This window comes from Anomaloglossus baeobatrachus, chromosome 1, assembly GCF_048569485.1.
Source record: "Anomaloglossus baeobatrachus isolate aAnoBae1 chromosome 1, aAnoBae1.hap1, whole genome shotgun sequence".
NCBI lineage: Eukaryota > Metazoa > Chordata > Amphibia > Anura > Aromobatidae > Anomaloglossus > Anomaloglossus baeobatrachus.
Window position 1 is genome coordinate 297,672,503 of NC_134353.1, and position 72,089 is coordinate 297,744,591.

A 72,089-nucleotide genomic window follows, 5' to 3' on the forward strand; every position below is an offset into this window, starting at 1 on the left:
GTTGCCTTCATCCAACGTTGGTGCTATCGATGTCTGAGAGAGCTGTACACACTCACTTGTTTCCCCTTCCAAACCAACTGACGACCTTACAAGCAAACTGCCTGTTGCGGTTACAGTGGTGGAAGTTTTGCGTGGAAAAACAGGTGTGGCAGCTGTCCCCACAGTCCTAGAAGATGAAGAGCGCGCGGATGCAGTGGAAGGGGCGGGCGGTGGATGGTTCGCTCCACTAGGCCGCATTGCAGCACGGTGAGCTTCCCACCGGGACTTATGATATTTAGTCATGTGACGATTCATGGAAGAAGTTGTCAAACTGCTGAGGTTTTGACCTCTACTAACAGAATCATGACAAATGTTACATATCACATGAGTTGGGCGATCTTTTTCGATGTGAAAAAAGGACCAGGCTAGGCAAGGCTTAGAGGCCATGCGACCTGTTGATCCACCCCGAATAATGCTCATAGGCAGAGTGGTGGCTGAGGATGCAGTTGTAGACGTGCTACCAGTGCTCCGACTCTGTCCAGGAAGGCGCAAGGTAACTTCGTCGTCGGTTGCATCCTCCTCCACCGCCTCTGTTGACCTCCTCGAGTGCCTGACTGGGGGTTGACAGTAGGTGGGATCTAGAACGTCATCATCAATTGTTGTGTTTGCACTCCCCTCCCCCTCAGACCGAGCCTCTTCTTGCCCTGAACGAATATTTAAGTTGTCATCCCAATCGGGTATCTGCGTCTCATCTTCATCAGTATGTTCCTCATTGTCTATAACCACAGGTGTTACAGTTTGTGACAAAGGGTCAACATTATGCTCAGAAACTTGGTCCTCACGGCCTGAATCTGAGTCACAAAGGTTCTGGGCATCACTGCAGACCATTTCCTGTTCTGTACTCACTGTAGCTTGGGAGCAGACCTCTGATTCCCAGGCTATAGTGTGACTGAACAGCTCTGCAGACTCAGCCATCTCAGTTCCACCATACTGTGCAGGGCTGATGGAGACTTCAGAGCTGGGAGAAAGCAAGTTTGATTGGGATGACAACTCAGAGGACTGGTGTTTTTTGGATGCGGTACTTGAAGTGGCAGAGAGGGCACTTGTTGGACCACTTGAGATCCATTCAAGCATTTTCCTTTTTTGCCCATCATCTACCTTTGTTCCTGTTGTTCGTGTCCGTAACAAAGGGAGCACATCGGATTGTCCACGGTAAGTAGTAGACATCTTACTTTTGCTGGTAGATGGTCTATCTTCAGCAGATGATAATGGAGCTTTGCCACCTTCCCCACGGACAAAACCTTTTTTGCCTTTTACACCACGCCTCTTCCCCTTTCCACCAGCATCTGTCATTTTGCCACTCATGTTGATTGCGACAAGATTGTGGACTGAAAATGTGGTAGTAAAAATTGAGAGGTGGTGAAGATTGCAGTGGTGGTCTAGCTTTATTAACAGCAGAATAATAAAGAATAAATATCCCTGACAATGCAACTTAGTTATAATTAGTTGGAGTGTGCAACGCAGGCAGACGTGCTGCAAATGTCTTTGCACTAGTGGGACTATAGCAAAGTCCAATAGCCACGTATAGGATGCCACTAGGTACACTGAGTGTTTGCTAGTATAATGGCTTGGTTAGAATGAGTTGTAGTGTGCAACGCAGGCAGACGCGCTCTGCAAATGTCTTTGCACTAGTGGGACTATAGCAAAGTCCAATAGCCACGTATAGGATGCCACTAGGTACACTGAGTGTTTGCTAGTATAATGGCTTGGTTAGAATGAGTTGTAGTGTGCAACGCAGGCAGACGCGCTCTGCAAATGTCTTTGCACTAGTGGGACTATAGCAAAGTCCAATAGCCACGTATAGGATGCCACTAGGTACACTGAGTGTTTGCTAGTATAATGGCTTGGTTAGAATGAGTTGTAGTGTGCAACGCAGGCAGACGCGCTCTGCAAATGTCTTTGCACTAGTGGGACTATAGCAAAGTCCAATAGCCACGTATAGGATGCCACTAGGTACACTGAGTGTTTGCTAGTATAATGGCTTGGTTAGAATGAGTTGTAGTGTGCAACGCAGGCAGACGCGCTCTGCAAATGTCTTTGCACTAGTGGGACTATAGCAAAGTCCAATAGCCACGTATAGGATGCCACTAGGTACACTGAGTGTTTGCTAGTATAATGGCTTGGTTAGAATGAGTTGTAGTGTGCAACGCAGGCAGACGCGCTCTGCAAATGTCTTTGCACTAGTGGGACTATAGCAAAGTCCAATAGCCACGTATAGGATGCCACTAGGTACACTGAGTGTTTGCTAGTATAATGGCTTGGTTAGAATGAGTTGTAGTGTGCAACGCAGGCAGACGCGCTCTGCAAATGTCTTTGCACTAGTGGGACTATAGCAAAGTCCAATAGCCACGTATAGGATGCCACTAGGTACACTGAGTGTTTGCTAGTATAATGGCTTGGTTAGAATGAGTTGTAGTGTGCAACGCAGGCAGACGCGCTCTGCAAATGTCTTTGCACTAGTGGGACTATAGCAAAGTCCAATAGCCACGTATAGGATGCCACTAGGTACACTGAGTGTTTGCTAGTATAATGGCTTGGTTAGAATGAGTTGTAGTGTGCAACGCAGGCAGACGCGCTCTGCAAATGTCTTTGCACTAGTGGGACTATAGCAAAGTCCAATAGCCACGTATAGGATGCCACTAGGTACACTGAGTGTTTGCTAGTATAATGGCTTGGTTAGAATGAGTTGTAGTGTGCAACGCAGGCAGACGCGCTCTGCAAATGTCTTTGCACTAGTGGGACTATAGCAAAGTCCAATAGCCACGTATAGGATGCCACTAGGTACACTGAGTGTTTGCTAGTATAATGGCTTGGTTAGAATGAGTTGTAGTGTGCAACGCAGGCAGACGCGCTCTGCAAATGTCTTTGCACTAGTGGGACTATAGCAAAGTCCAATAGCCACGTATAGGATGCCACTAGGTACACTGAGTGTTTGCTAGTATAATGGCTTAGTTATCAGTTGGAGTGTGCAGAGGACAAGAGGGTACAGTGGCAGGATTGTGGTGCTCTGGGTAGAGGAATGGAAGACTGCCTTTCTATTCCCTCCTAATGGTGAAATGCAGGTAGGAAATCCCTGACCTGGGCTACACAGACGCTGTTGCTGTTTGCAGGACCTGTCACCTATGGCTCTCTGACCCTGCCGGTTGGAGCCCTTAAAAGGACTGCTATAAAGTGCTCTCCCTAAGCTGTCTAACGCTGTGTATGCAGCGCATACAGCTGTATCGGCTATAGGACTCAGGAAGACGGAGCTGCGACAGTGATGTCTGACACCAAAGACGCAGAAGGCAGATAATGGCGTCCGTGAAGAAAATGTCCGGTTTTATAATGCAGGGACATGTGACATGCAGATCCTATCACACATGCCGTTGCTTCTCTGGCTCAAAGTCCACTTAGCTGTGTGTGTGTCTGGGATTGGCTGACATGCTGGCCCGCCCCACAAGACGCGCGCACTTAGGGAAGGAAGACAAGAAAAAAAAAAAAAAAAAATGGCGATCGCCATTATAGAAACAGCAGTGATCTGAAGGCGCTGTTCACGCACACTATACACTGAAATGTGATAATAGTTTGATTCACAGAGTGACTTACACTATTACAGCAGAAACCAAGCTATGATTTAGCTGTTTTTTGGCTGCTAGAACCGTTCTCGAACGTTTCTAGAACTACCGAGCTTTTGCAAAAAGCTCGAGTTCTAGTTCGATCTAGAACATGCCCCAAAATCACTCGAGCCGCGAACTGGAGAACCACGAACCACGAACCGCGCTCAACTCTAGCGGTGATCTATTCGGCAAATATTTGTGAAGCTGAATATTTGAGGTATTCGATCATTCTTAGTGACAATACCAGAACTTTACTCGGCTCTTCCCAATTGCACTGGCGTGGTGGCAATAGGGGTAGAAAGGGTTTAATCACAGTCTACAGATCACAGCTGTGACTAAGCCCTGGATTAGTTAAAGGGGCATCTACAGTATGAGACCCCCATTACTAATCTGTAAGTGAAAAGAAATAAACACAAACAATGGAAAAATCCTTCCTTTGACATACAATACAAAAATCAGCCTCTTTCACCACCTTTTTGACCCCCAAAACACCCCTGCAGGTAAAACGTAATCTACATGGGGTCCCATAATGATTCCAGCTCTACTACATCTGATTTAACAGTGCACAATCATGGAATATAACCACTTGCTGTGAGCTCAGACAGAGACTGAGCAGCGATGAACGGTCATGTCACTCAGGTTAGTTGCAGTCATAGTTAGAGGCTCCCACGGTCCTCCATCTGTGACCGCAGCTAACCTGACCTAATCCTGATTATATCCGCCTCCACCTGTCTATTTTATGGTGGCTGGATATCAAAAATGGTTGGGGACCCTATGTATTTTTTTTCCTCTATTTTAAAATCCAGCCACAGTAAGGCTCTCAGGTGGTGGCTGTAGCCTGCAGCTGTTGTATTACTTGAGCTGACTATCAAAATATGGTGGGAGCCTATATCTTTTTTTATTGATTTATTTTTACATTACTATATAGAAAAATGACTGAAGCTAATCACAGACTTGAACACAGGGTGGATGCCATGTACAGCAATGTGTCAACAATCACAGACATTGACACAGAGGGTAGTCAGGGGAAGCAGTGAATATTGATGAATCTTAATTAATGGGCCTTGAAGAGAGTCTGACTGCAGTGTGAGCCTCCAGGAAAAACAGTATGTATAACTATCTTGCTCTTACTCCATTTGGCTTTCATTTGCAGCCCTCTAGTGCTTACTACTGCCATTTTACAGCCCCAAACAGCTCATGCCCATTGACTTGTATGGGATTCATTGATTGGCGTCAGGGATGCTTGCCAAACCCTATTTTTTTCCCCATGCTGGTTCGGCAAGCCCGAATCACAGATTCTCTCATCACTACTGGTGAGAAATTCATGTCAACAGCACCTTTAGAGATATATATACTTAGAAAATTGGTGACTTGCTCAACATATATTTCATCCTCTGTATTTATAATTTTATGATAATCTGTCATATGATGTCTATGTTGTTATATTCAGTGAGTGGCCACCCAGTGGCTGTGATGTGGTTTGTATCTGACCAATTGTTTGTTTTAGCATAGTTTTTTCTTGTGTTAAGACATTGAATTTTTTTACAAAATTGAAATTCTTTACATTGAAAAAAGTTAAGATTGAATAATAATAAGCCATTTTTGCAAGTTTCAGAGGTTGCCTCTAGTACACACTTTACTCTTTCAACTAAAAAAGACATTTGCTCAACAGAGACTAGTGGCACAGAAATATTTCATTGAGGACTAAGTGACAAGAAAAACAAAGAAGCCGTTCTGCTTAATTTGAGTTGATTTCATAAGTGTGTGTTGGCATTATGAAATTGTTTAGAATAATAACACTAATGCATCTGCTCATTCTTTGTGCAGTTACCGAGACTACATTGCTTGACACACAGTTCTGTAATAACCTCCATCTGCTGTGCGCTGTCTGTCATTTGTGGATCTATAACATATTGTGACAGAGTCTTCATTTACCTAAACTTATCTTGGCAACTTGTACTTCATTAAATCGAATTCTGCAAGCATCAGTTAAAGCTTTCTTATCTGACCATGCATAGCTAAGCTTCATAAATCATTCTTTCACTTTTTCCAGCTTCTTTAAAGATAACATTGGCTTTAAATTGTTGAGTTATATAATAGAAATACTGGTATGTTTATTGATTCATTTTGGTTTCAGTCCTGAATTTATGTGTACATGTAATAGAAGAGTCGTAATGAGAATTTTAACCTGTTTTTACACAATATCTTTTTAGGTCCAAAATACTGGGCTGTACATTTTTTTTAAAGTAGTTGTACATGGTTAGTAAAACAGCTGCTTTTATGTAAAAACAACATCATATCAGTCTATTGGTTGCATCTTCTATTGCAGATTTTTAGGGAATTAAGGGGTTGATTTTTAGTCTCTCGTGAAGCTTACTACTACTATAACAACAGCTTGGAACTAATCTTTGGGTTTAGCATCCCTATTAATTGATGTAGGTACCAGATTTATTACTAAATAGGCAATGAGATGTGATGCCCTCATCCAAGTCTCAAAATACAAGTGTAATAAGTTTCCTGAAGATGATAGACCCTAGTATTTGACATGAACTAAGTCAAGAGAATTAGTCACTTGTGTAAGCTGCCTAGGAATGAAACATTCCATGTATGTTAATTGGTATTATGTAGTGGAACTCTTACCTGTGTGAATTCTAATTTTTCTGTGTGGCTGTCAGCAGCACAGCTTGGTTTTTTGTTTACAGTGCCTACAAGTAGTATTCAACCCCCTGCAGATTTAGCAGGTTTGATAAGATGCAAATAAGTTAGAGCCTGCAAACTTCAAACAGGAGCAGGATTTATTAACAGATACATAAATCTTACAAACCAACAAGTTATGTTGCTCAGTTAAATTTTAATAAATTTTCAACATAAAAGTGTGGGTCAATTATTATTCAACCCCTAGGTTTAATATTTTGTGGAATAACCCTTGTTTGCAATTACAGCTAATAATTGTCTTTTATAAGACCTGATCAGGCCGGCACAGGTCTCTGGAGTTATCTTGGCCCACTCCTCCATGCAGATCTTCTCCAAGTTATCTAGGTTCTTTGGGTGTCTCATGTGGACTTTAATCTTGAGCTCCTTCCACAAGTTTTAAATTGGGTTAAGGTCAGGAGACTGACTAGGCCACTGCAACACCTTGATTTTTTTCCCTCTTGAACCAGGCCTTGGTTTTCTTGGCTGTGTGCTTTGGGTCGTTGTCTTGTTGGAAGATGAAATGACGACCCATCTTAAGATCCTTGATGGAGGAGCGGAGGTTCTTGGCCAAAATCTCCAGGTAGGCCGTGCTATCCATCTTCCTATGAATGCGGACCAGATGGCCAGGCCCCTTGGCTGAGAAACAGCCCCACAGCATGATGCTGCCACCACCATGCTTGACTGTAGGGATGGTATTCTTGGGGTCGTATGCAGTGCCATCCAGTCTCCAAACGTCACGTGTGTGGTTGGCACCAAAGATCTCGATCTTGGTCTCATCAGACCAGAGAACCTTGAACCAGTCTGTCTCAGAGTCCTCCAAGTGATCATGAGCAAACTGTAGACGAACCTTGACATGACGCTTTGAAAGTAAAGGTACTTTACGGGCTCGTCTGGAACGGAGACCATTGCGGTGGAGTACGTTACTTATGGTATTGACTGAAACCAATGTCCCCACTGCCATGAGATCTTCCCGGAGCTCCTTCCTTGTTGTCCTTGGGTTAGCCTTGACTCTTCGGACAAGCCTGGCCTCGGCACGGGTGGAAACTTTCAAAGGCTGTCCAGGCCGTGGAAGGCTAACAGTAGTTCCATAAGTCTTCCACTTCCGGATGATGCTCCCAACAGTGGAGACAGGTAGGCCCAACTCCTTGGAAAGGGTTTTGTACCCCTTGCCAGCCTTGTGACCCTCCACGATCTTGTCACTGATGGCCTTGGAATGCTCCTTTGTCTTTCCCATGTTGACCATGTATGAGTGCTGTTCACAAGTTTGGGGAGGGTCTTAATTAGTCAGAAAAGGCTGGAAAAAGAGATAATTAATCCAAACATGTGAAGCTCATTGTTCTTTGTGCCTGAAATACTTCTTAATACTTTAGGGGAACCAAACAGAATTCTTGTGGTTTGAGGGGTTGAATAATAAATGACCCTCTGAATAAACTTTTCACAATTTAAAAAAAAAAATAAAAAAAGAAATAACATTCTTTTTTGCTGCAGTGCATTTCACACTTACAGGCTGATCTACAGTCCAAATGTCACAATGCCAAGTTAATTCCGAATGTGTAAACCTGCTAAATCTGCAGGGGGTTGAATACTACTTGTAGGCACTGTATATCTGTTTATATGGGGAGATAAGGTATGCACACCAGTGACTATGTAAGGGGAATACATGTAATAGCAGAAACTGCTGTGTGAATACTGACATGAAAAATTCAATAGCTATATGTAAGAATGAAATGTGAAAAATGGAACCTGCATTACTGCCATGAACATATGAATAAAGAGAAATTTAGCTACTGAATTGATCAATGCAATAGAGCCCCAACACTACGCCAAAGTATTTCTCTACGTTGGGGTCCCTAGCTTGTGTGTGTCCTCTCATGCAGGTAAAAAACTTACCGTGTATGGGAAGCTGAGACCCAGGCTATATATACGATGTGGATTGGCAATAGGTGTGTATGGGGAGGGTTCACAAACGAAAAACTACTAACAAATAAGAAATAACGTTTGGAACTCCATTCTATGTCTGAACTGGGTGCAAAAACCTAAAAAAACATCACTATGGGGAGATAAGGTATGCACACCAGTGACTATTTAAGGGGAATACATGTAATAGCAGAAACTGCTGTGTGAATACTGACATGAAAAATTCAATAGCTATATGTAAGAATGAAATGTGAAAAATGGAACCTGCATTACTGCCATGAACATATGAATAAAGATAAATTTAGCTACTGAATTGATCAATGCAATAGAGCCCCAACACTACGCCAAAGTATTTCTCTACGTTGGGGTCCCTAGCTTGTGTGTGTCCTCTCATGCAGTTAAGAAACTTACCGTGTATGGGAAGCTGAGACCCAGGCTATATATACGATGTGGATTCGCAATAGGTGTGTATGGGGAGGGTTCACAAACGAAAAACTACTAACAAATAAGAAATAACGTTTGGAACTCCATTCTATGTCTGAACTGGGTGCAAAAACCTAAAAAAACATGTATTACATGTATTCCCCTTACATAGTCACTGGTGTGCATACCTTATCTCCCCATAGTGATGTTTTTTTAGGTTTTTGCACCCAGTTCAGACATAGAATGGAGTTCCAAACATTATTTCTTATCTGTATATCTGTTGGCTGCCGATTAGGGGTGATGGTGGGATTAGCAGACCCTGAATCTGTTATTCATGACATATCCTAAGGTCATCATTATCATTAGACTGGAGAACCCCTATAATAAATCATGCAGACTCTCACACAGAGCTATTGTCATGATTCTGCAGCAGTGCTCTGCTCTCCTGCACAGCCTATGCTGGGCCTCATATTTTTCCCAGGTTCCCAGTCGAATCCTGTTTGTTGTGGGAGTGTCTGTTCTTTGGAACCTCGTTCCGGGTCATTACTCCACTTTATCTGAGAGCTGTTTCATCTAGAACACCACCAGTGATAATTCCTGGTTTGCAGTGCATGTCTCTGGTTCCTATAAGTGTCTGACCTGATCTTATCCCGGCTACCTAGTTCTGCTGTTCCCTTTCCATCTCCATACCTACTGATTTGGTACCCTGACTCCCTGACCTCGGCTTATTCTCTGACCCCGGCTCTGTTTGCTTCCTTGTACTTATGTGACTTCTCTGTTTATCGACCATGGCTCATCCCCTAACTAGCTCAGTTCACTTCCTTATACTTACATGACCTCTCTGTTTACTGACCTGACTTGTCCCCTGACTCCAGCTCTGCTTGCTCCGTTTGTCATTTACGTTATTTCCTGGCTTTTGACACCTGGCTTGTTTGACTGCCCCTTACTAGGTGTGTCCAGTGACACCTAGTGTATTAACCTGGCAAATCCACTCCACTAGTGTGATTGGCGACACCTAGTGGTTTAGTGTCTTATTACACCCGAGTTCTCCTCATCACAGCTATATTATTTTTTTTTAAGTATAGTCATGCACTAGAGGGTCAATATTAAACAGCCCGAACATGAAATTTTAATAATTTCGTTATATTTAAATTTCATTTATATTTTCACTGTTATAGATCCCTTTTTACTCTAAGAAATATTTGGACCCAGGCTCCTATCACATTTAATAATGGTAATGGGGAAAAAAATATGATAAAACAGTTATCTCTAAAATACTGACAGAAAATTGAGACAGAAATTCATAAGACATGATAGACCCACGAGAATTCTTTTTTTATATTATATATTAAAAACGGCTGCAACGTTTCATCTTTTAATCCATGGAATATCAGGTTTGAACAGTATTTATCATGTAGTGATCACAAAAAGATAAATGCCACATGAAACAAACAGTGATAGGGTTTTGAAAAACAGTTGTCATTTTCTTGCTCTATTTATTTATATTTGATTTGGCTATCTAATATGACATGACTAGAAGTGTTTGATCTTCTCATGTGCCTAATTTGGGCTCTGTTTACATAATGTCTGAACCTTTAACTAGACTCATATAGTGCATCAAGGGCATTGCGTCCTGTAAGCGCCATGGTTTGCTATTCTGCAAGGATAAAATGACATACCCTGACATTGGAATCCCATATTAAAAAAAAATTGTCAACTGCAAAGAAATGTCTACTTTACTATGTAGCAAAATTAACAGTGTTTTCAAGTTTCCAAGCCTACTTGGTCTCACATACATAACAGACTTGGGGCTATTTGATAAAATTCCCTCTGTCAGGTCAAGCAATAAACATCTTGTTACGGTTGCTGTGGCACTGGAGACTATGTTCAGATTTCTTGCTACTGCACATGTGCAAGCGCTGGAGACTAAGTCCTATCTTGGAGCCATTGCACATGTGCGGGTGACATCATCGCTGACACGAGGTCACATGTCTCTGACACCTTCTAAGCTGATTGGCCGCTGGTCATGTGCTTGTGACATGTGGTCACATATCTCTGACTCCTTCTATGCCGATTGGTCGCTGGTCATGTGTTTGTGATGCTTTGCTCGGTGATAGGCCAGCGTGACGTCATTGCTGTCGTTCTGGCAGCGGATTGGCTCTGGTGTCCTCCATCTTGGATGAGGCACAGAGTCTATGTAAGACCCTGACGCACGCCGCCCGGCGCTCAGTCCTCTTGGTTCATGCATGAGAGTAGACGCTCTGTGCACATCCCTCTAGGCATCTCTCTGTCTATGCTAGTTGAGCGCTACCGGCAGGATAGCGTTCTTGTACCTTACAGCTTCGGCTGCGGTCCGTGTCCTTACATCTTAGTGGAGCGGACATAGGCAGGTGCCTGAGGCACATGGTCCGGCTGGGCCTTGTGATTCTACTCATAGGTGGACGTTACTGCTAGGGTAACGTTCCTTATACTGCGTCTGGCAGTTGTTCATATCCTCGCACACTAGGGGAGTGAACATAGGTAGGAGTTTTGTGCGACTTGTGCTGCTGTCCGTCTCTTTTGCACCACTAGTGGAGCGGACCTAGGCAGGTGCCATATCTAGTGGTTCGTGTCCTCGCACACTAGTGGGGCGAACGCAGGTAGGAGCTTTGTGCGGCTTACGCTGCTGTCCGTCTCCTGGCACCACTAGAGGAATGGACCTAGGTAGGTGCCATTTCACACTCACTGCTTTTGTCTCTGTGATCATTAACAGAGACCATACCACACACCCTCCGAGTAAGGGAGGAATTGCTTTATTTCCTAACTATATGCCTCTGTGAGTTTAATAGAGGTATTGCACTCTGCACTTGTGCTACTACTATTTACAGCGGCACACTTATATACTCTTCCTCACTCATTAACCTATCCCTTTTACGTTAATGCTAAATACGGTAGTCACTGTGACTTTAACAGTACACGCCGTGATTGGCTCTAGTGTCACTGAGACGTATCAGTGTCAGCACTGCTTCCGTAGTACAAGATACCCCTTATCCTCTGCCATAGTCTGCAGCAGAGACTTTGCACGGTGGACCCTGACTGTCTGATATCCCATTGGTTTTTATAATCAGACAGCCCCCTTAACACATCTCTCCAACGATATAACTGCTTAAATGCCACTGTCACCATTGACATGTAAAGAGTTAAATAACTAAAATCAAAGTTATCTCTTATTTTTGGAATTGCAACAGACTGTCACCGGTATGATACAGCTGATAACAGTAACTAATGACACAATTGATGGCCCTATCAAGTCAGTTCCCCTACACGCACAAAGACTATTCATACCAAGAACAGGAGCTTACTGCATGCTTGGTGTAGTCGAGCAGTTCAGTGCATGTTCCCACCTACTTGTTTTCCATATGGCTCCACTCTTCTGGCTTACTTAAAGCCAAGTTTGTCAATCAATGAATATGCGGATGGATGGAGATAGATGGAAAACAAAGTTATGACATTGTGTGAAATGTAAAAAAACAAATTATGCAATGTTTATGAAATGTCTCATAGCCATATTTTATGCACAACAGAATATAAAACACAGATCACATGTTGAACGTTAGACATTTTTTTCATTTCATTTGAAAAAAAAAAATAATGTAGAAATTTATGGCAGAAACACGTTTAAAAAAAGTTGGCACAAGGCCATGTCTAACATTGTGTAGCATCCCATCATCTTTTACAACAGTCTGTTAATGTATGGTAAGAAAGGAGACCAATTGCTGAAGTTTTGGGAGAAGAATATAGTCCCATTTTTGCCTGATGTTGGATTCCAGCTGCTCAATAGTCCTGGGTCTTTTGTGCAGAATTTTTTATTTCATTATGCTCCAAATATTTTGTATTGGTGAAAGCTCTGAAATGAGGCCACCAGTTCATTACCCAAACTCTTCCTCTGTGAAACCATGTTGTGATGGGAACAAGGCCGGATCAGTGGGTACAGAGCGGTGCCGGGACACCGAGACCGGATAAGTGTGTACGGAGCGACACCGTGAGACAGAGACCGGATCAGTGGGTACGGAGCGGCGCCGTGACACAGAGACCGTATCAGTGAGTACGGAGCGGTGTCGGGACACCGGGAGCGTGACAGTTATTTGTTTTTTTTATTCTATTAATTTTTTCATTTACTATATGTTTATTTTTTTTGTTTATTTTTTATTTGTTTAATTCTGACATATTTGTTTTTTTTTTGTTTGTATTTTACCCTTTGGACAATTAACCAATATACCATTGACTGCTGAATATTTAATATCCCCTGAGGAACATGAAGAGAATTCTTCATTATGACTGTCCAGGCATCTCTATGGATAAGACAGCGATATGGTCTATATATATGGATTGATGTTATGTCTATTGTACTATATGCACTTTAAATGCCTGAATCTTCACTGTGTACGTTTGGATGGGGGAGCACATGCATGCTGCTGTGGGGTTCCCTCCTCCCCCCTCCCGGCATCACTGATGAGGCAGTGCGCGAGTGCGGTGGCCATAGTGATGCATCACGGCTTCAGAACATGCGCGGGGCCCTCTGACACTGCGATGGGGGTGAATGGTCTCACATGGGCAGTGCCCATGTCCTGTAAAGCCCCCATCCTGTTCATTCTCAGCAGACATGTGACTTTTATCACATGACTCAAAAAGTCCTATTCGGCTATCTAATACACACCCCTTTGACAAAGTGAGCAATAGAACATGTGAAATGCGCATTGGGGTGTTCGGTTGGAGCCCCACTGCACTATTTTTCATTTACCTTCATCTACATGCAACAGATAATCTCACCTGACAATATCTGGCTGACACAGTGTCCACACCACTTTGTAGACATTGCCAGACTGCCAAGATCAGTGATGCAGTCAACGTTTTACATCTTCATGTTTTTGAGGTGCAGGGGTGACTCCAACAGGTTTCTATTTCTCAGTCACACTCTTATTTATACTATACAGACATACTAGCCTATACTGCTTATATGCTTCAGATACCATATGGGTTTCACTGTTTATGTGTATGATACTGCAATATATTGTTAAATCATTGATATAGGTATTGTGACGGCACATAATATTGCCATATATTTGATATTTGTATGTCAGCTACATTGCTGTTGTCATTGTTCTTATATGTGATTTTGTAAGTCTACTACTCTTTTAATTGAATTTATTAAGAGTTTATGTTTAATCTAGCATGTTTTTATGTCCACATTTTTCTCAGTTTTTTATTATATACCTCAGTGAACATCATTGAACCTGCTGCCGGATTGCCGGAATGGGTGATGTGCACACATTGAGTATTTTGGTTGCAGATATTCTTACACCAAATTTGCATCTTCTGGCAATAAATTGAATCAAAACTGCATCGCATTTTGATGCATTTTTTTTACCAGAAGATGCAGATTTGGTGCAGAAATTTGGTGTATGAATTTCAGTACCAAATTTGCATGTCTTGGCAAACAATTTGCATCAAAACCACATTGCATTTTGATGTATGTTTTTGCCAGAAGATGCAGTATTATCCAGGAAGGAATTTGGTGTATGAATTCCTGCAACAAATCTGAATATCTTGGCAAACAAAAATGTGGTCATCTGACAGGAGATGCAGGTGTTATTGAACTCAATGAGTTCACTTGAGGTGAGGTCACTGAGTTCATTCAGTTCACCTCAGGTCAGTTCACCTGAGGTCACAGCTGGGGTACTGTGGGAACCTCCAGCTCGGATTGCAGAACAACTAATGATGTCACCACTCATAGCTTTGACTCCATCAGTGTCTGCCTGAAGCCGAAACTGGTGGTTATGTTCTCTAATGTGCCCGTGTTGCAACTACAGTATGTAGCAGAGCCAGGATTGTCATGGGACCTCGTGTGGACTATGTCGGACTTGAGTATTTGCGGGTTAATAAATTGGAAAGATGGGTTTGTTTGAGTTTTTTTTATATAAAAGATTTTTCTCTATGTTTTGTGTTTATTTATATTTATCTACAGGATTAGTAAATGTGAGTCTCATAGTTCCCTCCTCATTACTTATCTAGGGCTTAGTGGCAGCTGTGAGCTGTCATTAACTCTTTATATCTCCCCAATTGTCATCACACCAGGGCAATCAGAATGAGCTAGGTAAAGAGCTGTTATTGCATCTAATGAATGAGCTGTAGCCTTATGCCTTATCTTTGCTGCATATCTGTATACATGGGCCCTTGCAAAAAAAAAAATATATACTTACTTTTGCTCTTCATTTTGGGACCCAGACAGCTTCTGCGAGAGCTAGCAATCAGAGATGCTGGCACCCTAGCAATCTGACTGCTGCCAATCACAAATGTAAGAAGAGAGGGTGGGTGAAAGTAGTGGAAGTAGTGAGGTAGCAGTGGTGAATCTCAGTAAGTCTAACTGTCCTGCTTAAATTCCTGTAATACTCTGACAATATTATTCCCAGAAACCAAATGTGAGTCAAAAATGCATCTTTTCCATGCTGTACCCATTCATTTTCAACACTTTTCCATTCATTTCATAATTTTTAAAGCCCACCCAGACCAACTTCCATGGTCCTACTGAAAATGATTTGAGTTTCCCATTGACTTAAATTGGGTATTATATTCATGGTGACTACACATAGAATAGATGTTATTTGGCTCGAATAATCCGAACCTAAATATTTCACTATTAGCCTATGTCTATTCTGGAGTCTACCTTGCATTGCAAGCCAAGTTAATAAACCCCATCACGTTCAGTGAGGGAACTGTCACAGGGCACATAACAAATTTTGATCGATTTGTATTCTGATTTAAGGGATGCGAAATGAAAAAAAAACAGCAATTCAGAAATTTCTTTTTATTTTTTTATGCCTTTCACTATATGGTAAAAGTGAAAAGACAGCTTTATTTTTCAGTTCAGTACGATAAAGATGATATATTTATTTCTTATCTTTTGCCACTTTAGATATTTTATTTTTCCACAGATGGAGCAGTGTCATTGCATCTGAGTTTATTTGCCCACCCTCAGACTTGATTTGGTGATGACTCTCATCTGATCATGTAATGAACTAGTGCATGTTGAGATTGTTTTTTACATTCAGATTTGGTCTGTGAACAAAATTGGCTTATCTGTACTGCCCCATTGAATTACATTGGTCAGAGTTGGATCTATTATGTTCATGAATTGAGATGAGCGAACCTTTCAAAGTTCAGTTTGCCAATCTTTGACGAACTTCCCAATGTTCGCCGAACACTTCGTTGAACATTTTCAAACTCCATTGGATTCAATAGAAGGTCAAATTTAAGGCAGAAAAAAACACCTTTAGTGGGGTTGAAAAGCTTTCAGAAAAGCAAAAAAATACATTTTAAAGTGGAGCACCACTGTTGTAGCACAGTCATTATCTTCCTAGACTATTGACATAAGAAATAGTTAGGTAGATGAGAGACAGGTGTAGGGCTGGTGCTTTCACACCACTGCCAGTAGAGACAAGAATACGATTTGGTGAGCCATCTCTAAAAGCTGCTTTACACGCTACGAGATCGCTTAAGCGATCTCATTGGGGTCATGGAATTTGTGACGCACATCTGGCCGCTTTAGCGATGTCGTTGTGTGTGACACCTATGAGCGATTTTGAATCGTCGCAAAAACATTCAAAATCGCTCATCGGTGACATGCCCCCCTCTTCCCAATTATCGTTGCTGCTGCAGTAACGATGTTGTTTGTCGTTCCTGCGGCAGCACACATCGCTATGTGTGACTCCGCTGGAACAACAAACATCTCCTTACCTGCGTCCGCCGGAAAAGGAGGAAGGCAGGAAGTGGGCAGCATGTTCCGACAATTTGGAGACCTTACTTGGAGTCTCCACATTTCCAAAAATTAAAGACATATAACAGGAAAAGTGACAAGAATTGGCACAGTATCACACTGTACAAAGGGCTAGTAAGACGTAGTACAGCGTATTCCCCATTAGGTGGCAGCCGAGTAGTGAAGGAGAGTGAGAGTAAAAATGTAACAGAAAGGCAGCTGAAGTAAAGCACAGTAACTTCAGCAAGCAGTTCACAGGCAAACCACCAGGGGGCAATAGAGTAGTCAAGCAGTCAGGGTCAAGCCTGGAAAATCAAGTCACTGCAAAAGGAGGAACAAAATCAAATCAGAAAAAAGAACCGAGTCGGAAGCTGGGAGAACAGGTATGCAGAGGGAAACACAAACAGCTGACAGGAGTGGGAATTCAGGGACTGGGACAGACAGACAAACAGGGGGAGGGTACAGGTCAGGGCACGGTAACAAGGAGTCAAATCAAACAGGAAATCTCACGAGAGCCAGTCACAGGCTGCAGAGCAAAACTATAACCAGCACATGAATGCAAGTGCAGAGACCAGATATAGTGTCTCCTGAAACAAAAACGAGGCTGATGGGAGTTAACCCCTGACATGACTAGGCCGGGTCTGGGAAACTCTGGAGCGTGAAGTACCGGTCTTGGATTATTACACAGACTACAAATCAAATAGAACACAGCAGCATGGATCTGTGGGACCTGCCCTGTAGCAAGGCCTAATCCAGCATTTCTACCTTCACCAGAGACAGCAAGATGAGACAGGCGTAGGGCTGGTGCTCCCAGAGCCCTGGCACTACATCATCACCTAATCTGCACAGCATGGAACTGTGATGGCAAAGTCATTGGACAGCCATGACTTTTCATCTTCATGAAAGTTAGGCGGCCTACATTTTCAGGGGACAGCCGGATGCACGCATCCTTCAGAACACTGCAAGCAGCACCAAATACACATTCTGAGAGAACACTGGCTGCCAGGCATGACAAATCTTCCAAGGTGTGACTGGCGAGCTCAGGCCACTCTTGAATTTTCGAAGACTGAAATGGAAGAGTGGCCTACACCATCCTCTCCAGTTGCTCATTATGTGTCAGACTTGTACTCTGTTCGAGTGATGCATGCGATTGCATGAAAAATGTGTTCCAAACCTCACAGATTTTGCTTCTGCCACTTGAACTGCTGCTGCTAATGTTTCTGTGATGACGATGCAACATCCCCATGATTGAAATTATAGTACTGCGATACACACTGTGTGCCTCACTGCTATCATGTGGAAAACTACTATTAAGATGTTCTACAAGCTTGTTGCTATACACCAGCATCCAGGCATCCCTTTTGAGGGGGGAAGTGTCTTGCTAAATTTACTCTTGTACCGTGGATCTCACAGTGTGGCAACCAAGTAGTCAGCACACTTTCTAATCCTAATAATATGGACATCATGTTGCAGATAGCGCAGTAAGAAGGTGCTCATATGTTGGAAGCTTCCATGAGGTCAAATTTTATGTTGTGTTGGTGATGGGTTAATGTTCAAGTTTGCCTCCTCCATCCCCCTCACCAACCATGGGCAACAGAGACGAGATGAATATTTCTTCATCTCCTAAGTTTTTTGCGCCCATAACCTCTTCCTCCTCCATTTAATCCTTGGCTCCTGCACCTTCACTACCAGTTTATCTGTTACCATGAGCCAGCATTGATTGATCAACTCTATGCTCTTATGAAACCTACCTTTGCGACGACTGTCCAGACCTTAAAGAAAATTTTATCCCTTCCTCATCCTTCTGTGTTTCCTCTTTTAGACTATTCAAACTGTGCTCCAACATGTAAGTGACCGGAATAGTGATGTTGATGATGGAACAGCCAGTGATAACAATCTTTGTAGAGATTTCGAAACTGTGCAGAGGTCCTTTATCTATGCCCATTCCATAATCATGATTTTCCCCACATCCTGCGGTGTCTCAGGCTAGGCATCATAACATGGTGCACTTGGTCTCACTGTGGCTGCCACAATCACTGCAAATTGTGCAGAGTGGAATTTAACCATGTCATCACATCGCATATTAACCGGTTAATATGTAGGCTGAAAGACCTTTGTAGCAATGCAAGCCGTTTAGCCACGTTGTCTGAACAGTGGAAACTGGCACTCAACTACCATACCTTCTGCAGCAGCGCATCCTTGCCAGGAGAGTGGCCTAGAAGTTTCAGTACAACCAAGTTGTGGGCATGAGCCATGCAAGGCACATGTATGATGTCTCCCAGGTATACAGCCACCACCATTATTGCACACGGCCTACCCTGGCTCCAGGATCAGTAGAGACAGCTGTTGATCAAAGTCGGCCTGGATAGCTGTCTACAACTCTGCAATTGAGTGACTGTGTTCTCAAATGCATATATTTCAGCACTACATGATTGTGTTGAGCCCTGGCTGCACTGTACAGAGGTAAGGTGATTCTCTTTGTACTGATATAATGCATGTCAAATTAAGGGAGAAGTTGAGGGCACATTTGGAGGCCCTAGAGGAGGTGGAGGAAGCAGAAACAGTGGAGGCAGCAGTAGATCAAGAGGTTTGTCCCACAAGCCTTCAGGATTTCAAGACTTGGGAAGCAGCCCTTTCCCACTTGTAGTGTGCCTGCTTTGTGAGGTTGGTCAAAATCCACAGGCATGTCAACTTTCATAACAACTGACGGGCTCCCACACACCTCAACTGTAGCGGGTAAACAAGTGGAGGTTTTGTGGGCGGAGACCTGGGTGAGAACAGTTTTGAGGGTGACAGGATAAAGAAGCATCAGATTCACTTGATAAGGCTACTGGTGCTTGGGAATATGCCTGTTAGGCTGATTTTGAGTGCAGTAAGATTCCCAGACTAATGCATGTTGGTTAGTCATTGGAAGGTTCATGCATGTAGTAGACAAATTATTTGAATATCAGCCTCTACGAATTCAATTTTTACAAAGTGTGCAGAGAGCGTGAGTTAGGTCATCCATTCCAGTCACTAAAAACCCATTCTAGGCAACCCTTGCTGACCAATGAAAATGATGTCCTATCACTGCTGATGGACACAGCCAGATTTGTGGCTGACAATGCAATGTTTGTCATGGTTGCATTATTCCATGTCTTCGCAAGAAGCACCTTGTCTTCCTCCTCCTCAACCTCCTCTGCTGAGCTACTCAGCTGCATGTCTCTGGGTTCACACCAAGTGGGATCTACAACTTCATTGTTATCCTCTCTGTTGTCCCACTCCTCACCCTGACAGTCACCCTCCTCCTTTTCCTGACCTCACATCACAGTATAGTACATGTATGCCTCAAGTATTTGAGTCTCATCATCATCACTTCCACCCCCAGGGGTTAATGTCTGTTGTCGAGGTTCTGGATTCTGCTCAAATCCTACTAAGAAAGATTTTGGGCATTGGTTTAGATGCTTTCTTTCTCTTCAGTCTGTCAATCTTTGGAGCAGATTTCTGATGCCCATAAGATAGAATGTGTGAACGGCTGCCAAAAAAAAGATAGAGTGGAGTAGACCATCCAGTAATGAAAGCTGTTCTTAGTTCTTTTGGGTTAGGATGAGTCGGTGTTTCCTCAGTAGAGCTTTGAGCATTAGAATGTCCCCAACATACACCTCAAACACCCTGCCTATTCCCCCTTCCACTACGATGTCGTCATGATTTACCAATCATGTTTGATGTACCCTTCCCCTTTGAAACACATGTTTTGCAACCCTAAGCACACACCTGTCAGACAGCTGACACAAAAGTAAAATTCTGTATTTCTTGACTGAGATGGCAATCCTGGGAGGCCCACAAAAGTACCAATACCTAGTTTTATGGTTCATTGGTATATATTTAGCAGGTAGTAAAAAGTACCAATACCTATTGTGACTGTCCACTGTCAATTTTTTAGCAGGCACTCTAAAGTACCAATACCTAGTTACATAGCTCACTGGCAAGTTTTAGCAGGCACTCAAAACTACCAATACGTATTAGCATGGTTCACTGACAAATTTTTAGCAGGCACTAAAAAGTAGCAATAACTATTTATATCATGAAATGCCAATTTGTGGCACACACCTTTCCTTATGCTGCACGTCCCTATTTTACAATATCTCTCTCCTATCTATCTTAACTACCTATGATTAAACCTCTAACTAAGCTAACTGGCAGCAACAGCGACAGCACCTTCCCTAAGCTCTAACAATCACAAAACTGCGCCGGCGCCGCATGTCTGCATTTTATAAGCAGAGGGACATGTGACTTAGGCAGCCAATGACACAAGTCCTTGTATCTGAACCTTGTGGATGTTTTTTGCACTGTGATTGGCTGCAGGAATGTCCACAAATGAAGTTAAGAAAAAAAAGGTGTGCCGCTCCTTTGACCTCTTCCCACCCCCTCCCGTCATTAAATATATCCCCCTGTTCATCATACAGCACTACAATCCAAAATCCATATCCAAAAGCATCATATATTATTAGAAAAGCATTTTGGAAAACAAACATAGCCGATCATTATCAGGTTTTCACAAAAAATGCTCGAGTACACAACCTTGACCCAGATAGGGAAATGCTCATACTTAATTTGATATTGACAAACACGAACCAAATAAGTTCGGTCGTCTCTATTCATGAGCAGCACTATAATAGAAAATATGGTTGTGTGAACAAGTCCTAACATAGTGTTTAATACTATAACCTATCCACTTGTTGAAGAGGGGAAAAATATTGTTAGTTGTAGAAATAACGTTTTCTACAATTATATGCAGACTTCGTAAATGCTATTTCTAATTGTAGCAGCACAAATAGAAGCATACAAAACTCAAATTGCAGATATATTGCAGTTTAGATAATAATAACCGTGGAGTAAAAAGATTGTATTCTTTAATTATCAATCTTTGGCAAATATTGAAAAAAGTAGAGACTTAAAATCATACACAGAAAATGTGTTAAGATATCAGTTAATTAAATTTGACCTTTATGTTTAAAGGAAGTTATTACAATACCAAAGTTTCATTATGTGAAATAATTCTCAGTAGATGTAGGGATTTTTCAACCAAAACTGTGATCAGTTATGAATTAAAAAAGCTGTCACTCAAATGGCTTACATTTGCTATGAAATGGCTATTGGAGACAATCTTTATTCTTAGAGTAGAAAGAGTTAAAAGCCTTTAAGAACTGCAATGATGTCTCATATATATTTGTACTGTACAAAATGTTCAGACTCATTCTAAACATATGAAATTCAATAAAACTGGAATACAGTTATTAGACACTTTTGCAAAGCAAAACGTTTCCTAGCATCTAAAGCATAGATTCAGTGTTATTATATTCAGAGTTTCTAAACTGACAACAAGCATTTCACTTTCCATGTATTATTATCAAATCGTGAGACTATTATTGTCAAGAAAATAAAGCGACTGATTCTCGCACAAAAGTCCCTGCTCGTCTGAATAGCCACCAGCAGTTTAAATTATACTGCTGCCACAAAGGATTTAATGAGTAGATAGTTGAGTATGAAGATTGTGATTGTTCTTTCACGGACAAAGCAGTTGAAAGGTAAACTCCAAGCAAAACTGATATTATTTTCAGTATAGGGTGTGAAGACGAAAAGCATGACACAAGTATTTAAAAAAACCTGGAAAGAGCAAATATATCATATGCACAGTTCATTTGTGTGATGCTAGCCACAACTTACGAGGAGTGTGAGCCCGAACATAGTCAGGAATGCCAGGGTCTGTTAACAAGAGTTTACGTATAAGCACAAAGAAAAAACAGAGGCCTAGTCAGGGCAATATCTGAGGATCAGAAGTCCAGGAGAGCACATATTACGTTCAAGGGGAAAGCAGAGACATGGTCAGGTAATGGTCTGAGGATAAAAAGGCAGGAGGTCATGACAGGAAGAGGGAGCAGGCAGAAAGGAGTCAACTAACAGTCCGGGGTCAGAGAACAAAGATCAGAACAGAGACACACACCAAAAGCACAACTGTAGTACTAGAAACTACAACTGGTGATTAGAGCTGCGTGGACCCGGACTGTTGTAGTCTGGATGCAGGTGGTTTCAAAGATGCCCAGGTGCCGGACGAGGGGCCAGGATTCCGGGTGTACAATCCGGATTTGGCACTGGGAAAATTAAAGGAAAAAAGAGAAAAAGAATTAAGCAAGTGTTTCATACTTATGGAGACTGGTCATGGGTAGAGATGAGCCATGTTCGAGGTTCGAGTTTCACCAATTTCATGTTCGAATGATTTTGGGGGTTGTTCGAATCGTTCGACGAACTCGAACGATTTGCTAAAAGTTCGGCAGTTCGAGATACATTTGAGAATGGTTCGATCACCAAAAGTGTGGCTTTTCACAGTAAGTATGAGCGCACCTTGCGTATCTGCATGCGTCCTGCATCCCCAGCACAATCCTTCTCTCTTTCCTACTCACCTAACACGGTTGTCTCGCTGCACGGTTGTCACAAATCTCCAGCGGCATTTCCTCTTTTGAAAATGGCTGCCGCTTCATTATTCAATTAGTTATTCCATGCTTTCCCTGCCCACCGGCGCCCATGATTGGTTGCAGTCAGACACGCCCTCATGATAAGTGAAAGCTGTCTCACTGCAACCAATCACAGCCGCCGGCTGGCGGGCGGGTCTATATCATGCAGTAAAATAAATAAATAAATAATAATAAAAAAAATGCGGTTCCCCCATATGTGATACCAGCCAGGATAAAGCCACACAGCTGGAGGCTGGTATTGTCAGGATGGAGAGCGCCATGTCATGGGGAGCCCACCACCCTAACAATATCACCCAGCAGCCTCCCGGAATTGCCGCATCCATTAGATGCGGCAGTCCCGGGACTCTACCTGGCTCATCCCGAATTGCCCTGGTGCGGTGGCAATTGGGGTAATAAGGAGTTAGTCATGGCAGGCGTCTCCCCGAGACACCTTCCATGATTAAACTGTAAGTGAAAGTAAATGAACACACACAGCGAAAAATCCTTTATTTGGAATAAAAGACAAAAACACCTCATTTACCTCTTTATTAATCCCCAAACAACAATCCAGGTCCGAAGTAATCCACACGACACTGTCAGCTCTGCTACATGAACATGAAGATGACAGGGAGTGCTCTGTGTCCTCTGAATCACCCTGTCAGCGTAGACTTCAGTCTGCAATGCAGACGTCAAGATTACCAAATCTGCCTATGTTTCTCATTAGAGCGAGTGGCTGAATGGTTAGAGCTCTCACCTGAGAAGCATTAGTTCAAGTCCTGGCCGCCCCGGTAAAGAATTTAATTTATATTAAATTATAATCATTATTTATTTATAATTATAATTTAATTTAATTATGCACTGAGGGGAGGATGATGGGGGTTCTAGTCCCTGCGGTGATGATTGTGGTTGTAGTGACTGCGGTGATGAGTTCGCTACTGCCAGTGTTTGCCCGCCCATCCACCCATCCGCCCATCCGTCCATCCGTCCATCCATCCTTTCATCCTTGCAGCTGAACAATCTGCTTATAGATTCTCTACTGCAGTATAGAGCTAAAAATTACCAAATCTGCCTATGTTTTTTATTAGAGCCAGTGGCTCAATGGTTAGCGCTCTCGCCTAAGAAGCATTAGTTCACGAGTTCAAGTCCCGGCCGCCCCAGTAAAGAATTTAATTTATTTTAAATTATAATTATTATTTATTTATAATTATAATTTAATTATGCACTAAGGGGAGGAGCCTGACATAATCTGTGAGCCACGGGACACACCTCTAAAATCGGAGCAGTTCACGGAATAAGGCTGCAATGCTCTCTCCTCTTTCTCTTCTCTCTCTTCTCTCTCTCTCTCCCTCTCTTTTTCTCTCTCTCTCTTTCTCTCTCTCTCTTTCTCTTTCTCTATTTCTCTCTCTCTTCTTCTCTCTCTCTCTCCCTCTCTCCTCACTCTTTTTCTCTCATTCTCTCTCTCTTTTTCTCTCTCTCTGTTTTTCTCTTTTTCTCTCATTCTCTCTGTTTTTCTCTCTTTTTCTCTCTCTCTTTCTCTCAGTCTCTCTTTTTCCCTTTCTCTCTCTTTCTCTCTCTCTCTCTCTCCCTCTTCTCACTCTTCTCTCTCTTTCTCCTTCTCTCTCCCTCTCTCTCTTTTCTCTCTCTCTTTTCTGTCTCTCTTTTCTCTCTCTCTTTTTTCTCTCTTTTCTCTATCTTCTCTCTCTCTCAGACCAGGCGATGATCAGCTGATGGGGTCACCTGATGGAATCAGCTGACACTATAAGTCGAGCGGTGAGGCCGGCTTTTTATTGGCCGGCTAAACTATCAGCTGATGCTGTCAGACAGGAGTCTGCACTGAAGTGTGAAATTTTTTTTTTTTGCACTGATGCATCAGCTGATTGTATAGAAGCCGTTTATACAATCAGCTGCTGTGTCATGTGATTCAGGCCTTTAAACCTGACACATAATCTGATCGCTTTGCCTTCCAGCAAACCGATCAGATAATATTGGATCCGGATTTGGCGGTGCGGGACCCTTGACCCAGGATTACTACGAAGGGGGTTCTTTATTTCAATAAAGATGGAGTCACTAATTGTGTTGTCTTTTATGTCTAATAAAAATATTTTTCTGTGTGTTGTGTTTTTTTTATCTGTACTAGAAATTCATGGTGGCCATGTCTAATATTGGCGTGACCCCATGAATTTCGGGCTTAGGGCCAGTTGATACTATAAAGCTAGCCCTAACCCCATTATTACCCAGCAAGCCACACGTCACTAGGGCAGCTGAAAGAGTTGGATACAGCGCCAATGATGGCGCTTCTATGAAAGCGCCATTTTCTGGGGAAGCTGCGGACTGCAATTCACAGCAGGGGTGCCCAGAAAGCTTTGGCACGCTGAGCTGCGGATTCCAATAACCAGCTATCTAGTTGTACCTGGCTGGACACAGAAATTGGGCGAAGCCCACATAATTTTTTTTTTAAATTATTTCATGAAATTCATGAAATAATTAAAAAAAGGGGCTTCCCTATATTTTTGGTTCCCATCCGGGTACAAATAGGCAGCTGGGGGATGGGGGCAGCCCGTAGCTGCCTGCTGTACCTGGCTAGCATACAAAAACATGGCGAAGCCCACATCATTTTTTTGGGGGGGGGGCAAAAAACTCCTGCATACAGTCCTGGATGGATGGAAAAAGGTTTTTTGCCCAGCTCACCTGTGCAATGGAAGCCAGTAATCCTGGGCTGTGCACGGAGAAGAGGTTTGGAGAGCCAGTACATGTGCATTGAAAGTGGTTGAAGGATTTCACCAGCACAATACTCCAGGCACTTTGTTCTTTAAAATAAAAACTTCTTTATTTTCTTATCATTAAAAAGTCCATGCTATAGTGGTCAAGCCCATGTCAGAGAGGACGCGTTTCGAACATCCAGTTCTTATTCAGTCTCTAAACCATCTAGTCACAGAACTGTTTAAAAAGGGCTGAACCCAAACATGTGATCAAATGCAAGGAGAGAGCAAGACAATTACAAAAACATTAACCCCTTAAGTTGTATCACTCCATATAATGCTATAACACTTATATACATACATAGTATTTAAGCAAGATTAATACGCAAACATCAATTCATTTCTTTTATTTAGACCTTTAGGAAATCTTGTGCCCATTAAAAACATCCATTTTATTTCTCTCTGAAAGAGGATGTCTTTCAAATTTCCACCTCTTCTAGGTAATTTGATTTTTTCAATGGCATTGACTTTCATGCCTTTCAAATCACCTGCATGTGCGTCGCGAAAATGTTGAGACACTCCTGATAATTTTCTTGTGGTGGCATTATTCACATCATAAATGTGTTCAGATATCCTCTTTCTGAGAGAACGACAAGTGCTGCCTATATATTGTAACTGACAAATAGTACACGATATTAAATAAACCACATGGTCTGAACCGCAGTTTATGAGTGACATTATTTTATACGGTTTTTTATCAGTAAATGAAGAAAAATCCTTCACATTTAACATATAACCGCATAGTCCACACGATCTGCGGCCACATTTAAAAGAGCCTGTGCTAGGTAACCAATTGCCGGTATTTTTTTCTTTTTTAGTGGAACCGCACCTATTCATGTGATCACTAGGTGATAACATGGATCCCAATGTAATGTTCCTTTTTGAAACAAATTTAACTCCATTTTTTAAGATTTGATATAATGTGTCATCTGTAGATAAAATGGGTAAATATTTTTTGATAATTTTAATTACATCATAATAATTCTTACTGTATGTTGTTGAAAAAACAACTGACAATTCTTTCTGGGGACTATCTTTGATTTTATTCATGTCCAAATATTGTGACCTACTCACTTTAGTTGCCTTGGTTTTGGCTTTCTGGAGATTTGTCATTTTATAACCCCTTGCCAAAAACCTTTTTTCAATAGTGCTGCATTCCACCTCAAAACCATTTTGGGTGTTGCAACATCTCCTAGCACGGACATATTCGCCTGTAGGGATGTTATCTATAACATGCTTTGGATGGCAACTTCCCGCATGTAGTAGCGAGTTGCCTGATATAGGTTTTCTGTAAAGACTGCAATTAATTTCTCCATTATCACCGTTCCCATGAAATTGTATATCCAAAAAATTGATTTTTGATACATCATGAAAAAAAGTGAAAAAAAGATTGTGGGCATTATTATTGATGTAAAATATAAAATCCTCAATTTTTTTATTTGGATTTTGCCATACAATAAGTACATCATCTATAAATCTCAGATGTAATGCTATATCCGAGAAAAAAGGATTACATTGATTAAAAATATATTGTTCTTCCCACCAAAGCATGAATATGCCTGCTAGAGAGGGGGAAAAGCGTGCGCCCATTGAACATCCCTGCAACTGAATATATCCTTTATTTAAAAAGGTAAAATAGTTGTTCTTAAGTAAAAATTCAGTTACATCAACCAAATAATCTTGTAGTTCAAGTGAGTAGTCAGAATATTTTTTGAGCAAATCTTTCAAAGCTAAAATAGCAAGGGAATGTGGAATGGATGTATAAAGTGATTGCACATCACAAGTTAACCAACTGTAATTATCCTGCCATTTCATCTGAGAGATAATATTCAACACATGTTTGCTATCTAGGACATAGCCAGGAGACATTTTGGGAAGAAATTGGAGGTGGTTATCCAACCACTCTGCTAGATGTTCAGTATAAGAATCAATACCTGAGACAATTGGTCTCATTTTTGGGGGAAATTGGTTTTTATGTGACTTGGGTAAGGCATGCAATAGTGGTGTTAAACAATAAGAGGGATTAAGATAATCTCTTAATTTTTCATCCATTAAACCCAAATGTAAGCCTTCTTCTAGAATTTTTTCCAAGGATTTTTTAATATCTGCAGAGGGGTCATAATCGACTCTCCTGTAGGTATCACAATCCTGTAACATAGTCAATACCTCCCTTTCATAAAGTCCTGTATCCAAAACTACGACTGCCCCCCCCTTGTCAGAATTTTTTATTATGATGTTCAAGTTTTTTTGCAGGGAAATAACCGCATCCTTCTCAGTCTTAGACAAATTTTGAACCATAGGTTCTTGTAAATGAGAAAGAGCAGTTAATTCTTTTTCTACTATATTCTGGAAATCAGTCATCTGATCACACCTCGAAGGTATGGGATAAAAACTAGGATTAGGAACATTAAAGTGGGAAACCGCACAATGTGGATTGGGTCCGGCACCACTATCACTTGACAAATCATGCAAATCTTGTAAAGCCATTTGTACTTTGAATGACATAGGAGAGAAATAAGTGTCGGCTGATGCATTTGAAACATTAGGAACATTAGACCCATTTTCATCTTGAAAAAAGTGTTTTTTTACTGTTAATTTTCGGATGAACTTATTAACATCTAGTATTGTTTTAAAAAGATCAAACCTCTTATTGGGAACAAAATTTAAACCCCTTTTCAAAACACTTATTTCACTACTGTTTAAAATGCATGCCGACATATTTATAACAGAAAAATTATTATTATCAATATTCATTTCCTTTTCCCCCTCGTATAATGATTGTGTTGATACACATGACTTTCTATGTTTGCGGCCGCTCCTCCTTGTTTTTTTCGATTTTTTTGGAAAAACGGCTGGTTTTTCAAGTTTTTTGATACACTTGATGAAGTAGATGGGGTGTCAAAATTGTTATCGGACGTGTCAGTATTGTAATCTGTAGAGTCCACATCAGTCGTTTCAAAATCCGTAGAAGAAAAATTTACACGAGTGGAATTGTTGCGTCTTTTATTATTTTTCAATATGGATTTGGGTCCAGCTTGAAAAAATCTCCTGGAATTGTTCCAATTGTAGATTTTATTATCCTCATAGTCCCTCAGATCACGAACAAACTTTTTTTCTTTGAATGCAGTGATTGTATCCTCAAGGGCAATGATTTTAACATTTATCTGGTCTTTCATGGTCTTATAAGCATCCAGACCTGAATATTGTGCAAGGGAAACTTCAATTTCTTTAATCTTATTCTCCAACACACCTATTTTATTTCGTTCTTGTTCTATAATTAATTGAATAAGTTTTTTGGAGCATTCAGATAAGATTGTATCCCATTTTGCAACAAATTCTTGGTTAAAATCAACTGTGGGTCTTTTGTTCAGGCGAAGTCCTCTGGGAACCATGCTTTTGTCAAGATATGCTTGCAAGGTTTCGCTGTCCCACCAGGTACGAATTCTCGCTGACATTACTTTTTCTAATTCCCACATAATTTGGTTCATTTCTGTGTGCGTTTCCAAAGGGGTATCTTGCTTATTCAATGAAAACATTTTTGCAGCTCTCTCCATACGTAATCTATCTGAAGTAACAAAATTTTCACAATTCTGATTGCTATTAGCATCATTCATCTGGTCTTCCATTCTATGACACAATCTTGTAAGGAACTATAAGTCATGCAATTTCATCATATATAGTATACAATGTCTCTTTTTGAAAAGATCCAAGGCAATAATAATTGACTTACTAAAGGTTCCTGATCATAGATCACAGGGAGCACGGGTATAGCAGCTCAAGATGAATGGAAAAAGGTTTTTTGCCCAGCTCACCTGTGCAATGGAAGCCAGTAATCCTGGGCTGTGCACGGAGAAGAGGTTTGGAGAGCCAGTCCATGTGCATTGAAAGTGGTTGAAGGATTTCACCAGCACAAAACTCCAGGCACTTTGTTCTTTAAAATAAAAACTTCTTTATTTTCTTATCATTAAAAAGTCCATGCTATAGTGGTCAAACCAATGTCAGAGAGGACGCGTTTCGAACATCCAGTTCTTATTCAGTCTCTAAACCATCTAGTCACAGAACTGTTTTTGTAATTGTCTTGCTCTCTCCTTGCATTTGATCACATGTTTGGGTTCAGCCCTTTTTAAACAGTTCTGTGACTAGATGGTTTAGAGACTGAATAAGAACTGGATGTTCGAAACGCGTCCTCTCTGACATGGGCTTGACCACTATAGCATGGACTTTTTAATGATAAGAAAATAAAGAAGTTTTTATTTTAAAGAACAAAGTGCCTGGAGTTTTGTGCTGGTGAAATCCTTCAACCACTTTCAATGCACATGGACTGGCTCTCCAAACCTCTTCTCCGTGCACAGCCCAGGATTACTGGCTTCCATTGCACAGGTGAGCTGGGCAAAAAACCTTTTTCCATTCATCTTGAGCTGCTATACCCGTGCTCCCTGTGATCTACGATCAGGAACCTTTAGTAAGTCAATTATTATTGCCTTGTATCTTTTCAAAAAGAGACATTGTATACTATATATGATGAAATTGCATGACTTATAGTTCCTTACAAGATTGTGTCATAGAATGGAAGACCAGATGAATGATGCTAATAGCAATCAGAATTGTGAAAATTTTGTTACTTCAGATAGATTACGTATGGAGAGAGCTGCAAAAATGTTTTCATTGAATAAGCAAGATACCCCTTTGGAAACGCACACAGAAATGAACCAAATTATGTGGGAATTAGAAAAAGTAATGTCAGCGAGAATTCGTACCTGGTGGGACAGCGAAACCTTGCAAGCATATCTTGACAAAAGCATGGTTCCCAGGGGACTTCGGCTGAATAAAAGACCCACAGTTGAATTTAACCAAGAATTTGTTGCAAAATGGGATACAATCTTATCTGAATGCTCCAAAAAACTTATTCAATTAATTATAGAACAAGAACGAAATAAAATAGGTGTGTTGGAGAATAAGATTAAAGAAATTGAAGTTTCCCTTGCACAATATTCAGGTCTGGATGCTTATAAGACCATGAAAGACCAGATAAATGTTAAAATCATTGCCCTTGAGGATACAATCACTGCATTCAAAGAAAAAAAGTTTGTTTGTGATCTGAGGGACTATGAGGATAATAAAATCTACAATTGGAACAATTCCAGGAGATGTTTTCAAGCTGGTCCCAAATCCATATTGAAAAATAATAAAAGACGCAACAATTCCACTCGTGTAAATTTTTCTTCTACGGATTTTGAAACGACTGATGTGGACTCTACAGATTACAATACTGACACGTCCGATAACAATTTTGACACCCCATCTACTTCATCAAGTGTGTCAAAAAACTTGAAAAACCAGCCGTTTTTCCAAAAAAATCGAAAAAAACAAGGAGGAGCGGCCGCAAACATAGAAAGTCATGTGTATCAACACAATCATTATACGAGGGGGAAAAGGAAATGAATATTGATAATAATAATTTTTCTGTTATAAACATGTCGGCATGCATTTTAAACAGTGGTGAAATAAGTGTTTTGAAAAGGGGTTTAAATTTTGTTCCCAATAAGAGGTTTGATCTTTTTAAAACAATACTAGATGTTAATAAGTTCATCCGAAAATTAACAGTAAAAAAACACTTTTTTCAAGATGAAAATGGGTCTAATGTTCCTAATGTTTCGAATGCATCAGCCGACACTTATTTCTCTCCTATGTCATTCAAAGAACAAATGGCTTTACAAGATTTGCATGATTTGTCAAGTGATAGTGGTGCCAGATCTAATTCACATTGTGCGGTTTCCCACTTTAATGTTCCTAATCCTAGTTTTTATCCCATACCTTCGAGGTGTGATCAGATGACTGATTTCCAGAATATAGTAGAAAAAGAATTAACTGCTCTTACTCATTTACAAGAACCTATGGTTCAAAATTTGTCTAAGACTGAGAAGGATGCGGCTATTTCCCTGCAAAAAAACTTGAACATCATAATAAAAAATTCTGACAAGGGGGGGGCAGTTGTAGTTTTGGATACAGGACTTTATGAAAGGGAGGTATTGACTATGTTACAGGATTGTGATACCTACAGGAGAGTCGATTATGACCCCTCTGCAGATATAAAAAAATCCTTGGAAAAAATTCTAGAAGAAGGCTTACATTTGGGTTTAATGGATGAAAAATTGAGAGATTATCTTAATCCCTCTTATTGTTTAACACCACTATTGCATGCCTTACCCAAGTAACATAAAAACCAATTTCCCCCAAAAATGAGACCAATTGTCTCAGGTATTGATTCTTATACTGAACATCTAGCAGAGTGGTTGCATAACCACCTCCAATTTCTTCCCAAAATGTCTCCTGGCTATGTCCTAGATAGCAAACATGTGTTGAATATTATCTCTCAGATGAAATGGCAGGATAATTACAGTTGGTTAACTTGTGATGTGCAATCACTTTATACATCCATTCCACATTCCCTTGCCATTTTAGCTTTGAAAGATTTGCTCAAAAAATATTCTGACTACTCACTTGAACTACAAGATTATTTGGTTGATGTAACTGAATTTTTACTTAAGAACAACTATTTTACCTTTTTAAATAAAGGATATATTCAGTTGCAGGGATGTTCAATGGGCGCACGCTTTTTCCCCTCTCTAGCAGGCATATTCATGCTTTGGTGGGAAGAACAATATATTTTTAATCAATGTAATCCTTTTTTCTTGGATATAGCATTATATCTGAGATTTATAGATGATGTACTTATTGTATGGCAAAATCCAAATAAAAAAATTGAGGATTTTATATTTTACATCAATAATAATGCCCACAATCTTTTTTTCACTTTTTTTCATGATGTATCAAAAATCAATTTTTTGGATATACAATTTCATGGGAAGGGTGATAATGGAGAAATTAATTGCAGTCTTTACAGAAAACCTATATCAGGCAACTCGCTACTACATGCGGGAAGTTGCCATCCAAAGCATGTTATAGATAACATCCCTACAGGCGAATATGTCCGTGCTAGGAGATGTTGCAACACCCAAAATGGTTTTGAGGTGGAATGCAGCACTATTGAAAAAAGGTTTTTGGCAAGAGGTTATAAAATGACAAATCTCCAGAAAGCCAAAACCAAGGCAACTAAAGTGAGTAGGTCACAATATTTGGACATGAATAAAATCAAAGATAGTCCCCAGAAAGAATTGTCAGTTGTTTTTTCAACAACATACAGTAAGAATTATTATGATGTAATTAAAATTATCAAAACATATTTACCCATTTTATCTACAGATGACACATTATATCAAATCTTAAAAAATGGAGTTAAATTTGTTTCAAAAAGGAACATTACATTGGGATCCATGTTATCACCTAGTGATCACATGAATAGGTGCGGTTCCACTAAAAAAGAAAAAAATACCGGCAATTGGTTACCTAGCACAGGCTCTTTTAAATGTGGCCACAGATCGTGTGGACTATGCGGTTATATGTTAAATGTGAAGGATTTTTCTTCATTTACTGATAAAAAACGTATAAAATAATGTCACTCATAAACTGCGGTTCAGACCATGTGGTTTATTTAATATCGTGTACTATTTGTCAGTTACAATATATAGGCAGCACTTGTCGTTCTCTCAGAAAGAGGATATCTGAACACATTTATGATGTGAATAATGCCACCACAAGAAAATTATCAGGAGTGTCTCAACATTTTCGCGACGCACATGCAGGTGATTTGAAAGGCATGAAAGTCAATGCCATTGAAAAAATCAAATTACCTAGAAGAGGTTGAAATTTGAAAGACATCCTCTTTCAGAGAGAAATAAAATGGATGTTTTTAATGGGCACAAGATTTCCTAAAGGTCTAAATAAAAGAAATGAATTGATGTTTGCGTATTAATCTTGCTTAAATACTATGTATGTATATAAGTGTTATAGCATTATATGGAGTGATACAACTTAAGGGGTTAATGTTTTTGTAATTGTCTTGCTCTCTCCTTGCATTTGATCACATGTTTGGGTTCAGCCCTTTTTAAACAGTTCTGTGACTAGATGGTTTAGAGACTGAATAAAAACTGGATGTTCGAAACGCGTCCTCTCTGACATGGGCTTGACCACTATAGCATGGACTTTTTAATGATAAGAAAATAAAGAAGTTTTTATTTTAAAGAACAAAGTACCTGGAGTTTTGTGCTGGTGAAATCCTTCAACCACTTTCAGTCCTGGGTGGAGTATGCTGAGCCTTGTAGTTCTGCAGCTGCTTTCTGCTGCCTGTCTGTATGGAGGAGAGCAGACAGCAGCTGCAAAACTAGAAGGCTCAGCATACTCCATCCAGGACTGTATGCAGGAGTTTTTTGCCCACCAAAAAATTACGTGGGCTTCACCATATATTTGTATGCTAGCAAGGTACAGCAGGCAGGTATGGCTGCCCCCAACCCCCAGCTGCCTATTTGTACCCGGCTGGGAACTAAAAAAATAGGGAAGCCCTTTTTTTAATATTTTCATGAATTTCATGAAATAATTTTAAAAAAAAATTACGTGGGCTTCGGCCAATTTTTGTGTCCAGCCAGGTACAACTAGATAGCTGGTTATTGGTATCCACAGCTCAGCGGATCACTCACTAAGTGATTAGACTGCACGTGGAGCAGCAGCGTCTTCCTCCCATGCAGTGTTGCCTGATGTAGCAGAGCTGCATGGGTTGAAGGAGAAAGAAGACAGAAGACCATGGATCATGGAGGGCTGACAGGGAGTAATAAACATGGGGTCTCTAATGTGTCTGTGTATTTATTTCTATTAAAGTATTTTTTCTCTGTGTGGTGTCTTTTTTTTTTAACCCTTTATTGGAGATTCTTAATGGCCGGGTCAAAATTATTATTATTATTATTATTATTATTTATTTATAGAGCACCATTAATTCCATGGTGCTGTACATGAGAAGGGGGTTACATACAAAATACGTATACAAGTTACAGTAGACAGACTAGTACAGAGGGAAGAGGGCCCTACCCTTGCGGGCTTACATTCTATAGGATTATGGGGAGGAGACAATAGGTGGGGTGTAGGTCAGGCGGCGGCTCCGCACGGTGGTCGGGCGGCAGCTCCGCACGGTGGTCGGGCGGCAGCTCCGCACGGTGGTCGGGCGGCAGCTCCGCACGGTGGTCGGGCGGCAGCGAGTTCATTGTAGATTGTAGGCATTTCTGAACAGATGAGTTTTCAGGTTCCGTTTGAAGTTTGCAAGGGTAGGGGATAGTCTGACGTGCTGAGGCAGCGAGTTCCAGGAGACTGGGGATGCTCGGGAGAAGTCTTGGAGTCGGTTGCGTGAGGAGCGAATGAGAGAGGAGGAGAGGAGGAGATCTTGGGAGGACCGGAGGTGACGTGTTGGAGTGTAGTGGGAGAGTAGTTCGGAGATGTACGGAGGGGAAAGATTATGCACAGCTTTGTAGGTCAGTGTTAGAAGTTTGAATTGGATACGGTGGAAGATTGGAAGCCAGTGGAGGGACATGCAGAGGGGAGAAGCGGGGTGGTATTGAGGAGAGAGGTGGATAAGTCGGGCAGCAGAGTTAAGGATGGACTGGAGAGGGGCGAGCGTGTTGGCAGGGAGGCCACAGAGGAGGATGTTACAGTAGTCGAGGCGGGAGATTATGAGGGCATGCACTAGCATTTTAGTAGATTGCAAATTGAGGAAAATTGCCTGACATTAAAAATCTCTGGCCTAATACTAGCTATTAAAACAAAGCTAGTATTAACTCATTATTACCCAGCAGGCCACCCGGCTTCAGGGATGCTGGAAGAGTTGGATACAGCGCCAGATGATGGCGCTTCTATGAAAGTGCCATTTTCTGGGGCGGCTGCGGATTGCAATTCGCAGCAGAGGCGCCCAGAAAACTCGGGCTAACCTGTGCTGCGGATTCCAATCCCCAGCTGCCTAGTTGTACCGGGCTGAACACAAAAATGGGGCAAAGCCCACGTCGTTTTTTTTTAATTATTTCATGAAATTCATGAAATAATTAAAAAAAGGGCTTCCCTATATTTTTAGCTTTCAGCCGGGTACAAATAGGCAGCTAGGGGTTTGGGCAGCCATACCTGCCTGCTGTACCTGGCTAGATTACAAAAATATGGCGACGCTCACGTCATTTTTTTTTAGTTTTTTGATAAAAAAAAATAAAAAATGCTTCCCTGAATTTTCCATTGCCAGTGAAGGTAACACCAAGCAGTGGGGGTTGGCAGCCAGTAGCTGCTTGGATTACCCTTAGCTAGCAATACAAAAAATGCAGTGGGACCCCATATATTATTTTTTTTTAAATTATTTATTTACATAACTAAAAAAAATGGGCTTCCCTGTATTTTGATTGCCTGACATCACAGTACTGTAAAAATAAATCATTAAAAATGACGTAGTGCTCTGCGGTATTTTTGATTCTCAGCGCAGATAAAGCAGACAGCTACGGGTTGCCACCCCCATCTGCCTGGCATTACCTTGGCTGGCAATCAAAATACAGGGAAGCCCATTAATTTTTTTTATTTAAAAAATAGTTTAAAAAAAATGACGTGGAGTCCTCCCATTTTTGATAGCCAGCTAGGGTAAAGCAGACGGCTGTAACCTGAAAACTACAGCTGGAAGCTTTACCGTGGATAGTGATCCAATGTGGAGGTCACCCCAGGCTCTTTTGTTATAATTATTGTACAAATAATAATAATTACAAAAAAAGTAGGGTCCCCCCCAAATTGGATCACCAGCCAAGGTAAAGCGGACAGCTGTGGTCTGGTATTCTCAGGGTGGGAAGGTCCATAGTTATTGGTCCTTCACAGCCTAAAAATAGCACGCCGCAGGTGCCCCAGAAGTGGCGCATCCACTAGATGCGCCAATCCTGGTGCTTCACCCCAGATCATCCCGTGCCCTGGTGCAGTGGCAAATGGGGTAATAAATGGAGTTGATACTAGCTGTAAGGTCACCTGACATCAAGCCCAGCAGTTTGTGATGTCATGGCGTCTATCGGATACCCGACATTACAAACTGTCAGTACTAACAAAAAAAAATAGACAAAAAAAATGTATTTGAAAAAAAACTGCCCAAAACATTCCCTTTTTCATCAATTTATTGTAAGGAAAAAAAAATAAGGGGGTCCCACGACGACTCTGGACCATCTAGAATATGGGGGGAAACGCTCAGGGAACATATCCCCCATTTTCTAGGAGTGCAGACCTTCCATGTGAGGAGTGTGGGTGCAATGAATCTGCACCCATTCTCCCCGGGTCCACAGTCCATGTCATAATTGTTGCTACCAAAGCTGCAATGCCCTGCTGATGAGGTAAGGGCATGCCAAATCAGGAGAACTATTCTACATTTCCGAATATTGGTATTTGCTGATATTATTGCTATTCCACCTACAATATATTGGGGATAAGATCTTGGAGATGGAATACCCTTTTAAGACCAGTTATCCAGCTGAATGAATACTAAACAAAAGAGCTCACTATTTAGACATGTTTTCTTGTGGCGTATAACAGACTCTCATGTTTGGTAGTCGTTCAGGAGGGCAACTATAAAATCAAATACCTCCATTTGGAAATGTAGTGTAGCTCTCCTGATCAACTATGTTCATTACCTCATGAGCAGGGCATTGCAGTAGCTTACAGTTGCATGGTTACCGCCAGTCACTGTGTCTGAACACAGGAAGCTGAGCTGACAGACGCTCTGTGCATGCGGCAGCGTCTATTGTGAAGTAGGGGGCCGCGAGGGATGAAGTCTACACAGATACCGTGGGACACCGGGGAACACCGGTGGGGTTATAGGGGGTGACCTGGCAGGGCTTGGGGAGGAGTTTCTGTCGCATGTGGCATAGCACATGCGACAGAAATCAGAGGAGTAGGGTGAATGTGGCCGGCACGCTGCTGTGCGCGTGGCCATCTTGGATTTCTGTGAGGGGGACAGGGGGGGCACTTTAGCGACACCGGGGGACCGGAGGAGATGGGGGAGGAGATTTTTCTCCCATCTGACATGTTTGTTCATGCCAGATGGGAGATAAATAATTTTTTACCGGCGCTGTCATTTACTATAACGTGATCATCGGTATACAGTGTATACCGGTGATCACGTAAGCGGGGACTGGAAAAACCGGCCTGAATCATGATCTCCAAGGTCCCAGCTACCCCCTGAAACCCCGGAGATTTTCTGACGCTGGGGGGCACTATTCACTTATTTCTGCCTGCTGTTTATAAACGGCAGATCAGAATAAGGCTACATTCACATGACCGCTCCATTTTTGCGGTCCGCAAAAAACGGTCCATTTTCTTCATGGATGCATCTGTGTGTCATCCGTTTCCATTCCGTATACGGTCCGTATGTCATCCGTTTGTCATCCGTGTGCCTTCCATTTTTTTGCGTACTGCAAAAAAACTGAAGGAGGGAAAATACATAAATTTACCCAGGATCCATAGCTTCAACCTACATGAGGCGGTCACATGTTCACTCCAGTGCCATTTTCTACTGCTTTTCACAGTGTAGAGCGCTCTGGTGAATTTCTTGTGCTAGTACACTTCATTTCAGTCTTTTCTGCAATTATAATGGCAGAAAGACACATAATGTCCCACTCTACTGCATTTTGTAATTTTGCACCCTTTGGTGCCTTTCATATGGCACTAAGGGCTGCTTAGCCTTGTATTTACCAAAAAAAACAAATACGTTTAAAAAAAAATGACGTGGGGTTCCTTCTATTTTTGATAGCCAGCTAAGGTACAGCAGACTGCTGCAGCCTGCAAACCACAGCTGGCAGCTTCACCTTGGCTGGTAATCCAAAACTGAGGGCACCCCATGCTGTTATTTTAAATTAAATACATAATTAAAAAACAAAAACAAAATTGGATCACCAGCCAAGGTAAAGCAGACAGCTGGGGTCTGATAGTCTCAGACTAGGGAGGTCCATGGTTTTTGGACTCTCCACAGCCTAAAAATAGCAGGCTGCAGCCGCCCCAAAAGTGGCACATCCATTAGATGTGCCAATCCTGGTGCTTCGCTCCAGCTCCTCCGTTGCCCTGGTACGGTGGCAAACGGGGTAATATATGGGGTTAATACCAGATGTGTATTGTCACCTGGCATCAAGCCCTGGGGTTCATGATATAAGGCGTCTATCAAATACCCGACATCACCAACCCAGTCAGTAATAAAAAAAAAAATAGACGACAAACACATTTTTATTTGAAAAAACACTACCCAAAACATTCCCTCTTTCACCAATTTATTAGAAAGTAAAACAAATCCAGGTCTGGTGTAATCCAAGGGGGTCCCATGACGATCCATACCATAGTCAATGTCCCAGTCAATGAAGAACAGAATGTTCCATATTGGCTGGGAGAGAAATGTAGTGACCTGAGATAACATCAATAGGTCAGTCCAGGTCACTGCAGTGCATGACAAATGCTGCTGTCAGGAGGATAGCGAGGTACATTATCTGCGGTGATCGCTGTACTCCTGATAGCAGAGCTGTCACTGAGTTCAATGACCGCCGCCTTCACAACCAAACATCGCGGGTGCCTGTGACATCACCGCTAGTGACAATCTCGAGTTGGCAGCAAGAGGAGATGTGACAAGCGTTGGCCATGGAGGACAATGACAGTGCTGACGTCAGGAGGGCAGGACTTTATCACCGCAGATAAGGAACTTCACTAACCTCCTGACGGCAGCGCTTGTCATCCCCACGGCTGCTGTCACTGCAGTGTGGGCAGCTGCAGACACCATACAGTGCGGGCAGCAGCAGACACTGCTGAGCGGGCAGCCGCGGGGCTGGGGCTGGGGCTGGAGTAGGACACAGACTGCAGCAGCATCCCACGGAAGTGACACAGTGGACCATTCCCTCCTATTACAGATTCTCTCACCTCTTGGTATCAGAGACTTGGCCCTATTTTGGATCTCTTAATATATAACAGACCAGACATTCAGCATCTCCCACTCACACACCACTTCTCATTTCGCCCCCTATCCTTCAGTGACCCTAAAGGTTCAGTTCTTGGACCTGTGCTATTCTCCATCTACACCTTCAGCCTGGCACAGCTCATAAGGTTCTATGGCTTTCAGTATCATCTCTATGCAGAACACACAGATCTACCTCTGTGGACCCAATATCACCTCCTTACTGGCCAGAATCCCACTATGTCTGTCCCATATTACATTATTTTTTATACTTGATTTCTAAAACTTAACATGGACAAAATCAATCTATATTTTAGTAACAATTAAGTAATTATTAAAAGCAAAGAGAAACAAAAATCTGTATTTATAAAATTCAGCTAATATATTCAAGCATGAGAGACTGCTGGGGTTACAAAAAGTTACAGTTGTGAAAACAAATAAATTGTTTTCCTGTAAAATGAGATATTGCTATCAACAATAACTTGTTTGCAGCTGGAGTAGTTGGAAAATTGAGTAAAGAGGCTGGTTATTAATTTAGAATGTTCTATTTCCATAGAATTTATGACTATATTGAATATCTTAATTTTGTAGTATGAGCTACTGTAAACATAAGTCTCCAGTTTACACACAGATATTAAGAGCAATTTTGAACAAAGTCTTATAGATGAATGACAGATTTTCAGATCTGAAACCAAGATAGGGCTGTTCACAGTCTACAGCCTCATTCAGACGTCCAATTTTTTGGATGAGAGTTTGATCAGAGTGTGGGTCAAGTGTTATCTGTTTTGTTTGTACGTGGGGAAAAAACAGTTTCTCCACCTTATCCATTTTCACATTAAGTGATAATATTTTACGGAACCATAGCATTGCATTGACGATTTTGAATGAGGTCTTATATATACTGATAGGTGACAACAAATAGAAATTACTCCCCTTCTCTGCCTCCGCATCAGTTGTGATGAAGAAGAGATCTGGCTTAGCTAATAAACAGAGCCTGACAGCAAACCCCTTCAAGCACATCACTAGTCACATACGGACATAAAAAAGGGGGAGGGAAGCTATTGTACGTACTTTGGAAATTAATGTTAGAATGGCTGTATAATATTAATATTAAAATGACAAGTTTTTGAGTTCAATGAAAGAGTGAGAGCTCATGGACATAAGTGAATTTTATCTCTGCCTTTCAGAGCCACTATAAATGCTGAGGCAAGGAAGGTAGCAGGCATTTTAGAGTTTTACAGCCTAGTGATCATACTATACAGCTCAGAATTAGACTTATGGAGAGATAGTCCTTAAGCATTGTAGAAATACTCCATATAGACTGGTGTTGTAAAACTAGTAAACCTATCAAGAAGTGGAGTCACATAGTTACCAAAATTGTACCAAAAAAATATAAATCTTTATTAAATATACAGATGGAATAAATAACAAACACAATTAAAAGTGCATAGTGCAGGACAAGAGAAAAGATGATAAAGTGCCAATGCTGAAAATCATACGAGGAGGGTTGGACTACTGTGCAGGCATCGGTAGTCAGAAACATATTAGAGGCAGAAGAAAGCAACCTGTCAAAGTAAACTACCGTGACATATACAGGTTTCAGTTTAACACCCACCCATAAAAGTCCCTTGTCAGAAAGGAGCACCATGGCAACGCCAATGCACATTTTGTGTGGGCTTCCTTGGGAGGTTACCGGTATATGTCATGGTAGTTTACTTTGACAGGTTGCTTGTGTCTGGGAGTTTTTTCACCCTTTTATTTTTGGTGATCTGCAGTTTCCTATCTACACTTCTAAAGTGGGTGAACTTTCCTGAGGTGCTCAGATGTGGTGTGTATTTGTGTTGTAAAACTGTAGCATTGAAGATAATGATTGTAGTAATCAGCCTGTTATTTAATACAAAGATTCAATTGATAGCTGCAGAGATAGGAGTGTTGAGGATGAGACTCAAGCGGTCTCTCGGGATCTGACTGCTGTTCCAAATTATAATGTCATGAGTGCACTTCGAGAAGTAAACAACGGACACTGTATCAGTTATGAACCTTCTCCATGACAGACACTGAGTTACTGGCTCTCTTTATTGTTTGAAACTTTATACAGTTCAGGAGAAGTAAGGGGTGTAGACAAAGTATAGTCCAATCAAGTATTGCCGGCTGGACTCAGGACGCATAGGAATTTGCATAATCTCTGCTGGATTGGTCAGTCAAAACTTTAGGAATTCTCCTTTGTTCATCATCTTGGGTGTAGACAGGATGTGGCAGCCATCTTCAAGTTACATGTGCTACATGTGCATATATATATATATTGTATTAGGACAAAAACACTGAATATGCAAAGTATATATATATATATATATATATATATATATATATATATTAGCAAGAAACAAAAGCATTCATAAATATGTGTGTTAGGTTACATTAACTAAACTATATATTTGAGTCTATGAAATGGCTGAATTAAGTATTTCTGGTTACTCAATTCTTATCCTCAACAGTCCCCCCTAAAGACCTGTTTCTGCGATTTTTGAATTCTAACGGTACTGTGTTCCCATAGGGAGAGAGGTAGAAAGATCTGTTGGGAAAACCTGCCTAACTGAACGTTGAGGCATGGGTGGAGAAGGGAAAGGGTTTTCTTCACCGATGTGAGACCAAGGACTCCTTAGGCGAGTCCTCACCCTTTGTAGTTGGACTTTCCCATGTCTAAAGGTTCTCTAAGTCCTCTCTTCTAACTGTTTTGGCAATGATGGTCTGAGACTGTACAGGTTTTTTGAAAAGGATAAATATGAGCAGGACGCTCAGTGCGGCTCTGGTGGGTTGACCCTTCTGCAATGCGAGGCGTTAATCCATAGATGTTTCTGCGATTGGATCGGCTCATCTAGTGTTGACTCATGGCTCTTTCTCACTTGTCCTTTAGGATCAATCAGTCTCCTGACTGGAGACCATATGCTACTAGGTCTGATTTAAAATCTGGAATTGGAAAATACACCTGTTTATCACACTATCTAGTCAATTATATAAAAATATACATGCCTGTGCTAAACAAAAAAAAATATCTTACATAAAGACCTGTTTATTACAAAAAGAAAACAAAACATACATTTTGTTCACGATTTGCCAGTTTCCATTTTTCTATAAAATATACACTTTTTTGTAAACCCATTTTTTTACATACCACCATCATGTGCTTCTTAGCAATAATGTCGTTTTCTGTACTGGAATGCCTCTGACCAAACCTGGAAAGAAATTTACACAACACGCACAAACTTGCATACAACGTGCTCATGATATACATCTATAATCAGTTTGCAGTCTCTGAGATGGGTAGAGCAGAGGCTGGGTGTGTTTCTGTGGACTCTTTACAGTTTTTTTCTCACATTGTTTTAGGCATGCGTTTTACAAGACTGGGTGAGTTTTCCCACCTGGGTACTGAACCCTGGTGTCAGCAAAGCACACACTGATATCTGTTTTACACAGATTTTAGTCCATAGGTTACCTGGGCCATCATTAAGAACAGCTCTCATGGCAGAGAAAGCTTATCACCCTTTATCCACAGACCTTCCTCAGTCAGCTGGCTCCCTGCGTCTCGCACTCCATTCCTTGTTGATTCGCTTGTTTCTGTAGGGATTTAAGAACACAAGGAGTGACAGAAGTCACTGACGTGACAGATGCCACAGAGGTATAGTACTGGTCTGCATTGGTAAGGACTCTCAACTCTAGGCCCGTTCATTACTTCTTTGTCGGCTACACCTGTGCGAACATCTCCTCTGGCTCCATCACCGTCAGCTCAGGTCTAGACGTTATCTTCAGCATACCTAGTTCATTTGACAACAGGAAAAATCTACAACCTACAAACACATTTAACCATGTTAACCACTTCTGTTCTACCCATCTAGAGAGGGCATTAATACGTCACTGCCTCCTGTACCGATAGGAGGGGAGAGAGTAGTACAAATTTAGACTACCTCATGTTGTGTAAACTGTAGCATATCCAGTGTAGAATCGACCAACATCTTGTTCCATTTATAAAAACAAAAAACTAAAAATATGCATTAGATCATTCTTATAACTTTAACTCTGACCATGACACAGTTAGTGGTCATCTATACTTCACATGACTGAAAATACTAAATAATTAAACATATAAAGATATAGGATAAGATTTTCCTATTTCAGTTAACAGATATGCTTTAGAGTAATCCAGTAAATATGACTTGCGGGGGAAAAGGTCAGCCCCAGAACTTGTATTATATATCTGCTGTGCCCTCTACTGCTGGAAAAATATAATTGATGACTTCTCTCTCCTTTTTTTTTCTTTTTTTGTTTTTGTGTACCAATCTGGCAAAAATTCATAGTTTTTTTGCTGCTATTCTCTAAAAGAAAACATAAGACAGCAGATAATAAATTAGCTACATACTAGAAACTAAAATTAGACAACATGGTTCATATATAGTGTATCTATAAAAGAAAAGAAAACCTTTGATAGTAGAAATAACTGAGACATGGTTAGATGACAGCTGTGATTGGGCGGCTAACCTGCAAAAATATAAATTGTTTAGAAGAGATCGTAAAAACAGGAAAGGGGGTGGAGTCTGTCTGTATATAAAGTCCAGTTTAAAGCCCAGACTAAGAAAAAAATATACAAGAGGGAAATGAAGAGGTGAAGTCTCTATGGATGGAGATATAACAAGGGAAACTAATAAAATCCTCATAGGGGTTTGTTATAAGCCACCAAATATAACAGAATCTACTGAAAATGTATTATGGAAACAAATAAACAAAACAGCAAATCACAATGAGGTGATTAATATGGGGGAATTCAACTACCCCGATATAGACTGGAAAACTGAAACCTATGTATCTCAGAAAGGAAACCGGCTTCTGTCAGTAACCAAGGATAATTATCTGTATAAGAAAAATGAGAAAGCCTGGGTTTGGGGAAAATGTGTGTAGATGGGTAGGTAGCTGGTAAAAAAACAAAGAGTGGTTATTAATGGTGCATTCTCAGATTAGGCCACGGTTGCTCGTGGGGTGCCACAGGGTTCTGTATTGGGCCCCCTCCTTTTTAATATATTTATTAAGGTTCTGGTGGATGGCTTACAGAGTAAAATATCAGTTTTTGTAGAGTCACAAAATAAAAATATATATATTGTTCGAATAAATCGCCATAAAAAAACAAAACTAATTTGCATATCTTAAGAAAATTAATTTTCTCTACAAAGTTAATTTAATCATTCAGGTATGAGCAGGAAACTAAAATGTGAAATCCTGAACTCAAAGGGTTAAACAGAACTCCCTTCTCTAGTTGGCGCGACATTCCACTCTCTCTTTTGTTAAACTCCGGAAAAACTTTTTAACTTCCCGCTCTGCTGTTCGGATGCATTGCTTAATGCTCTTACAAATTGATTTAATACCTTCTGACCTCAGTAGGGTAAGTCTTTTAAGATTTTTTAGATTAAATAACACAATACAAAAATATGTATTTACCTACCTCTATTCTATTTTATGATATAATGTTACTGGACTTTTAGAATACCAGTTATGTTATGTGGACAGTTACCTCTTTCTATTTACCAATTCTTTAAAAGTTTAACTTTTTATCTCAGATTTACATTTATTGGATAGCTGAGTAAGCAAATATACTATTTAAATGTTTTACGTATATACTAGAAAACACCTCTCCCCTCTCCCCCCCTAAAAAGAAAAAAAGTTTAAAGGGGATGGGTTGAGAACTGTGGACAAAGAACCACTGAGAGGGGCCGGGCCAAGCTGCGTGTATACGGGGAGTGTCTACATTATTATGCATTTATGCGCTCTACTATAGGCTTCTATTTTATAAACGCCTACATTTATGCATGATTACTAAACAGGACAAGGGATTCAAAATAACAAATTATATACTTGTAAACTCTCAATTCTCACTAGGCTAAAAGAATCCCCCAAAAATCTCCTAATTATCAAAACGTGCTCTTAAGATAGAAAACCTAGCACAATTACATGTACATATAACACTTGGTCAGTTTTTTTTTCTTTCTGCTATTTCTCCGGAGCTGTCTAGCCCCCCTTTCCAGATGTGCGGGCAGTGTGCATTCCAGCTGGTGAAGAGGTGCTGTGCTGCCTGTGTCTTCCCCATCTTTCCTTTGTTAGAAGGATCCTGTTAGGAATATCTTTGAAACTGAACTAAGGAGTGATAACTTCACAATCTCATCATAGATTCTTTACACTACCCATGTCCATCGTAACCCACCAATTTATACAACCTCTTGCAATTCTCAGCTCCTGTAGGGAAAAATTATTTCTTCTTGAACAGAGTATACATAGTGCTCTAATTAGATTGGCCAACTCCAATTGAATCCTTTTCCCACCTCCCCTGCTGTGTAATAAGGACACACTTACGATGTCCAACATATGAATACAATATACCATTCCTCATACGTCCCTATTTCCAGCTTCTTACACAGCAGTGCATGCGTTAATACTCAGGGGAATACGCTGATTCAAACACTATCCTCCACCTGAACCCCTCCCCCTCCTTGCCATGTAAAGAGAACACAGTTCCAGTGTCCAACACATGGATACTATATACCGTTCTCCATGTGTTCCTATTTCTCCGGCTATAAACACGGCAATAGATGTGATACAAACACAGGGGGTTCCCTTGTCTCTGTTCCCAAATTCCTAACAGACTGTCACACCTGCAAGCAGCCCCCTCTGTCTCCCTCCGTCTGATCCTTCTAGCAGCATCGTAACAACCTCCAGCAGCACAAGCAGTCAGATCCTCATTAATGACCTACACCCAGCACCTAGGGGTCTGGGTCCTTCCTGTGTTCTAGACTACCGGCAAAAAATAAGCACACACGCTGTAGGTCTGCAGCGTCTATCTCCCTCCCAGATCATAGACCAAACTTTTCTCCGAAAAATCCCCTGACACACAGGCAAACCAACACATACAATGTATATGAAGCTCACCTGTGTTTTTTTTGGAGAGGGATTAGCTCTCATTGTCGAGGAAACCTTGGGTACTGGGAAATGGCCTCCTGGATCCGAGAGAGAAATTCAGCCAATATTTCTTACGATAGCCCCATAATTTTGGAGCGCCAACTGTTGAGGATGAGACTCAAGCGGTCTCTCCGGATCTGACTGCTGTTCCAAATTATAATGTCATGAGTGCACTTCGAGAAGTAAACAACGGACACTGTATCAGTTATGAACCTTCTGGATGACAGACTCTGAGCAACTGGCTCTATTTATTGTTTGAAACTTTATACAGTTCAGGAGAAGTAAGGGGTGTAGACAAAGTATAGTCCAATCAATGATCGCCGGCTGGACTCAGGACGTATAGGAATTTGCATAATCTCTGCTGGATTGGTCAGTCAAAACTTTAGGAATTCTACTTTGTTCATCATCTTGGGTGTAGACAGGATGTGGCAGCCATCTTCAAGTTACATGTGCTACATGTGCATATATCAGTTATGAACCTTCTCCATGACAGACTCTGAGCAACTGGCTCTATTTATTGTTTGAAACTTTATACAGTTCAGGAGAAGTAAGTAATTGGACAAAGTATAGTCCAATCAAGTATCGCCGGCTGGACTCATGACGTATAGGAATTTGCATAATCTCTGCTGGATTGGTCAGTCAAAACTTTAGGAATTCTACTTTGTTCATCATCTTGGGTGTAGACAGGATGTGGCAGCCATCTTTAAGTTACATGTGCTACATGTGCATATACAGTTAGGTCCAGAAATATTTGGACAGTGACACAATTTTCGCGAGTTGGGCTCTGCATGCCACCACATTGGATTTGAAATGAAACCTCTACAACAGAATTCAAGTGCAGATTGTAACGTTTAATTTGAAGGTTTGAACAAAAATATCTGATAGAAATTGTAGGAATTGTACACATTTCTTTACAAACACTCCACATTTTAGGAGGTCAAAAGTAATTGGACAAATAAACCAAACCCATACAAAATATTTTTATTTTCAATATTTTGTTGTGAATCCTTTGGAGGCAATCACTGCCTTAAGTCTGGAACCCATGGACATCACCAAACGCTGGGTTTCCTCCTTCTTAATGCTTTGCCAGGCCTTTACAGCCGCAGCCTTCAGGTCTTGCTTGTTTGTGGGTCTTTCCGTCTTAAGTCTGGATTTGAGCAAGTGAAATGCATGCTCAATTGGGTTAAGATCTGGTGATTGACTTGGCCATTGCAGAATGTTCCACTTTTTTGCACTCATGAACTCCTGGGTAGCTTTGGCTGTATGCTTTGGGTCATTGTCCATCTGTACTATGAAGCGCCGTCCGATCAACTTTGCGGCATTTGGCTGAATCTGGGCTGAAAGTATATCCCGGTACACTTCAGAATTCATCCGGCTACTCTTGTCTGCTGTTATGTCATCAATAAACACAAGTGACCCAGTGCTATTGAAAGCCATGCATGCCCATGCCATCACGTTGCCTCCACCATGTTTTACAGAGGATGTGGTGTGCCTTGGATCATGTGCCGTTCCCTTTCTTCTCCAAACTTTTTTCTTCCCATCATTCTGGTACAGGTTGATCTTTGTCTCATCTGTCCATAGAATACTTTTCCAGAACTGATCTGGCTTCATGAGGTGTTTTTCAGCAAATTTAACTCTGGCCTGTCTATTTTTGGAATTGATGAATGGTTTGCATCTAGATGTGAACCCTTTGTATTTACTTTCATGGAGTCTTCTCTTTACTGTTGACTTAGAGACAGATACACCTACTTCACTGACAGTGTTCTGGACTTCAGTTGATGTTGTGAACGGGTTCTTCTTCACCAAAGAAAGTATGCGGCTATCATCCACCACTGTTGTCATCCGTGGACGCCCAGGCCTTTTTGAGTTCCCAAGCTCACCAGTCAATTCCTTTTTTCTCAGAATGTACCCGACTGTTGATTTTGCTACTCCAAGCATGTCTGCTATCTCTCTGATGGATTTTTTCTTTTTTTTCAGCCTCAGGATGTTCTGCTTTACCTCAATTGAGAGTTCCTTAGACCGCATGTTGTCTGGTCACAGCAACAGCTTCCAAATGCAAAACCACACACCTGTAATCAACCCCAGACCTTTTAACTACTTCATTGATTACAGGTTAACGAGGGAGACGCCTTCAGAGTTAATTGCAGCCCTTAGAGTCCCTTGTCCAATTACTTTTGGTCCCTTGAAAAAGAGGATGCTATGCATTACAGAGCTATGATTCCTAAACCCTTTCTCCGATTTGGATGTGAAAACTCTCATATTGCAGCTGGGAGTGTGCACTTTCAGCCCATATTATATATATAATTGTATTTCTGAACATGTTTTTGTAAACAGCTAAAATAACAAAACTTGTGTCACTGTCCAAATATTTCTGGACCTAACTGTATATATTGTATTAAGGAAAAAACACTGAATATGCAATGTATATATATATATATATATATATATATATATATATATATATATATATATATTAGTAAGAAACAAAAGCATTCAGAGATATGTGTGTTAGGTTACATTAACTAAACTATATATTTGAGTCTATGCAATGGCTGAATTAAGTATTTCTGGTTACTCAATTCTTATGCTCAACAGGAGCACTGACAACAGTAACAGTGTCAGTCTCAGTGTAATTGATCAGTGATATGGTGTTGCTGGCATTCTGACATTCTGCATATTTATTTATTCTGCACATATTTATTTATTATTCTTCACAAGAATAATAAAAGAAATTGACACAATTTGCCCAAGAGATTTAAGGCAGTGCTTGAAAATAATGATGGTCATAGAATATATTTGCACGTTAGGCATAATTTGGCCATTTACATTGAGGGATGTGCTCACTTTTTTGCCAGTGGTTTTTAAATTAACCCCTTCACTCCCAGGCATTTTTATTTTTGTTTTTTCTTCCCCTTCTTTCAAGATCCATAACTTTTTTACTTTTCCGGCAATATAGCCTTATAAGGGCTTTTTTTTTGCAGGGAAAGTTGTACTTTTTATCACCACCAGTCATTCTGCCACATAGGGAAACACATGTGAAACAATTTCAAAACGCAGTGAAATTGCAACGAAAGTGCAATTTAACAATAGTTTCTTGGATTTTTTATTTACCATGTTTACTATATGGCAAAACTTATCTGGGTATATGATTCCTCAGGTCAGTTTGAGTATGTAGATACCAAACATGTATAGTTTTGCTTTTATCTAAGTGGTGAAAAAAAAATCTGAAGTTTGGAAAAAACATAATTGGCTTTTAGCGCCATTTTCCAAAACTCACTTTTTAGGATCTGGGGCTCAGTGATAGCTTATTTTTTGCATTGTGACATGAAGTTTTTAATAATACAATTTTTTGGCAGATTTTTATTTTTATTGATTTTTTTAGTCCCCCTAGGGAACTTTATGCCTGCACTGTCTGACCACTTCTGCTGATCTGAGAGATGCTTCAGCATTGCTCACATCAGCAGAAATGCTGATCCCCAGTGAGTGTCGGTTCTCTGCTGGCATTCACTGGATGTGAGTCATAAAAGCAAAATGGATCATCATTTGACCTTCCGCTGTCATAGCAATCCATTAGCGCTGCTATGATCACGTCATGGAAGCACCAATGGCGGCGGGGAACACTGCAATCCCTGCTGGAGCGTGTTACAATGTGCTGTCAGAGATGGACAGCACAACCTAAGGAATGGTTAACAGGCATGGGTGGATTGAAGATCCTCTCATGTCTGTTAGCTGGACATGTCTGCTGATTAGATCAGCAGACAGGTGTGCGGAGTAATGCGGGCTTGCCGCGTGATTCTGCGTTAAAGGGACAGGCACGACCAAGGACTATATACAAGTCCTTGGTCATGAAGGGGTTAATGGCTATGGGTTGAGTCATTTACAGAAACACCAACTTCCCACCGTATGCAAGCTGTACACGGACTACTTAAAGGAAATCTGTTGTCATGCTTTTGCTACCCCATCTGAGAGCAGAATAATGTATATACAGAGACTCTGATTTCAGTGATGTATGACTTACTGAGCTGTTTGCTGTTATTTAGATAAAATGAATGGTTTCTCTGCTGCAGATCTATAAGTTATACAGTGCTCATGAATATGCTGGACTACCTGGCAGAAGGACAAGTCCTCTAATAATAACCTACTGCTAATTAAATGGTGATTTTGTTTTTTTAATGAAAACTACACTAAACAATCCAGCAAGTGAAACACCACTGAAATCAGGGTCTCTGCCCCTATGTTATGCTGCTCTCACAATAAGTGGCAAAAACCTGGTGACAAAGTCCCTTTAACATTGTATCACAGTTTCATATATTCAGTGTTGTAACATGAAAATATTTAATAAAATATTAACAAAAATGTGACGGGTGTAATCACATTTATGATATACTGTATAAACAGTGGTGACCAACAGTTTTGCTTTTTTTAAAGTGTGTTTAATCATGTCAGGTTGTTGTAATGCCAATTCCTGGTGATGAATTGAAAGTGCATGAAGTTGTAATCATGAAAGACCTTAATTTTAATCAAAATGTTTTTGAATATAGGTATGGATATTTAATTTAAGAAAACTGACTGCTAAAAAGTTTTGCATATACTATTAATTGATCAAAACATAGAGAGTAATTCATTATTTACAATGCCATAATTTAGTACTTCATAGCATAACCACTTGCTTTAATTACTGCACCATAACGACGGGGTATTGAAGTCACTAGAGTATTCAAAACATTTTGAGGGATCTTGCTCAATTCCACTTGCAAATCTTCAAATAATTCATCCTTATTGCTTTAGGTATGATCCCAAACTTGTCACCCTAACTCACCCCAAAATGTTTCTTTGTTAAATAATTTTTAACTAAATTAGATGTAGAGATGAGCGAACCGGTCCCGGTTCGGCTCGAGGCGGTTCGCCGAACGGGGGGTCTGGCTCGAGTTCGGCTCGTCGAACGTTCGACGAACCGAACTCGAGCCCATAGGAAACAATGGCAGGCAATCACAAACACAGTAAAACACCTAGAAAACACCCTGAAAGGTGTCCAAAAGGTGACAAACAACTCACAACATAACACAAACACATGGGAAAGTGACAAGGACATATACTCATGTGAAAACAAAACAGCTGGACAAGGAAAAAGAGGGAGACACACAGATATATGAGTATATGCAAAGAAACATCGATTCCATTATTGTGCAACTTGAGCCCTGCTCATTTTAGGCTTCCAATCTGGATAAATTGCCTGAGCTCGCCACGTACGCCTTGAGGATCTTGTCGTGTCCTGCAGCCAGCGTTCTCTCGGAACCTGTCTTCAGTGCTGCTGGGGGTCTGCTGGCAGATAAGCACACGTGTCTGTCCACTGACAATGTGGACCTGGCTCTCAGAGGACTTTTCTTCCCCTGGGTCAGCCAGGGGAGGCGAAAGGCACGCGTATTTTTGAGAGTGCTTCATGCAAAGCATCTTTTTCTTTGTCAAAAGGGGGGCTCAACCGATGCCAGTCAAGTGGGGTGTGTGTGGCCCAGTTAGTGGCAACGAGGGAGACTGTGGTTGGAGTCCCCTCGCTGTGTCTCTAAAAGAACCAAGATGAACAAGTCATGGCTCTCAGAGGACTTTTCTTCCCCTGGGTCAGCCAGGGGACGGGAAAGGCACGCGTATTTTTGAGAGTGCTTCATGCAAAGCATCTTTTTCTTTTTCAAAAGGGGGCTCAACCGATGCCAGTCAAGTGGGGTGTGTGTGGCCCAGTTAGTGGCAACGAGGGAGACTGTGGTTGGAGTCCCCTCGCTGTGTCTCTAAAAGAACCAAGATGAACAAGTCATGGCTCTCAGAGGACTTTTCTTCCCCTGGGTCAGCCAGGGGACGGGAAAGGCACGCGTATTTTTGAGAGTGCTTCATGCAAAGCATCTTTTTCTTTGTCAAAAGGGGGGGTCAACCGATGCCAGTCAAGTGGGGTGTGTGTGGCCCAGTTAGTGGCAACGAGGGAGACTGTGGTTGGAGTCCCCTCGCTGTGTCTCTAAAAGAACCAAGATGAACAAGTCATGGCTCTCAGAGGACTTTTCTTCCCCTGGGTCAGCCAGGGGACGGGAAAGGCACGCGTATTTTTGAGAGTGCTTCATGCAAAGCATCTTTTTCTTTGTCAAAAGGGGGGCTCAACCGATGCCAGTCAAGTGGGGTGTGTGTGGCCCAGTTAGTGGCAACGAGGGAGACTGTGGTTGGAGTCCCCTCGCTGTGTCTCTAAAAGAACCAAGATGAACAAGTCATGGCTCTCAGAGGACTTTTCTTCCCCTGGGTCAGCCAGGGGACGGGAAAGGCACGCGTATTTTTGAGAGTGCTTCATGCAAAGCATCTTTTTCTTTTTCAAAAGGGGGCTCAACCGATGCCAGTCAAGTGGGGTGTGTGTGGCCCAGTTAGTGGCAACGAGGGAGACTGTGGTTGGAGTCCCCTCGCTGTGTCTCTAAAAGAACCAAGATGAACAAGTCATGGCTCTCAGAGGACTTTTCTTCCCCTGGGTCAGCCAGGGGACGGGAAAGGCACGCGTATTTTTGAGAGTGCTTCATGCAAAGCATCTTTTTCTTTGTCAAAAGGGGGGGTCAACCGATGCCAGTCAAGTGGGGTGTGTGTGGCCCAGTTAGTGGCAACGAGGGAGACTGTGGTTGGAGTCCCCTCGCTGTGTCTCTAAAAGAACCAAGATGAACAAGTCATGGCTCTCAGAGGACTTTTCTTCCCCTGGGTCAGCCAGGGGACGGGAAAGGCACGCGTATTTTTGAGAGTGCTTCATGCAAAGCATCTTTTTCTTTTTCAAAAGGGGGCTCAACCGATGCCAGTCAAGTGGGGTGTGTGTGGCCCAGTTAGTGGCAACGAGGGAGACTGTGGTTGGAGTCCCCTCGCTGTGTTTTACATGCTTTTAGAAGGGCATGAAATGGCTTGGAGGTTGACTTTCATCATATGCAAACTGTTGGCTACCAAAATGCTGCCTTTCCAACAACTGTGGTTATAGGCAATGAGGAACATACTGATGAAGATGAGACGCAGATACCCGATTGGGATGACAACTTAAATATTCGGTCAGGGCAAGAAGAAACTCGGTCTGAGGGGTAGGGGAGTGCAAACACATAAAATTGATGATTAAGTTCTAGATCACACCTACTGTCAACCCACAGTCAGACACTCGAGGAGGTCAACAGAGGCGGTGGAGGAGGATGCAACCGACGTCGAAGTAACCTGGCGCCTTCCTGGACACAGTCGGAGCACTGGTAGCACGTCTACAACTGCATCCTCAGCCACCACTCTGCCTCTGAGCATTATTCGGGGTGGATCAACAGGTCGCATGGCCTCTAAGCCTTGCCTAGCCAGGTCCTTTTTTGACATAGAAAAAGATCGCCCAAATTATGTGATCTGTAAAATTTGTCATGGTTCTCTTAGTAGAGGTCAAAACCTCAGCAGTTTGACAACTTCTTCCATGAATCGTCACATGAATAAATATCATATGGCCCGATGGGAAGCTCACCGTGCTGCAATGCGGCCTAGCGGAGCGAACCATCCACCGCCTGCCCCTTCCAGTGCATCCGCGCGCTCGTCATCTTCTAGGACTGTGGGGACAGCTGTCACACCTGTTTTTCCACCCACAACTTCCACCACTGTAACCGCAACAGGCAGTTTGCTTGGTAGGTCGTCAGTTGGTTTGGAAGGGGAAACAAGTGAGTGTGTACAGCTCTCTCAGACATCGATAGCACCAACTTTGGATGAAGGCAACATCATGTCTCCGCCTGCACTTTCCTCACAAAGCTGCATTTTTCCAGGGACACCCGACTCAACACCGTCTACACACAGCAGCCAGATCTCTGTCCCTCAGATGTGGTCAAATAAAAGGCCACTTCCTGCGACCCATGACAAAGCGAAGAGGTTGACTCTATCCCTCTGTAAGCTGTTGACTACAGAAATGCTGCCTTTCCGCCTAGTGGACACACAGGATTTTAGAGACCTTATGTCTGTCGCTGTGCCCCAGTACCAGATGCCTAGTCGCCACTACTTCTCTAAGAAAGGTGTGCCCGCGCTACACCAGCATGTCGCACACAACATCACCGCTTCCTTGAGAAACTCTGTGTGTGAACGGGTGCATTTCACCACCGATACTTGGACCAGTAAGCATGGACAGGGACGTTACATGTCGCTGACTGGCCACTGGGTAACTATGGTGATAGATGGTGAAGGGTCTGCTGCACAAGTCTTGCCGTCCCCACGACTTGTGTGTCAATCCTCTGTCTGTCCAAGTTCCGCCACTGCTTCTGCATCCTCCACCTCATCTGGGTCCTCCACCTCCGCCCCAAGCCTGCCTGGTCAGGCCACCAGCGTTCTCACTGCGCAGAAGGAATCACGCACCCCTCATTACTATGCTGGTAGCAGAGCGCAACGGCATCAGGCGGTCTTTAGCTTGACATGTCTTTGAAATAGGAGTCACACAGCGACTGAGTTGTGGGCAGCTCTGGAGACTGATTTTGATAAATGGTTGTCTCCACTCAACCTGCAGCCTGGTAAGGCCGTGTGCGACAATGCTGCAAACCTGGGTGCGGCCCTTCGCCTGGGCAAGGTGACACACGTGCCTTGTATGGCTCACGTGTTTAACCTTGTTGTCCAGCAATTTTTAACACACTATCCCGGCCTAGATGGCCTTCTGACCAGGGCACGGAAACTGTCTGCAGTGCTCACTTCCGCCGTTCAACCGCCGCACCTGAGCGACTTGCATCGCTCCAGAAGTCTTTCGGCCTGCCGGTTCATCGCCTGAAATGCGATGTGGCGACACGCTGGAATTCAACTCTCCACATGTTACAGCGACTGTGGCAGCACCGGCGAGCCCTGGTGCAATACGTCATGATGTATAGCCTGGGCCAACGAGATGCAGAAGTGGGGCAGATCACCCTGATGGAGTGATCTCAGATCAAGGACCTATGCACCCTTCTGCACAGTTTCGACATGGCGACGAATATGTTTAGCGCTGACAATGCCATTATCAGCATGACGATTACAGTCATTTACATGCTGGAGCACACGCTAAACACTATTCGTAGTCAGGGGGTGGGACAACAGGAAGGGGAGGAACTACAGGAGGATTCATATGCGCAAGACACAACAACATCACCAAGGTCCAGACGTTCATCATCACCAACGCGGCAGGCATGGGACCATGGGGGACAGGGATCAACAAGGGCGCATGGTAGCAGGTGAGATGTTGAGGAAGGTGCAGGAGGACATGAAGATATGGAGGACGAACTGTCCATGGACATGGAAGACTCAGCAGATGAGGGGGACCTTGGTCAAATTTCAGTTGAAAGAGGTTGGGGGGAGATGACAGAGGAAGAAAGAACGGTTAGCACCTCTATGCCACAAACACAGCGTGGACTTGGTGCGCATGGCTGCGCAAGACACATGAGTGCCTTCTTGTTGCACTACCTCCAACATGACCCTCGTATTGTCAAAATTAGAAGTGATGATGACTACTGGCTTGCCACACTATTAGATCCCCGGGACAAGTCCAAATTTTGTGACATAATTCCACCCATAGAAAGGGACGCACGTATGCAGGAGTATCAGCAGAAGCTGTTACTCGATCTTAGCTCGGCTTTTCCACCAAACAACCGTGCAGGTGAAGGGAGTGATTCTCCCAGTTGTAACTTGACAAACATGGGACGGCCTCGTCATCTTCAACAGTCTACCCGTACCAGTAGGACCGTATCTGGTGCTGGTAACAGCAATTTTATGGAATCTTTTCATAATTTTTTTAGACCCTCCTTTGCAAGGCCACCAGAGACAACAAGTCTGACACATAGTCAACGGATGGAGAGGATGATACAGGAGTATCTCCAAATGAACATCGATGCAATGACTTTGCAAATGGAGCCTTGCTCCTTTTGTGCTTCAAATCTAGAAAAATGTCAAGAGCTCTCCAGTTACGCCTCGAAGATTTTGTCGTGTCCAGCTGCCAGCGTTGTCTCTGAACGTGTCTTCAGTGCTGCTGGGTGTGTGCTGACAGATAAGCGCACGCGTCTGTCCAGTGACAATGTGGACAGACTGACGTTCATCAAAATGAACAAGTCATGGATCCAGAAGGAATTTACTACCCCTGTGTCATCCTGGGGAGAGTAAATGCTTGTGGATTTGGAATGTGCTTGATGCAAATCAAAACATCCTGTTTGCAACTAGGGCACAAGTGCTGCCACTGATAAGGTGTCTGTGTGGGGCCCAATTTTTGGAAAAAAAGGGAGACTCCGCTTGGAGTAACCCTTGCTTGCTGTGTTTTTTAAAAATGATACAAGATGAACAGATCTGAAGGCAAGATGAAGCCAACATCATGTCTCCGCCTGCACTTTTCTCACAAACCTGCATTTTTCCAGGGACACCCTACTCAACACCGTCTACAGACAGCAGCCAGATCTCTGTCCCTCAGATGTGGTCAAATAAAAGGCCACTTACTGCGACCCATGACAAAGCTAAGTGGTTGACTCTATCCCTCTGTAAGCTGTTGGCTACCGAAATGCTGCCTTTACGCGTAGTGGACACACAGGATTTTACAGACCTTATGTCTGTCGCTGTGCCCCAGTACCAGATGCCCAATCACCACTGCTTCTCCAAGAAAAGCATGCCCGCGCTACACCGGCATGTCGCACACAACATCACCACTTCCTTGAGAAAATCTGTGTGCGACAGGGTGCATTTCAACACAGATACTTGGACCAGTAAGCATAGACAGGGTCATTACATGTCACTGACTGGGCACTGGCAAACTATGGTGAGAGATGGAGAAGGGTCTGCTGTACAAGTCTTGCCGTCCCCACGAGTTGTTTCAATCCTTGTTCTGTATGTAGAAGTTAATACACTGCTTCTGCCTCTTCAACCTCGTGTGGGTCCTCTACCTTTGCGCAAACCCTGTGTGGTCAGGCCACCCTTCCTTGCAACTGCGCACAAGGACTACCACACACCTCCTTACTATGCTGGCAGCAGAGCTCAATGCCATCAGGCGGTCAAAGTTTTACTTTGAAATGTATGGGAAATGTGAGTCACACCGCTATTACAGAGAATAGTAGTCAGGCAGGGTCAAAACATTAATTGAGGAACAGGAACAGAATGGGACGGCCAGGACTTAATCAGAAAACAAGCAGAGGTGAAATGCGTATCGGCCAACAAGGTACATAAACAGCAAGCAGGAAAAGTAGTCAGGTAACAAGCACACAAAATCATAAAACTGAACTGGGGGTAAAATTAACCAGAGGTTCATAGCTATGTCTGGCAGTGGTCTGCAGACAGGATGGGCATAAAAAAGGGTGTGGTGTCTTCCCATTGGTTGTAGCTGAATGATGGTATTTCATCTGTGAGATACCCACCAGCTACATTCAGCCAGAGATTCTGCATCTGTCAAGGTAATGCAGCCCAGTGGGTGAGCATAACCTGCGTCCACCTGCGCCGCTGGCATCGACTACTCTCCCATCATCAGCACTATTCATGAAAGGAACACGTTGTCACCTGGCGACCGGAGTACAAATTGACGGAGCGGACTCCGTTGGTGACTTAACAGCCGTGTGCGGCAATGATGCAAACCTGGCTGCGGGCCATCCTCAGGGCAATGTGACACACGTGCCTTTTATGGCTCACGTGTTGATCCGAATTCTCCAGCAATTTTTAAAACACCATCACGGCCTACATGGCCTTGTGCAGCGGGCACGCTCGCTATGTGCTCACTTCCATCGTGCGCACACAGCAGCTCAACAACTTTCATCACTCCGGAAGTCTTAGGGTCTGGCAGTTAAACGCCGGAAATGCGATGTTCCGACACGCAGGAATTGGAATCTGCACATGTTGCAGCGTGTGTGGCAGCACCGCAGAGCCCTGCTGAAATACGGTAAGACATATAGCCTGGGATAAGTTGATCCAGAGGTGGTGCAGATCACGCTGCTGGAGTGGTGTCAGATCAAGGACCTATGCACCCTGCTACACAGTTTTGAAATGTCGACGAAGATGTTTAGCACTGGCAATGTCATTCTCAGCGTGACAATTCTGGTCATCTACATGATGGAGCACACTGTAATTATTATTCGGAGTCAGGTGTTGGGACAAGAGGAAGGGGAGGAAGTACAGGAGGAGTCATATGCGGAAGGGATAACAAGATCTACGAGGTCCAGATGGTCAGCGGCACCTATGCGGCAGTCATGGTGAGGGAGAGGGATTAACAAGGGCGCATAGTATCAGCAAAAAGTGTTGATGAAAGTGCAGGAGCCCATGAAGAAATGGAGGACGAACTGGCGATGGGCATGGAAGACTCAGCAGATGAGTGAGAGCTTGCTCACATTTCGGTTGTGCGAGGTTGTGGGTAGAGGGCAGAGGAAGGATGCACGATTCTCACCTCTCTGCCACCAACACACCAAGGACTTGGTCCTCCTGGATGCACAAGACACATGAGCGCCTTCTTGCTGCACTACCTACATGACCCTCGGATTGTATGAATTTGAAGTAATCCTGAATACTGGGTTGCCACACTGTTAGATCCCCGGTACAAGACAAAATTTGGCGAACTAATTCCTGCCATAGAAATAGACGCACGTATACAGGAGTATCTGCAGAATGTGGTACGCAATCTTAGATCTACTTTTCCACTAAACACCAGTGCTGCACAGAGTGAATCTCAACACTTTGTCATGGATAGGAGGAAATGGTCTTTTACTTGTCCACATCGGAGGGACCGAGGGATGGCTGCTGTGCTGAGATGGCGTTGAGTACGGTGTCCCTGCACAGTTGCACTTTTGGTCATATCCCAAAATGAGTTGAAAAAGGACAGATGCTGTTGGAAAGGGGAACAGGTGTGTTGGAAAGGGGAAAAAAATTTTGGTCCGTGGATTTGGTGGTTAAACAACTGTAACATTTGCTGAAGAAACAACATCTGTTACAGTGGGACTGGCAGATTTGGATAAAGTGGTATATAATCTGTGACCGCTATATAACAAAAATTAATAAGAAAAGAAAGAGAAAGGTATATATCACCTTCAGCAGTCAGTGTCCACCGTGCTCCCAGTTGGAAAAGGAGAGGTTGGCAACTTGAAGGTTTGGTGGAGGATACAGAGCTGTGTGGCTATGAAACTAATAGTAGCCTGAACCGAGTTAGACGCCATTCGGATCTGGAGACTGTGAGCCCTGTTAGCGTCACAGGGTCCACATGCCCACCCAGCCCAGGAACTCCCTGTTAACAACACAGGGGCCATTGAGTACGCTGACCGTGTGCGTAGGGGCCACACCTGTGGACAGCAGGCGCATCAGCAGCAGCAGGCCTGTTAATGCCACTGGGCTGCACAAGCAGGACTGTTAGGACAGGAGCTGGTCTTAACCGTTCTGCGTTACCAACTGTGGTGGTGGCCTGCATCCACCACCCTATCCCTGCCTACCTCTGGCCTAAAGCCGCAATGGGTTCAACACATGGAGGTGTGCTCTTTCGGAGCATAATAGAAGACTGCGCACCTCCTTGTTGGCTCCAGCCCCTTTTATAACCTGGGTCCGCCCAAAACCAGGGTGAACCACAATGCACCTCCTGGAGACAAAAGCAGAGTGACACGTCATGAGTGGCATAACTAGCGTCCTATTTGGAAACGCAACTTCAATGATGACCTCATGGCTGCCATGACCCAAACACCTCACCAGTCATCGTCTGACCATCAATAATGCGGTGACAAGTCATAGGTGTGGGCCTCTGCAAGCCATTTGGGAGGACACCTGATGCCCTGTGGTCTATATGGGACCCCCACATCAGGGCCAGGGCCAAAGAGTTCATTACCGGACCTAGTCTCTGATGCAGGAAGTGCCTGAGCATGCTCAGTAGCATGAAATACAGTCTCTGAAAAAAGACTATCAGCTTTAGCATGGTGTCTAGGCACAAAACAGGACTTAGACCCGGCACAGAATGCAAGCACCTGTGCAAAGAGGCTTTTCACACTTAGTGTGGGAGCATGCGCTGTATCCCGAAATGAAGACTTAGCGTCAGGAATGGCACAGTCAGGCTGAGCATACTCACTAGGCGAAACACTGTAATTATGCTGCAGCTGGGGTACATCGGCACACGCATGCGCACTAGCTGCCTCTCCACACTTAGACGTGGAGGGGAAATTTGTCTTGGAGATGCTGTCTATGAACAGAAGGAAAAGCTAAAGGAAGCCTGACTTTCTATCCCTCCGAATTATGAAATGCAGCAATGAATTCCATGAGTTTGCTATAACATTAGCGTAGCTAAATGTGCATGAGGGTGTGATGTAGAGGTGCTAGAAATAGCTTGTCACCAGTGGGGCACTAATGGAATACAACAGCCAGTTCTATGATGCCACAAAATGGCAGTATTTTGTGCTATCATTATAGCTTATTAAAAACAGAGCACGAGGTTGTCATGCAGAGGTGCTGCACATAGATTTGCAGTAGTGTGAATAGACAAAAGTACAATAGCCACGTTTAGGATACAACTAGGTACAGTGAGTGTTTGCTAGTATAATGGCTGAGTTTAAAAAAGTTTGAGTGTGCAATGCAGGCAGATGTCCTGCAAATATCGTTCCAATACTGTGAATTGACAAAAGTACAATAGCCACGTTTAGGATACAACTAGGTACAGTGAGTGTTTGCTAGTATAATGGCTGAGTTTAAAAAAGTTTGAGTGTGCAATGCAGGCAGAAGTGCTGCAAATAACGTTCCAATACTGTGAATAGACAAAAGTACAATAGCCACGTTTAGGATACAACTAGGTACACTGAGTGTTTGCTACTATAAATGGCTGAGTTTAAAAAAGTTTGAGTGTGCAATGCAGGCAGACGTGCTGCAAATAACGTTCCAATACTGTGAATTGACAAAAGTACAATAGCCACGTTTAGGATACAACTAGGTACAGTGAGTGTTTGCTAGTATAATGGCTGAGTTTAAAAAAGTTTGAGTGTGCAATGCAGGCAGACGTGCTGCAAATAACGTTCCAATACTGTGAATTGACAAAAGTACAATAGCCACGTTTAGGATACAACTAGGTACAGTGAGTGTTTGCTAGTATAATGGCTGAGTTTAAAAAAGTTTGAGTGTGCAATGCAGGCAGACGTGCTGCAAATAACGTTCCAATACTGTGAATTGACAAAAGTACAATAGCCACGTTTAGGATACAACTAGGTACAGTGAGTGTTTGCTAGTATAATGGCTGAGTTTAAAAAAGTTTGAGTGTGCAATGCAGGCAGACGTGCTGCAAATAACGTTCCAATACTGTGAATTGACAAAAGTACAATAGCCACGTTTAGGATACAACTAGGTACAGTGAGTGTTTGCTAGTATAATGGCTGAGTTTAAAAAAGTTAGAGTGTGCAATGCAGGCAGACGTGCTGCAAATATCGTTCCAATACTGTGAATAGACAAAAGTAAAATAGCCACGTTTAGGATACAACTAGGTACACTGAGTGTTTGCTAGTATAATGGCTGAGTTTAAAAAAGTTAGAGTGTGCAATGCAGGCAGACGTGCTGCAAATAACGTTCCAATACTGTGAATAGACAAAAGTACAATAGCCACGTTTAGGATACAACTAGGTACACTGAGTGTTTGCTACTATAAATGGCTGAGTTTAAAAAAGTTTGAGTGTGCAATGCAGGCAGACGTGCTGCAAATAACGTTCCAATACTGTGAATTGACAAAAGTACAATAGCCACGTTTAGGATACAACTAGGTACACTGAGTGTTTGCTACTATAAATGGCTGAGTTTAAAAAAGTTTGAGTGTGCAATGCAGGCAGACGTGCTGCAAATAACGTTCCAATACTGTGAATTGACAAAAGTACAATAGCCACGTTTAGGATACAACTAGGTACACTGAGTGTTTGCTAGTATAATGGCTGAGTTTAAAAAAGTTAGAGTGTGCAATGCAGGCAGACGTGCTGCAAATATCGTTCCAATACTGTGAATAGACAAAAGTACAATAGCCACGTTTAGGATACAACTAGGTACACTGAGTGTTTGCTACTATAAATGGCTGAGTTTAAAAAAGTTAGAGTGTGCAATGCAGGCAGACGTGCTGCAAATATCGTTCCAATACTGTGAATAGACAAAAGTACAATAGCCACGTTTAGGATACAACTAGGTACACTGAGTGTTTGCTAGTATAATGGCTTAGTAACAATGAGTTGTAGTGTGCAATGCAGGCAGACGTGCTCTGCAAATGTCTTTGCACTAGTGGGACTATAGCAAAGTCCAATAGCCACGTTTAGGATGCCACTAGGTACACTGAGTGTTTGCTAGTAAAATTGCTTAGTTTAAAAAAGTTGGAGTGTGCAATGCAGGCAGATGTGCTCTGCTAATATCTTTGCACTAGTGGGACTATAGCAAAGTCCAATAGCCACGTATAGGATGCCACTAGGTACACTGAGTGTTTGCTAGTATAATGGCTTAGTTAAAATGAGTTTGAGTGTGCAATGCAGGCAGACGCGCTATGCAAATGTCTTTGCACTAGTGGGACTATAGCAAAGTCCAATAGCCACGTATAGGATGCCACTAGGTACACTGAGTGTTTGCTAGTATAATGGCTTGGTTTTAATGAGTTGGAGTGTGCAATGCAGGCAGACGCGCTCTGCAAATGTCTTTGCACTAGTGGGACTATAGCAAAGTCCAATACCAACGTATAGGATGCCACTAGGTACACTGAGTGTTTGCTAGTATAATGGCTTGGTTAGAATGAGTTGTAGTGTGCAATGCAGGCAGATGTGCTCTGCTAATGTCTTTGCACTAGTGGGACTATAGCAAAGTCCAATAGCCACGTATAGGATGCCACTAGGTACACTGAGTGTTTGCTAGTATAATGGCTGAGTTTAAAAAAGTTAGAGTGTGCAATGCAGGCAGACGTGCTGCAAATATCGTTCCAATACTGTGAATAGACAAAAGTACAATAGCCACGTTTAGGATACAACTAGGTACACTGAGTGTTTGCTACTATAAATGGCTGAGTTTAAAAAAGTTTGAGTGTGCAATGCAGGCAGACGTGCTGCAAATAACGTTCCAATACTGTGAATTGACAAAAGTACAATAGCCACGTTTAGGATACAACTAGGTACACTGAGTGTTTGCTACTATAAATGGCTGAGTTTAAAAAAGTTAGAGTGTGCAATGCAGGCAGACGTGCTGCAAATATCGTTCCAATACTGTGAATAGACAAAAGTACAATAGCCACGTTTAGGATACAACTAGGTACACTGAGTGTTTGCTAGTATAATGGCTTAGTAACAATGAGTTGTAGTGTGCAATGCAGGCAGACGTGCTCTGCAAATGTCTTTGCACTAGTGGGACTATAGCAAAGTCCAATAGCCACGTTTAGGATGCCACTAGGTACACTGAGTGTTTGCTAGTAAAATTGCTTAGTTTAAAAAAGTTGGAGTGTGCAATGCAGGCAGATGTGCTCTGCTAATATCTTTGCACTAGTGGGACTATAGCAAAGTCCAATAGCCACGTATAGGATGCCACTAGGTACACTGAGTGTTTGCTAGTATAATGGCTTAGTTAAAATGAGTTTGAGTGTGCAATGCAGGCAGACGCGCTATGCAAATGTCTTTGCACTAGTGGGACTATAGCAAAGTCCAATAGCCACGTATAGGATGCCACTAGGTACACTGAGTGTTTGCTAGTATAATGGCTTGGTTTTAATGAGTTGGAGTGTGCAATGCAGGCAGACGCGCTCTGCAAATGTCTTTGCACTAGTGGGACTATAGCAAAGTCCAATAGCCACGTATAGGATGCCACTAGGTACACTGAGTGTTTGCTAGTATAATGGCTTGGTTAGAATGAGTTGTAGTGTGCAATGCAGGCAGATGTGCTCTGCTAATGTCTTTGCACTAGTGGGACTATAGCAAAGTCCAATAGCCACGTATAGGATGCCACTAGGTACACTGAGTGTTTGCTAGTATAATGGCTTAGTTAAAATGAGTTTGAGTGTGCAATGCAGGCAGACGCGCTATGCAAATGTCTTTGCACTAGTGGGACTATAGCAAAGTCCAATAGCCACGTATAGGATGCCACTAGGTACACTGAGTGTTTGCTAGTATAATGGCTTGGTTAGAATGAGTTGTAGTGTGCAATGCAGGCAGATGTGCTCTGCTAATGTCTTTGCACTAGTGGGACTATAGCAAAGTCCAATAGCCACGTATAGGATGCCACTAGGTACACTGAGTGTTTGCTAGTATAATGGCTTAGTTAAAATGAGTTTGAGTGTGCAATGCCGGCAGACGCGCTATGCAAATGTCTTTGCACTAGTGGGACTATAGCAAAGTCCAATAGCCACGTATAGGATGCCACTAGGTACACTGAGTGTTTGCTAGTATAATGGCTTGGTTTTAATGAGTTGGAGTGTGCAATGCAGGCAGACGCGCTCTGCAAATGTCTTTGCACTAGTGGGACTATAGCAAAGTCCAATAGCCACGTATAGGATGCCACTAGGTACACTGAGTGTTTGCTAGTATAATGGCTTGGTTAGAATGAGTTGTAGTGTGCAATGCAGGCAGACGCGCTCTGCAAATGTCTTTGCACTAGTGGGACTATAGCAAAGTCCAATAGCCACGTATAGGATGCCACTAGGTACACTGAGTGTTTGCTAGTATAATGGCTTGGTTAGAATGAGTTGTAGTGTGCAATGCAGGCAGACGCGCTCTGCAAATGTCTTTGCACTAGTGGGACTATAGCAAAGTCCAATAGCCACGTATAGGATGCCACTAGGTACACTGAGTGTTTGCTAGTATAATGGCTTAGTTATCAGTTGGAGTGTGCAGAGGACAAGAGGGTACAGTGGCAGGATTGTGGTGCTCTGGGTAGAGGAATGGAAGCCTGCCTTTCTATTCCCTCCTAATGGTGAAATGCAGGTAGGAAATCCCTGACCTGGGCTACACAGACGCTGTTGCTGTTTGCAGGACCTGTCACCTATGGCTCTCTGACCCTGCCGGTTGGAGCCCTTAAAAGGACTGCTATAAAGTGCTCTCCCTAAGCTGTCTAACGCTGTGTATGCAGCGCATACAGCTGTATCGGCTATAGGACTCAGGAAGACGGAGCTGCGACAGTGATGTCTGACACCAAAGACGCAGAAGGCAGATAATGGCGTCCGTGAAGAAAATGTCCGGTTTTATAATGCAGGGACATGTGACATGCAGATCCTATCACACATGCCGTTGCTTCTCTGGCTCAAAGTCCACTTAGCTGTGTGTGTGTCTGGGATTGGCTGACATGCTGGCCCGCCCCACAAGACGCGCGCGCTTAGGGAAGGAAGACAAGAAAAAAAAAAAAAAAAAATGGCGATCGCCATTATAGAAACAGCAGTGATCTGAAGGCGCTGTTCACGCACACTATACACTGAAATGTGATAATAGTTTGATTCACAGAGTGACTTACACTATTACAGCAGAAACCAAGCTATGATTTAGCTGTTTTTTGGCTGCTAGAACCGTTCTCGAACGTTTCTAGAACTACCGAGCTTTTGCAAAAAGCTCGAGTTCTAGTTCGATCTAGAACATGCCCCAAAATCACTCGAGCCGCGAACTGGAGAACCACGAACCACGAACCGCGCTCAACTCTAATTAGATGTGTGCTTAGGATCATTGTCTTGCTGGAATTTCCAGTCTCTGCTTTGGTTTTACAGCATTATATTTTCCAGTATATTTTTGTACATGGTAGCAGTAATAATTCCATCAATTCTATGCAGAGGGCCAATGGCAGATTCAGGGAAGCAACTCCAAACCATGACTTTGCCACCACCATGTTTCACTGTAGGTGTTTGGTACCTTACATCATTACGTTTTCTAGGTGGGTGGTATATAAAGTGCTTGCCCTTAGTACCAAACAGATTGAACTTGGATTCATCCTGATCACAAGAGCTTAGATCAATCTGTCTCTTCCCAATGGCTGGGTTTAATGGCCAACTCTAGTCAGGCTTTTCGGTTCTTTGCAGAGATGAAAAGCTTCTTGACAGGAACTCATGCATTCAAGACTACTGCTCTTAGCTGTCGCACCACAGTTTGGCTACTCACTTTGACCCCATATTCTTTGTTCATTTTGTGGAAATCTGTGCAGCATTTTTATGGACATTAGATACAAACTTTTTCTTAATAATGTGAACAACTTTGGAGGAAGTTTTCCATGGTCATCTACGTTTAGGTTTTTCAACTGTTCCATAACCTTCTTTTTCTTTCTTTCTTTCTATAATATATGTGGCACTTGACTCTGAGAACAGTTGCATTCCATAGCTGCCACTTTTTGTCTTTTGTCTGACTTCATTTTCACAAAAAACATTAAGCAAAATTAGACTACCCATCACAAAACATTTGCTCCAGCAAATGTGGAAAACACACATAAAGGGATAGAACAATGTCATAGACAATTATCGTCCTTAGAGCTGACAACCGTTTGCTTTCGGATTACTAAAATCACCAGGAAAATGTCATCACAATTACCAGCCAGAAGTAATCACACTTTTTAAAAAAAAAAGCAAAACTTTTGGTCACCATGATATACAGCTCTGACAAAAATTAAGAGACCACTGCAATATTTTCAGTTTTTCAGCTTTTTCTCTTTATAGGTGTATTTTTGAGTAAAATGTAAATTGTTCTTTTATTCTATAAACTACTGACATCATGTCTCCTAATTTCCAAGCAATACATTTTGTATTTATTTTCTGAAAATGAGAAATGGTCAAAATAATAAAAAATGCATTGCTTTCAGACCTCAAATAATGCAAAGAAAACAAGTTCATAATCATTTAGAAACAACAATACTAATGTTTTAACTCAGGAAGAGTTCAGAAATTAATGTTTTGTGGAATAGCCATGATTTTTAATCACAGCTTTCATGCGTCTTGGTATGCTTTCCACAAGTCTTTCACACTGCTTTTGGGTGACCTTATGCCACTCCTGGCACAAAAATATAAGCAGTTCTTTTTTGTTTGATGGCTTGTGACTATCCATCTTACTGTTGATTACTTTCCAGAGGTTTTAAATGAGGTTCAAGTCTGGAGATTGGGGCTGGTAATGCAGGGTTTTGATGTGGTGGTCCTTCGTCCACATATTGATTGACCCATCTGTGTGTCATGGCACATTGTCTTTTTCAGCTTTGCCAAACACCTGATCGTCTAATGGTTAGAAAGAGGCCTGGAGAGGCGTACATGCCACAGTGTCTTGCATCCACTGTGAAATTTGGTGGAGGATCAGTGATGATCTGGGGATACTTCAACAAGGCTGGAATTGGACAGATTAAACTTTGCAAAGGATGTATTAATCAAGCCGCATACTAGGTTATCCTGCAAAAACACTTGCCTCCTTTTGCTCAGGAAATGTTCCCCAACTCTGAGGACTGTTTTTTCCAGCAGGACAATGTGCCATGTCACACAGCTAGGTCAATTCATTTTGTGGATGAAGGACCACCACGTCAAAACCCTGTCATGGCCAGCCCGATCTCCAGACCAAAACCCAATTGAAAACCTCTGGAATGTAATCAAGAGGAAGATAGATAGTCACTAGTCATCAAACAAAGAAGAACTTGCTTACATGTTTGCACCAGGAGTGGCATATGGTCACCCAAAAGCAGTGTGAAAGACTGATGGAAAGTATGCCAAGACACATGAAAGCTGTGATTAAAAATCATGGTTATTCCACAAAATATTGATTTCTGAACTCTTCCTGAGTTAAAACATTATTAGTATTGTTGTTTCTAAATGATTATGAACTTGTTTTCTTTGCATTATTTGAGGTCTGAAAGTAATGCATTTTTTGTTGTTTTGACTATTTCTCACTATCAGAAAGTAAATACAACATTTATTGCTTGGAAACTCGGAGACATGTTGTCAGTAGTTTATAGAATAAAAAGCAATTTACATTTTACTCAACAATACCTACAGTATAAAGAAAAAAATCTGAAAAATTGACAATTTTGCAGTGGTCTCTTAACTTTTGCCAGAGCTATATATATATATATACACACACACACACACACACACACACACAGACACACACACACACACACACATATAGTATATATTGCTTTTATTTATTTTTGCTATATGTTGCTTTGTTAATACTTTTGTATGTTGTTTTCTTGTTACCTCTTTTGCAATATATTTTCTTATATTCCCTGTGAGAGTGTTTAGTGCCTCATTTTTGCACTGAGACTGTCTTGTTACAGTGGCACACTACATTGTATTGTAACATTTTTCATTGTATTTAGGCTTGTTTGCAATTGGTTTTATTATATGCATAACTTTTATATAAACCTCTATGAAAATATTGGTTTTGTTATTGAGCTATGCCATCCATTAGCATAGTTGTGCTTTTATTTTTAATATTTAAATTTTGTTTTACAGTGTAGTGTGCACTACTTGTTACTATTGTGGTACCCGGTTAATTATATCATTTTAATGAGTCTAAAACTCATAATAAATATAGTAAAAATAAAGAAAAACTTTTTTTTTGTTCAAGTTACACATAGATTCCAGTTCATTTAGCTATATAAATCTCTCCTTATGTGTTTTGGGTTTTTATTAATACATGCACGAGCAAATTTCCCAATGCATGAACCATATACGACCCTCTAGTGTGAATAGCTGATATAAACCCCATGTTATCAAGAAATATATGTATTTTTCTATGTTTAAAAAATGCATATCATGCAATATATATTTTTGGTAAAACACTTCTGCCATGAAAAGTGTAGCTGACTTCATTTTCTAATGCAAGAAAAACAAAATCCGCTTGCCAATACATAACAGCAAATTGAATGGCAAAATTACACTCATTGTCATGTAAGGTTGATCAGAGCATATGAATGCATTTGGCAGAATGCATAAAATATAAGCAAAACCTAAGTGTAAATTAAAAATAAAAATAGATAAAATACTGAAATTGTTATATTCAGTATATGTAACTACATTAAAATTTTGAAAATAAAATGTTTAACTACAGTGATGTATTTATTATTCTTTTATTCATAGCTACAAAGGAACTGAATATTCTCTTTAGAACTCTCTCCCATTGTTAGAATTGAATGGTCACTCCTACTTCAAGTACTTTTCTTTGCAATTTTAAAATAAACAGCACAGCCTTGTCCGTCAGCGAGCATTACTCTTATCTGAGAAATGCATTAGCTAATAATTATTTGGTATGCGTAAACAGAAAATGTGTCCTTCTATTTTCAGCTATTCTTCTATGACCATGCAGGTCACATCAAAGTCAAGAATGAGAGTACCAGCAAAGAACTAGAACAGCAAGTTATAAAGATAATAGTTGTGACTTGTCAACATGGCAGGGGATTTCATACTTTATTTAACAATGTCCAGTTAATAGTATTGTTAACTTTACCTTTACAATAAAAATATAAATAATGTGTGATAATGTCCTTACAAAGTCAGTACAGTCAGCTAAAAAGATAATACTGAAGATCATGCTTGCATGTTCGATAGGGTGGACAGTTAAAGAGATTTTAGGGTCCCACTTTTATGTCTCTCAGCAACCTCAAGAACAGGACTTTGCTACACCTGACTGGAGTGGAAATTCAGCATGCAAATCTCCACTTCTATGGGACTCCGTGAAATTTTTGTGCTCTATCCTTTCCTTTCTCTGGCAGTCCTTTAGACAATGAAAGGACATATAAAAGCTTAACCACCTCTAAAACTCTGTAGAGCTCTGTTCTTTTAACTGCTGGTATACCAAATGGTTAAACCTTTATCAAGGCAAAAGCCTTATTAGATGCAATCTCCTGACCTTCAATTATATGTGTTGCAATTTTTAGCATTCAATGTAAGTAATTAGCTACTGATATTGCTGTCACCTGCTAATTATAAAGTGGACTGCTTTAATTAGGTTGAAAACACTGATTTTCAACATTTCTGCCATATGCACATCTGTTTAAAAGGCACGTATTACAAAGTCCATTACCCCAATCTAGTAGCGTCCACCTCTACTGAGTAAGGCCGGTTTCACATTTGCATCATTTTAACAGAAACAGAATCCAGCACAGATGCAGTACAGTTCATTTATTTACAGTGGAAGCGCGACACCATGTGGACACATGTGATTGTGCATGAAGCATACAACCGCATGGTTTTGCGCTTCCACTGTAAATAATGAACTGTACTGCATAGGACCAAGAAAAACATGCCCCGATGCGCATGTTTCGATATTTTCACTCCACGGCCCCCCGAAGAAGATATCAAAACACGCGCATCAAGGCACGTTTTTCTTGGGCATTCTAAACCACCATGGGTGAGTGATCATTGTGTTGTAGATTAGATCATGGTTTTCTCAATTGTCTGGAGTATTATATTATGATGGGTGTTCCTAATTGGAAACAATGCTTTAGGTGACGGCTGCACTTTAGCGTGAATCATCTTCAGGAACTCCCTGTAAAAACCTGATAACTATGACTGTGATTTGATGATGTTGTATTTTACTTATTGCTATAATGTTATTTAGAAATGTTTCATGTTTTTGCAAGGAGTTAGTATTTGACTTGTTTTTATTATGTTGGTCATCATATGACCAGGACTACGTCTCCCCTCTAGTCCACTTGGTACAAATGTATGTTCTTTTAAGTCCTGGGCTGTGTAAAACCTGGCCCTGACCTCTCTTCTATCACTCACTTTTATAGCAGGTGATGAGAACCGTTCTCTTGGGCACCACTAACTCTGCTGCGGTCCCTGGCTCTATTGATGGCGGTGCTACAAGTGTTCCTGCACCAGGAGACTGAAGTCCCCTTAGCTCTCCGGTCTTTTCTGTTGGGCCAGACTGAACCCGTGCAGACTTGGACTCCGATATCCAGGTTGCTTCTTATGGGGTGAACTGAACTGCTTCCTCTGCCCCTTTTCTGTATCGCCTCACCTCCGACTCTCACACAGGATCTCTCACACTTCACTTAACTCGACTGACTCTGCAAACTGTTTCTTTTGACTGGCTCTGACTGGAACTAACTGGCTCTGACTTGAACTAACTGGCTTCCCATCCACTCACCTCAGACACCTCTCACACTAATCTCTATCCCCTGGCTGGTTTCAGGGACATTGCTCACCATTATACAAGTTCAGCTGCACTAGACCCTCACCACGACTTAGTGGAGTGTTGTGATGAGTCTGTCTGTGTGCGTGTGTCATGTGAAAGATCCTAATATGGAAATCCCTTTTTGCACCTACCAGGAGTTACTGTGGCTACTTAACCATAGGGTGCCACATATACCCAACCAGCAGCTACTTTGTGGACACAACCCACAAGAATTTGCAACAAAGAACAAATCCACATGTGAGTGTTAAAGGGTGAACACCAAAGCATTCCTGGGACCTTGTCAGCAAAGTAACTAGTCCATGGATGCCTAACTAAAAGTTGCCTTAAGCGATGTTCAGATTCCACAAATCAGTGTCTCTTGAAAAAAGTAATGGATGATTAAAACGTAACTCTAACTTTTTACTGTTTCTCCTAGACCCAAGTGTTTCAGGAAGATATATGAAAGTTAGATAGCTCA